General features: G+C 42.2%; 3 protein-coding genes and 2 long non-coding RNA genes across 10 annotated transcripts; 1 reads left to right on the forward strand and 4 right to left on the reverse strand.

Moving 5' to 3' along the window:
* Window positions 1–22,133: 22,133 nt before the first annotated feature.
* On the reverse strand, window positions 22,134–24,588 carry LOC133715343 (uncharacterized). The gene is made up of 5 exons (XM_062141813.1): window positions 23,881–24,588; window positions 23,675–23,806; window positions 23,519–23,605; window positions 23,105–23,440; window positions 22,134–23,030 (listed from the first exon to the last, which is right to left on the reverse strand). The coding sequence occupies exons 2-5, from the start codon at window positions 23,726–23,728 to the stop codon at window positions 22,218–22,220; spliced, it is 1,290 nt and encodes a 429-aa protein (XP_061997797.1). The 5' UTR covers window positions 23,729–23,806; window positions 23,881–24,588; the 3' UTR covers window positions 22,134–22,217.
* Window positions 24,589–26,776: 2,188 nt separating this feature from the next.
* LOC133715344 (MATH domain and coiled-coil domain-containing protein At2g42480-like) lies at window positions 26,777–28,983 on the reverse strand. 2 transcript variants are annotated; one of them, XM_062141814.1, is made up of 4 exons: window positions 28,859–28,983; window positions 28,623–28,755; window positions 28,353–28,513; window positions 26,777–27,978 (listed from the first exon to the last, which is right to left on the reverse strand). In XM_062141814.1, exons 2-4 carry the CDS (start codon window positions 28,745–28,747, stop codon window positions 27,002–27,004), a joined length of 1,263 nt encoding a protein of 420 aa, XP_061997798.1. In that variant the 5' UTR covers window positions 28,748–28,755; window positions 28,859–28,983; the 3' UTR covers window positions 26,777–27,001. The 2 variants fall into 2 exon arrangements, with proteins under 2 accessions (XP_061997798.1, XP_061997799.1); XM_062141815.1 differs by having other exon boundaries at window positions 28,623–28,758; window positions 28,859–28,980.
* A 2,241-nt stretch (window positions 28,984–31,224) lies between these two features.
* Window positions 31,225–33,474, reverse strand: LOC133714725 (MATH domain and coiled-coil domain-containing protein At3g58370-like). Of its 3 annotated transcripts, none has more exons than XM_062140953.1 (4): window positions 33,332–33,474; window positions 33,086–33,222; window positions 32,822–32,982; window positions 31,225–32,368 (listed from the first exon to the last, which is right to left on the reverse strand). In XM_062140953.1, exons 2-4 carry the CDS (start codon window positions 33,208–33,210, stop codon window positions 31,371–31,373), a joined length of 1,284 nt encoding a protein of 427 aa, XP_061996937.1. In that variant the 5' UTR covers window positions 33,211–33,222; window positions 33,332–33,474; the 3' UTR covers window positions 31,225–31,370. The 3 variants fall into 3 exon arrangements, with proteins under 3 accessions (XP_061996937.1, XP_061996935.1, XP_061996936.1); XM_062140951.1 differs by having other exon boundaries at window positions 33,086–33,218; window positions 33,332–33,467; XM_062140952.1 differs by having other exon boundaries at window positions 31,225–32,338; window positions 33,086–33,218; window positions 33,332–33,466.
* Window positions 33,475–33,778: 304 nt separating this feature from the next.
* On the forward strand, window positions 33,779–37,660 carry LOC133714726 (uncharacterized). Of its 3 annotated transcripts, none has more exons than XR_009848804.1 (7): window positions 33,779–34,147; window positions 35,329–35,447; window positions 35,551–35,637; window positions 35,922–35,968; window positions 36,282–36,360; window positions 36,950–37,126; window positions 37,322–37,660. It is a non-coding gene; the product is annotated as an uncharacterized LOC133714726 (long non-coding RNA). The 3 variants fall into 3 exon arrangements; XR_009848805.1 differs by having other exon boundaries at window positions 33,785–34,205; window positions 35,372–35,447; XR_009848803.1 differs by having other exon boundaries at window positions 33,794–34,147; window positions 35,372–35,447.
* A 1,857-nt stretch (window positions 37,661–39,517) lies between these two features.
* LOC133714727 (uncharacterized) lies at window positions 39,518–41,842 on the reverse strand. The gene is made up of 3 exons (XR_009848806.1): window positions 41,444–41,842; window positions 40,631–40,709; window positions 39,518–39,694 (listed from the first exon to the last, which is right to left on the reverse strand). It is a non-coding gene; the product is annotated as an uncharacterized LOC133714727 (long non-coding RNA).
* Window positions 41,843–71,410: the final 29,568 nt, after the last annotated feature.

Genomic DNA, 71,410 nt, shown 5'->3' on the forward strand with positions numbered 1-71,410 from the left:
ACGTGGTAGGAACCATGATGCCATAACTCAGCAAGCCCGAGTTGAAAGGAACACTGGTTCGGCCCGCTACCACCAGAATTAGCATGATCTTTGTTATCAATGTGGAGGAATTGACTGCTGGTCCCGCACCTGCTGTGCGATAGCCTAAGCAGTAGATGAGTATTACGCCGGTCGCGGAACTCGAAATACCAACTTTATTAAAAGGTCATTTCCTATCGATTCCACACTAGAGATCACAGATTTTCAGGTAGTTACTGAACATACCGAGGATTAGAACTCGAAGACATGAGTATAATTAGCCCCCTGTGCCATATCTATTTCATCTTAATGAATGAAACATCTTCGGATTTTGGTGATTTATGTTTTCAATTATTTTGGATTATAGAAATGTGGTTATGTTCGAATATATTTAATTCAATAAACTTATTCATACATGTGATCCATTGAATTAAACAAATGAATAGGCATATTCTGTGGGGAAGTTTGTTGTCTGGTTAAAAGTGCTATTACGCACACCATACTCCCAGATCGGAGATATTTTTCAAACTTATTGTCTATTCATACCTCTGTGACAACCGTATCAGGCCAATCCAACCTGATAGAGAGTTATGGCAAAACCCACTATATGTTGTCCAATGGTACTGAACCTACCATTAATGAGGCCTTATAATATCCACGTTCCAGAAGAACGTTATTGAGTATTAAGGATATTCGAACCAACGGTTATCACGCTGAAACCACTGAGAAAAATGAGTGTAATATCTTTGCATAACCTCCAAAGTGTGTGGCCAGAAGCGTACATTGGAGAAATTGGAATCTGTTAGCTAGAAGCTAACTAATTCAAGCAACTACTTGCTATGGCATGACCGTTTGGGACACCCAGGTCAAAGTATGATGCACCGTATCCTCAATTCATTGCAGGTGCATCCCCTTATGAATAAGGGACTTGTATATAATGACACGCTATGCCATACTCGTTAAGAATATTTAATACTAGACCATCATATGCAAAGACTAGTACATACACCACCATTTTTCTGCACAGAATGCAAGGGAAATTTGTGGACATATCCAACCACCATGTGGACCAGTTAAATATTAATGGTTTTGGTTGATGTATCAACAAAGTGATCACATGTTACACTATTGTCCGCAAGAAAACGCTGCTTTTGCTAAACTCTCACCCAGATCATGAAATTGAGGGTTCACCACTCGGATTATCCCATAAAGTCTATAAGACTTGATAATACCGGAGAGTTTACATCGAAGTCTTTCGATGATTATTAATGCGCACCAAGCTTCTAGTTTTTGCGTGGGGCTATGCAATCTTGCATGCAGCTATGTTGGTCCAGTTGAGGCCCATTGCTACCCAACCTTACTCCGCGTTACAGTTGGTGACTGGGTACGAACCTGATGTTTCGCACTTACGCGCATTTGGGTATGCAGTCCGCGTGCCAATTGTGCTGTCACAACGTACAAAATTGGGTCCTCAACAAAGGATGGGCGTGTATGTCGATTATGAATCCCATCCATTATGTGCTCTTTAGAGCCCTTGACAGGCGATCTCTTTACCGCTAGATTTGCGGATTAATTGTCACTTTGATGAGACAGTCTTCCCGCCGTTAAGGGGAGATAAGAACGTTACCGTTCCTGATGAACGACGTGAATTGACGTAGAATGTCCCCACTATGTCTCATCTTAATCCCCAAACCACACAATGTGATAATGAAGTGCGGAGAATTCTAGATCTACAGAGTGTAGCCCAAAATATGCCAGACGCTTTCTCTGATCTAGCTAAAGTGACGAGATCACATATACCTGCTGCAAATGTGCCTGCAAGGATAGATGTCCCTGTAGGACACGTCGCCCCAGATGGACGAGGTACGACCATGGTGGCTAACCAGTCATATGTCCCTGCCCAGAAGTGAGGTAGACCATTAGGTTCGAAGGATTCTTATCCCCAGAAGAGGGTATACTTGGCACAAACGAATCCTCTTGACATCGCAATCTCAAACCGATTCATCTCACGAGATAAATCCGGATTATGGGTATGTCCTAGAAGAGACCATGTTGGGGGACGCTCCAACATTTGAACCCACTCCCGAGAATAGAGAAATCTCGGTAAATTTAGTGAGATTTGGAATCGGATTGAGATTATCATCGATGATATATTTGTATTCGCAGTAGCTACCGAAATTATAAATAGCGATGACATCGAACCTCGCTCCGTTGATGAATGTCAACGTAGAGACGACTGGCCAAAAAGGAAATAAGCAATCCAGGTCAAATTAGATTCCTTGACAAAGAGAAAGCTAGGTGTTTGGATCTGTTGTTCCTACACCTCCCCGTGTTAAACCCGTAGAATTTAAATGGGTATTTGTAAGGAAGCATAATGAGAAAAACGAGATTGTGATACACAAGGCTCGTCTAGTGGCGCAAGAATTTTCTCAACCCCCTGTGATTGATTACGAGGAGGCGTATTCTCCCGTAATGGACGTCATAACGTTCCGCTACCTTATCAGTTTGGTAGTTTCCGAAAAACTGAATATGCAGCTTATGAATGTGGTCATAACTTATCTCTATGGGGATCACGATACAGAGATATACATGAAAGTTCCTGAATGACTTAATATACCCGATGCAAATAGTTCTAGACCACGGAACACGCTCTTCATTAGTTTTGAGGCGTTCACTTTATGGATTGAAACAATCCAGACGGAGGTGGTATAACCGTCTAAGTGAATATTTAATCGGGATGAGATATGTGAATAATAAACTATGCCCATGCGTGTTTATTAAGGAAGCAAGTTCCTCGTTTGGAATTGTGGCGGTCTATGTCAATGACATAAATTTGACTGATACTCCTGAAGAGATCAAGGAAACCGCAAAACACCTGAAGTCGGAATTTGAGATGAAAGGCCTTGGGAAACAAATTATTGTCTCGACCTGAAGTCTGAGGACAGTGCAGATGAAATTTTGGTCCACCAACCAAATTACATCTAGAAGATGTTAAGATGCTTTAATGAGGATAAAAGCAAGCACACCCATGGTCGTCTGAAGTCTAGAGAGAACCGTATCGTCCTGCAGATGATAACGAATAGATATTGGTGCCAGAAGTCTCATATCTAAGTGCAATAGGCGCATTATTGTACTTGGCTCAATGCCCTAGATAGGACATCTCATTTAAAGTGAACTTGTTAGCTAGATATAGCTCTGCGCCAACACGCCGCCACTGGAATGGCATAAAAGACATTTTTCGCTACCTTAGAGGTACGGCGGATATGGGCTTATCCTATCCCTACGCATCAAGGAATGGATCACCCCCTTGATCCTCAGAATGATGCTTACCTTGTTGGATATGCTGATATAGACTATCTATCAGACCCGCACAAGGCACGTTCCCAAACTGGTTATGTCTTTACCATTGGGAATACTGCAATTTCTTGGAGGTCTACGAAATAGACACTTGTTGCTACCTCTTCGAATCATGCTGAGATTCTAGCTCTTCACGAAGCAGTACGTGAATGTATATGGTTGAGAGCCATCACAAAGCATGTTCAAAGCACATGTGGCCTGCATTCCACCACTAATGAACCAACCACTATCCACGAGGATAATGCTGCTTGCATCGAGCAAATGAAGACAGGTTTCATCAAAGGAGACAACACCAAACATATTGCACCAAAGTTTTTCTTCAATCAGCAACAACAAGAGCATCAGAAGATTGAGGTCAAGCATATTCGATCTGAAGACAATCGTGCAGACCTCTTCACTAAGTCACTACCAAAGTCTACATTCCAGAAGCATGTACAAGGTATTGGTCTACGTAAATTATCTGAATTACCTAACATGTAATTTTCAGGGGGAGTTGAAATCAGGGGGAGTATCCAGAAGCATACCCACTTGACCATCGTGTACTACTGGGGTTATTACCTGGCAAGGTTTTAACGAGGCACATCTTTAGCATGGTCGCTCCATCCTGAAGATGTTTTGATTCAACATATATGCAATTGCTCATCTTTTCCCTTCGACCACGGGTTTTTTCCACTGGGTTTACCGGGCAAGGTTTTGGTGTAGCAAATCTAAATGCATCCCTCTCGTAGACATACTACCTACTTATGATGCTGATAAGAAGACTCCACTTATCTTCGAAGCTATGATATTGCTACTCCACACTCATGCGCGTTGTGCTCTTTTTCTCCTTCGACCAAGGTTGTTTTTCCCACAGGGTTTTTATTACTTGGCAAGGTTTTTGACGAGGCAACTTAAAAGCGCACTGCCTAGGCAACACTATTGACATGAAATATCCAAGGGGGAGTGTTGTAGTATATATGATTATTGTTGTCATAGTTTATATGTCTATATCATGTATAGGATATGTACTTGAGTATAAAGAGAGGTGCTTAAGTGTAAAGATAGGTATAGTGACTTATATGATAAGCTTTATGCCAAAGGGGAACAAGCATGGTTATCTCTATCATCACAGCCACAATGCCACAATGTAAAGCTAGAAATGGAGCTGTCATCAAGCATCTCACACCTCAATTGTATTCCTATAAATACCTCCTTGTATGAGATGAATAAACACACTTGAATCTCCATTTTCTGAAACATTGTTATGTTCGTTTTACAACACTTCCAACCTTTTTCTTATTTTTCACAATTTCCTCTTGAGATTTCGAATCTTATATTATGTTACAAATTGTCATCTCAAATTGTCTTTGCCACAATTATTTTATCTCTACTGTAACAATTATAATTAAAAATTCTAAATTGTTTAAGGAAAACTGAAATTGAGAGAGAATTGAGTCGTACTTTCATTGATAATAGAAGCCTCTTTATATAGATCATTACAAAGCATAGAATCAGAGTTGTACAAGGAAACGTAATATTACATTAATTGGATATCTCTAAAATTCTCCGATATTATCTCTAATTCTAATCATATTACCACTAGGTCAAGTAACCTAGAGTTTGGGCCAGACATATATTCTGGATTTACTTAAACACTCCCCCTTGTGTCCCCCAAACGTGGTGCTCCTCTCGTTGCCTCATTAAAACTCTTGCCGAGTAACAAAAACCCTGTGGGACAAAAATAACCTTGGTCGAAGGGGAAAAACAGCACAACACACCCTTCACGTTTTGAGACCATACATGTAGACATCTCCCTCTGATGACTACGGTCATGGGAGTTCGGATAACTTCCGCAAACGATGCTACCAACATGTTTCTTGAAAGTGGAATTTAGGCAATGACTTAGTGAGCAAATCTACCATACTGTCCTCAGATCGAACCTAGTTCGCTTTGATCTTGAGGAAAGTCTGCTCTTGCTGATTATGCTTGGTGTTGTCGCTTTTGATGTAGCCTTGCTTCATTCATTCAAAACAAGCAGCATTATTCTAAATACTCGTAGGCTCATTTCTGGTAAACTTCAAACCATAATTGTTCGAACATACGTAATTATGGATGCAATCCATATACATTCACTAACCACTTCGTGAAGAGCAATAATATTTGCATGGGTCGAAGATATAGCGACTATGGTCTGTTCTGTAGACCTCCAAGATATCGCGGTCTTACCCATGGTGAACACTTAACCAGTTTGGGAATGACCTTTGTATGGGTCAGAGAGATACCCAATATCAGCAAAACCTTCCAAAACACATGCATGTCGTTTTGGGATAGGGATAGAGGACGCAGGCCAGTGTTGGCGGCATTCCTGGTGTGTGATGGGTCCGAATCCATCGTCTCTCTATAAGGATAGAACAAGCTCATATCAATCGTACATCTCAAGTACCGAAAAATATCTTTTACACCAATCTAATGGCATCGCGTTGGCGCAAAGCTATATCTAGCTAACAAGTTCAAGGTAAATGAGTTGTTCGGTCTTGTGCATTGAGTTAAGTACAATAATGCGCCTATTATACTTAAGTAAGACACTTCTGCCTCTAGCACATCTTTATCATCATCCTTTGGACGAAGAGGATCTTTTTCAGGATCAAGACTACTGACGATCATGGGGGTGCTTGAACGCTTGACCTTGTCAAAAGGCCTAAGCATCTATCAACACGTTGCTCAAGTTCCAAACTGAGACATAATCGTGTTTTCCCAAGATCTTTCATCTAAAACTCGGATTTCAAGTGTTCAGCAGTTTCCCTTGACTCTTTAAGGGCTTCCAATGAAGATCATGTTCAACATGAACCGCGATAGAATCCGAAACTTGTTATGGAAAAGCGCGCGGGCATATCCCTTCCCAATCAAATAGTCACTTTAGTTAGCATTTCAACCTTATTGTAAACGCACTCGGTGGTCTAAAGCCACTTGGCTTAGGTAAATTAAGTTCACCATGAACCTTCATGTATATTCCGTATTTAGATTCTCATAGAGATACGTAGTGACCACATTTGTAAGCAGTGGCGGATCCATGATTTTTTCTTAGGTAAGGCAAGATTCAAATTAAGTTAGTAAGATATAAAAAAATAAAATAAAATAAAAAAAGAAAAATAATGTTTATCAATACTAATTGCTAACTCCATAAAAAAAAAAAAACTACATTACAAGTTTTCAATCAACGAGACGGTAATTGTCCACGGCGCGATCTCATATTTTGAAAACGCTGCATTATAGCATCATTACCAATGCTATTGAATATATCTTTCTCAATGTAAACAAGCAAACTATCATTCATCCATTGATCTCCCATTCTATTACGAAGTGGATTCTTCACAATGTTCATTGCCATAAAATAATAAAATGCATACAAATGGATAAACTAATTCTAATTTGATGATGTTCACTAGTTCAGTAGCATAAATGGATTGTGTTAATAAAGTTCAGTAGCATAATTTGATGAAATCCAATAGCATAAATATAGTCAGTAGCTATGTAAACGTAATTATAGGAATCAAAGCATCATCATCATCAAAGGATTCAAAGCATAATGGGTCAAGCTGTCAATGTGAAGGACGTAATAAGCCCTGGACTTTGAGACATTGAAAAGTTTCAAAGCATCATCATCAAACGTCACGATCCAAAAAAAAAAAAAAACTTACTTGATTGTCTATGGATCAATTTCAATATTCAATTCTTCAATTGTCAAACGAATCTAAAGAATAGGGCTAAAGAGAGATATGGAAGCCCTCCAAAATTGGGAATTTGGGACTTGGGAGAATGATGTAAGTAGCAGACAAATCGACGTCAATTCCAAGTCCTATTTGAACTGTGCGTTAGGTTTTTTTTCTTCCCTTATTTAGTTTTAAAACGACGTCGTCTTGGCCTATTAAATGAAAATATCAAAACGACGTCGTTTTGAGTTGCTATCAAAGAAAAGAAAGAATGTCGCGTTGTAGACGTCTTCTTCCCCAAATTCTTCTGGTTTTTGCTCTTTTCTGCCATTTTTCCATGGCTTGCCTACAGCCAACCTATATAATCCAAGGTAAACAAAAAAAACCCAGCCTAGGCAAGTGCCTAAGCTCGCCTATATGTGAATCTGCCACTGTTTGTAAGCTGCATGTTCAGTTATTCAGAAACTACCAAATTGACAGGGTAGTGGAGTGCAATGACATCCATTACGAGAGAATATGTCTCATCGTAGTCGATTCCAGGGCGTTTTGTGAGAAGCCTTGTGCCATAAGGCGACATTACCATATCTTTTTCTCATTACGCTTTCTAACGAAAACCCATTAGTCAATAGATTTTATGTTAGGAGGTGTTGGCATCACTGGCTCGAAAACCTTCATCTTCTTTAGAGAATCCAACTTAACCTAGATCGCATCTTTCCATTTAGGCCAAATTTCTCTACGTTGACATTCATTCATCAACGGAGTGTGGTTCAATATCATCGGACTCAACAAACTCATGCGCGACTATGTCATCAATTATGATGGAGTTTGTATCCCACATGGCCGGGCCGGGCTTTGAGCCTGTGGGCCTTGCGGGCCTCCATCGGCCCACTTGATCCATGGGCCAAATGATGAGGCCTATACTCCACTAAGCTAGCAAACTGACATCTGTCGAAAATCTGGGGGGATCCGGACCCCTTTAGGCCGAATTAAAGTTTCGTGATAGGAGCATAAATGCGACAAATATGATGTGCAATCCTTTACACTTTTCTTAGTTATTTCCTTTAAAAAGTCAGTTTTAACTTTGTTTTCTTTTTAGGTTGTTTGTGTAGTGATTCAAGAGAAATAGAAGCTTAAAGGGAGCAATGAGGCTATGGAACATAAAGTACTGATGCAGAGGACTAATTTTGATCAACCTTTTAGCCAGAAATTACAAGGGAAGTCCACGGAAATCATTGTGCAAAACAGTTGCTGCAAAGCAGAAAACTGCAGTTTCAGAATCAGCTTTCTGGGAACGGTTTTGAGGAGCAATTCTTGCATCATTCCAGCTGCAACTTTGCAGAAAGGGCCAGCAATCTTTGAAGACATGATATTATACTTTAACTAGAGCCAAAGAACTGGTCAGAAGCATCAACGAGGCAGCAGGAAATCAAATTCAAAGTAAGATTCCCGATAAGGCAGAAACTGTCAGCTTTTCACGAAGCTTTTTGGGAGATCTTTTGCGGCGATTTAATTGGAGTTTTTCCAGAAGTTTGTTGATCAATCTAGAAGATATGATGTCATAGAACACGTGGGAGTCAAGAACCATCCAGAAACTTGTCAAGACGAAGTCGTTCCTTGTCCAAGAAGGAAGCTTCAGAGTCAGAAATTGAATCCTAGTCAAAACAGGACAGTTTGGCAGATATCTTCTATGGACGGATTTCTTGGGCATTTTTGGAAGGATATTGCTGCTGAAAATATGAAGGAGAGTCCTAGAATGATTCATCAAGAATTTGGGAAGATTATTAAGCCTTGGAAATCATTTAATTGTGCACCAATCAGAGTAATCCTCAAGCAACTAGGGGAGGTTTTCAAAGCAGAATTGGAAAAGGAAACTTGAGGGTGCTCCACATATATATAGAGCAGCAGAACATGTTGAAAACTACCACCCTACAACGCCATCTTCTGCCATAAACCCTAGCACACAAAATCTTGAAATTCCCAAGTCCTCCAAGAGCAAAAACCGTGCACACCATCATCCACCTTCATCAAGCCTTGCCGTGTACTATCTTGAAGGGAGTTCTTGCGTTCAAGGCTGCCTAAAAGTGAATTCGTGGCTCTCATCTTCTGCCCTTTACGGTTTTTATTTTCTTGTAATTCAAACTTATATGTTTCTAGTTGTGAATTTTGAGACAATGTGTGGCTAATCTACTTTTGTTAGGGGCGAGGTTTGAAGCCCCTAAGATATGTTTTTGACAATATTTTGATTCCTAGTTTTGTGATTGCTTTGTGGTGAAATTGTTTATTTGGTTTTGGTTTACAGATAACTCTTGCATGTTTATGTTTTATGAATGCGCACATAAAATATTATGATCATGTGAGTGGGGCTAGAAATAGGTATTTTAATCTCCTAAACGGTTAATAATGCTTATTTCAATGGTAGTAAAACCTATAGGACAATAGGTGAAACCAAATAAAAAGGATTGCATGCTAGGTAGGCGTTCCACACTAGTTTTGCATACTTGTTTCGATCAAACTTCCACATGTGATTAATGCTTAGAATGAATTGTTGATAGGATAGCGTTCTATACCTTGATTGTTTATTCTAAAGGCTTAGTAATGGTGTGTTCATCTTGCTTAAGTAATCTAGGGAAGTAATAAGAACTTATGCATGCATTCATGGTTTGTTCTTGATTGAAACCTTTTTCACGACTTAGTAATTGAAACTAGGATGATAAATTTGTCTCAAGCATATTTTGGTGGTGGATTTCCGAGTTCCTAACATCTTCATCCATATCTTTCAATCTTAAACTCAAAATCATTTTTCTTTACTTTATTTTCTGTTTATTTTCGTTAAAAACCCAAAAACCTCCAGTTTAGTGTGTTTCAGGATTGCAACGCCTCTGCAATCCCCCTCTCTGTCCCTCCATCTTTCTCTCTTTTCTTTTTGTTGTTTGACGTTTTCTTTGGTTTAGTTCAGATTTTGTTATTCTTTTTTATTTGTTAGTTTAGTTTTGTTTTCTTTTGTGTGATTAATATAGCTACCCTCAATCTCTGGCATCGTACGATCCTTGCTTATCCTTTACTACTGACGACTACATCATTGCAGGGTTAAATTGAGCGTCTATTCTGGGCATATCATTTCGCCCCTGTCCCTTATATATTTCAAGGTTCTTATGGAGCTTGCGAGTCATCGATCTCTAGCGGAGTAGCGGTCGGCCATAGTCTCCATCTTTGAGTTATAATTCTAATTAACCCCAAAACCCTAATCGCTGATGTCGTTGATTTAGATAACGGTTTACCTAATGCAGAATGAATCTTAATTCCGCAGTTGAGGTCTAGATATAGAGAGAGAGTTTGGTTCATGATTCCACCTAGGTGTTTCTTTTTGATTTTTTAGAGCCATGCCTCTCTGTCGTCACCAAACTCTATGAAAATGATTTTATGCATGGCTAGTTAATTAGTGCACTAAAAGACTTAGGTTCTTATGCGTTGTTTCAGTTAGTTGTGATCATAAGCTTTGACATGAGATTGCTTTATTCAAATGGTTGATTTATAAATGCAAAATACTTGTTCATTGTTTCTAGTATTAGTATGATGAAATTTAATTGTTGTTACTATTTTTAATGTTGTAGCTAAACAATATAATTGTAAGCCTCAGATCGACAAGTACGTACAGACATTATCAAAGATGTTGTGCAAGAAATTTATGGTCAGACAGATCTAGTAATCTTCCAGACGAAGTTGCTCGTCATATTCTTTCCTTCCTCGGTGTCAAAGATCTCGCTTGTGTAGGTATTGTGTCCGGTATTGTGTCCAAAAGAAGCAGAGTTTCATCTGTCAGTTCCATTTGATGCAAGTTGTGCAAAAACCAACCACAAGATAGCAGAGCTGATGATGTGTTTCTGGAATAAATACCTGTTTCAGCGTGGTGATAATAAGATGCAGCGCTTCTACATTGATTGGAATTTCTTTACACGCTACACTGCAAATAAAGTGTCTGAGGAGCAATATCGAATAAACTCATGGATTCAAAATGCAGTAAGGTGTATTGTTGAAGTGCTTGACCTTAATTTCACAGCATGTGGTGGATTCACGTTTGTGCTGCCGTCTTGCCGATATCATTAACAATCTTTTAAGTCTCTAGTAAAATGCTCGACTGAGATGACTCTTGAAGCACCACCAGTATCTTTTTCCTGCAATCTCTATTACTTGCAGTTGACTTTCGTTAAAATAGTAGATGAGAGGTTTCGCAAGTGAAACTCAACTAGCTGCAAATGCATTAAGGAATTACAGCTTATTCAAGTTAAAGGGATGAAACATATTACCATTCAAAGCTCGTCGTTGGAATCATTTAAGTTTGTATGGACCTCATCGACCTTAATATCTCTCTCTGGTGAGAAACTTGAAAGTATTAAAATAAACTGGAACTTTTATTCTTCACCTGAGAACTGCGCGCTCATTGAAGATTTTTGCTCCAAATCTGCAAGCTGTGACATGGGTGGGCAAGGTCTTGAAATAGCCAAAATCCGGGAAAATTACTGAATTTGCAAAGAGCTCTCATTCTTCTTCAGCGGTAGATGACAAACTATTGAATAAATCTATAGCAAGTCAAAATCTGCTTTGCCTTGGTCTTCCTCAATCCTATATATTTCCTGTTGATTTCTTCAATCAGGTCATTATAATTCAAATGTAGTTGTCCATTTCTCGAAGTTGTCATACCTTTATTCTAGAAATTGTACTGCTTGTTACCATGTTGCAGTTACATTCTTCATCTAGATTTCATATGGGATATATACTGAAAATTGCAAAACCTCACTTTTGTTTACCAGCTGAAGGATTTGATCATAGACCTCTCCAGCGGGTCTAGTGAAATTGAGTTTGCAAAGTACATTCTCGAGAATGCTCCGAATGTGAAGAAAATCGTGATTCGTCATAGTCCGGTTGATGCACCAAATTTTTACTCCAAATTTAGCGACCAAATTCTAATGAACTATTAGAACCAAGTCTTAAGCTAACAAATCTATCACGACATTTCAATTCAGCACTGCTTACTCCCAAATCTGTAAATAATGTGTTTGAGCCCAAAAGTAATTTTGGTGATATCCTTTAGTGGATCTAGCACAGCGGGCCGATACCTGCGGCCCAAAAATAAGCCTATTGGGGTTTGGGTTACAGCTTCGCCCATTCCGGAATCCATGAGGAAAACGAAACCTTATTGGAGTCAAGTAGCAGAGATTGACTAGGAAACTTCAATCAATAATCCTTCTACAACAAGGAGCAGTCAAAAACCCTAGGTATATATACCAGGTTTCAAGGACGAATTAAGGATCTCTCTCATATCAATCAATCCTAGCGATTACAAAGCCTCCCCGGAGCAAACCTTCAACCTTGTTGAAACCCGGTGACCGTGCGCCAGTCCTAGTCTCTCCAAGAGCCGACTGTCAGCATCACCAGACCAACCCGGCGACCGTACTTCCAGTCCCAGTCTCCTAGCGAGCCGACTGCGAGCGCAACCGCCACCGTTACTACCAGCGAAGCAAGGGTAACGCCCTCGCAACCCAGCGAAGCTAAAGTCACGCTTTAGCGCAACCCGTGCTTTCTCCAAACTTCTCAGTGATTGCTCTGCTTAGTCTGCAATACTAAGTATCGATTCGGTGACGCGAAGAGATCACACCCAAAGCCCTTATCCGTAAGGCAGAAAGTCCTTATCCGTAAGGCTAGAGAAGAACCCTGTGGCGAGGTTGGTGCTCTCCTCGTCCACAAACGCTTGAAGAAGAAGTCAGGTCAAGGGACTACCCCGACGACTGCACCCCACGGTGCTGGCACGCCTGCGCACACGCTCAAAAGAGACAGTTTGCGAGCCAACTGGTTTTGGAGCCAAACATTTTGGCACGCCCAGTGGGACCAACTAAGTGTCTCTTCGTGAACGTTAGCCATTGGGAAGTCAAGCGAAAACCCTTACAAAAAGGGCTACGCTAACTGCTCAAAACACAAGACCTCCAGTTACAAACCGCATCCTCGCGCGGATTGTGGTGGTCTGTCAGAAGAACAAGTAATTCAAAGATTCTCTCTTTATCCCCAATTCTCCGATATGTCAACTGAACAAGGAGAGAGTCACTCGACCGCTACTGAGGGTCAAACTGTCATCACTAATCAGGCCAGTGAGCCTATCGCTACCCCTGTCTCCAATACGGTGGGGAGTGAAGAATCAGAGGATTTCGTTGAGAAGCCTATTCCAGAGGGAGCGACCGTCGAGGTTGCATGCGCGATCATCTCAGAAAACATTGAAAACCATCGCAAGAAGATGGCTGCTGATCTGAAAAGGGAGAACGCGAAAACAGATAGAATCTTACGCGAGATAAACCAGCGTATTTCCCAACAAGCTATGGAAACTGAGCAACTGATATCGCAAACTGAGAGTGCATTAAAAGCTCAAGCTATAAACATCGCAGATGCCCAGAGTCAGCAGCAGAAAAAGATCAATGATGCTCTTGCGAATCATACCAAGCAAACAGCATCAGATATGGCAGGTCTTCGCAAAGATGGAGCAACTCTCGCAACCTAGGTGGCCATGCAAAGAGCTGAGTTGAACCAAGCTAAAGAAGTGTTGAATAAGACGTTAGGAGATCCTAACGCTATCCTTGGTTCCCTGGGCCAACCATCTGGTTCAGGTAAATATGTGCCGCCAACTTAGCGGGAAAAGGGTAGCAGCAGTACCGCTACACCTGCCGCGACCGGTGCTACCACGCAATTGAGAGATAAGGAACGAGCCCTGGTTATTGGCGGCAGCAAGGAAAAAACCACACTGTCAGGTGGACAGACCGCCAGACAGAAGCAGCAGGCATCGAAAGGTGTTGAAACTTCGTCCGACTCCGCTGTGTTCATTCAGTACGACAGCGATGGGGCAGAGAATGTATACCAAGAGCTGCCAGGAAGCTATTATGGGATTGACCAGGCTGGTAACCCGGTCAAGATAACGGCTTTGGCAAAAGAGATGCCTATGCCAGCAGTGACTCTTCAACAACCACCTACAACCCGCGTTGTGCAGATGGGAGAAGGGACAGCGACTGTAAACCAAGCAATACCTGTACAGCCTGTTCGCCATACAGTGGCAATACCACCTCCTCCTCCTCCGGGTCCAGAATATGTGAGACGAGATGAGGTAGAGGAGATGATCAGACAGGCTAACCCTAGGGCCCAGATGGATGGGGTCTATGAGGGACCTTTCCCACCGCACATAATGCTCGCGCCCTTCCCCAGGGGTTATAAAAACATCATATTTGCTACCTTTTCAGGGGAGGATACCGAGAATGCGGCAACTCATATGGCCAGGTTCAGGGTACAATGCGGCCAGTACCAGAATGATGACATCCTCAAGTGCAGGATCTTTGGCACTTCTCTATCAGGGGCTGCCTTTAGGTGGTTCTCCAAACTGCGACCAGGAACGGTGGCAGATTGGCCTGCAATGGAAAAGCTCTTCCGAGAGACTTTCGGGGCCACAGAACATGAGGTAGACTTGGCTTCTCTCACCCAGATGGCCCAACAGCCCACGGAGTCCGCTGTGGCCTACCTTCAGCGCTTCCAGATTCAGAAGGCCAAACTGAATGTGATCCTGCCGGAGAAAGAGTTGATCAAGTTGGCGATCAAAGGCTTAGAGCCGCGCCAGCGAAAGAAGCAGCATGGAAGCATGATTCAGTCGATGGGAGAGCTCATCACAGAGGTGGGAAGCTTCGAACATCTCCTCAGAGAAACTGATGCCAGGAAGAATGCGTCCAGAGGGACATATGTACCAGGGAAAAATCGCACCATAGCGGCCCTGAGCTACCAGCCGGCTACGTATGATCCTTACTATCACTATCATAGTGAGGATTTGGTTCAGGAGGACGATGAGGAAGATGAGAGCGACATCGCCGCTTATGAACTGACAGGGAGAAAGAACCCAGCCTTGAAGCAACTGAAAATCTCCAAGGAACCTGTCAAGCTCAAATCGATGGCCTTCACTAAACCTGAGTTCGCGGCGTATACATATGATGCCAACAAGGCACACGAGATTCTAGATGAGATGATCGCCGCGAAGATGGTAAAGACCGACTTTGGACCCTTCCCTCGACCAGATCAGCTGAAAGGCAAGAAGTATTGTAAATTCCATAACTTGTGGAACCATAATACAGCTGACTGTGTGAAGCTCAAGGACCAGATTCAGGTATGGCTCAATAACGGTAGTCTTCAACTGGAGGCTCCAGTAACTGCAGCAGCGCTTGTTGACCTAAACCCTTTTCCTGATACTGGGATCAACATGGTCGATGTGAACTGGACCAAGCAGAACCAGAGGAAACCAACCCTGGATTTGAACACAAAGGGGCGAGAAGGAGAGCTTAACGAGGCCCCTGCCCAGAAGAAGGCTAAACCATTTGGTCAAGCTTCACCCGTAGTGTTATGCTCGCGGTGCAAGGAAGAGTGTGGCATCCAGGTGTCGCACGAAGAGGTCGAGCAGACATTTCGTTTTGGCTCTCTCCCGCCCATCAAGTGGGCCTCGCCATCGCGAAACTATCAACCTTCCAGCCCGAGAGAAAGGGAGGAATTGGGGTCACCTACAAAGGACTCCAATCTGTTCAAGAAGCTGAGGGCAGCTACGGTTGATCAGCAGACAGAGGAGAAGGCTGCAAACAAGCACAAAGACATTCTGACAAAACCCTACATACCACCTGCTTCAACCGCTACCATCAAGGAAGGGAAGTGGTACACCAGGGAGAAGGGGAAGGCAGTGGAGATAAGTCCTTCCAAAAAGCGAAAACTGCAGCGCAGGTTTGGGGAAGCCAAGCGCGCGCTCGAGGCTTTAGACCAGGGCCTGATCAAACCTTCACAATTGGTCAAATCGCCTGAGCAGTATCAGAAGGAGATGGAAGCACTTGCTGCCAAGCCATTAGTGGCCCCTCGCAGTTTGCGAAAGCAAGCGAGCTCAGCAATAGGGGCTTCTGAGCCCAGTGTTTTTTGCAGAATTACCAAGGAGAGAACACTTCCGCCAACCAGAAAGGAGAGGTCGCCGTCCAGGCGACCGCACGTCAAGCGCCGTGTGTTTCGCGATGAACCAGAAGCCAAATCCTCAGCTTTCGAGAGACTGGGGGGCAAAGATAGGACTACCGACACTTTACAGTGGAGACCTAAAAAAGTCCAGAATGTAGTAGTTGCTCCCCTAGAGGCAGATTTTGCTAGGGAACCAAAATCAGTTTGCCCTGGAAAAGCTCCCGTGGTTCAGGAGCATGAGCAGTGTGAGGTAAAAGGCCTCACTGAGGAATCCTTAGTAGACAGGTTGGCTAAACAGTTCAACACGGTTATCCCTGTCAACGAACCCAAGCTCAACCTGGAGGACGACATAGGTGAATTAGACACGTCCTGCAATATGGTTTATGTGCTCCCAGCGCGGTATGCAATACCGGTCGCGGCTCAGGAATGCGTAGAAGCTGAGGAATGTAATACACAGGCCCTGCAGATCACGTCAGCGGTCACAACATCGGTAGAAGAGACTGTCTGTCTGGAAACAGAGGACGCCAACAGTAAAGAATTCTTCATGAGCTTCACTAGGCCAACACCTGCTATGGTCCAGCACATGAGACCTTTATACATCACGACGGACGTTGGCGGTACCAAAGTTAGCAAGATCATGGTTGATACTGGAGCTGCGGTTAATGTCATTACTACTAGAACCATGCACTTGCTTGGAATCAAGAAGGAGAAGATCCAGTCAACGTCTCTCACTCTCAAGAACTTCGCGGGGACTGTAACAAAGACCTTGGGATTACTTTTCTTGCGTATCAAGGTAGGTCCAGCAGAGGGAGTTTATGCTTTCTTTGTGACAGATTGCTATGCGGCCTACAGCGCTATCCTGGGAAGGGACTGGATTCACTGGAGCTACTGTGTTCCGTCAACCCTCCATCAAGAACTTATTATGTGGAACAGGGAGACAGATAAAGCTGAGGTGATCAAAGCGGATCCTCGTCCATTCCCAGTATCCGCAAACTATGTAGATGCCAGGTACTATTTGGAGCCTATCGCTCCATTGCAAGTCAGTGGCCTCGATAACAAAGGCCGCCCTACAGGGGTGACGGCCTCTGAACTGGCACAGTGGGGGCTTACGCTCGCAAAAGAAGGCTTGGAAAGGCCTGGCCACGCTGTGCCTAAACCCTTAAACGATTAATGGATTACGACCTTCCAGAGGAAGGGATAGAGGCCCTCCACTCGCTGTACGAAAGATTATCATCATATCTAGTGGAAACAGAGGCCTATGAGCGAATCGCAACTTTGGAAATCGTTGAAGAAGAACTCTCTGATCAGGAACAAGAGGATGAGGTGGAGATTCAGCTCGCTCCGGCAGCGTTGGACGACACGCCTTCCAAAGTCAGAGACCCTACCGAGAAAGTCAATCTCGGGACAGCAGATGAGCCCATGGAAGTGGCTATCAGCGCTTACCTAGAGCCTAGCGAGAAACAGAGGCTTATCGACTTATTGCTAGAATTCAAAGACTGCTTTGCGGAAAAGTACGAGGATATGCCCGGCCTGTCACCAGACTTGGTTTGCCACCAGCTACCAACACTCCCTGACAAGAGGCCTGTGAAACAAGAACCGCGAAGAATGAATTCAGAAACTCAAATCCTCGTCAAAGAGGAGGTTGAAAAAATGCATAAATCAGGCATTATCAGGGTGGCCAAATACAATCAGTGGCTATCTAACATAGTGCCTGTCCGCAAGAAGAATGGCAAGATGAGGGTCTGCGTAGACTATAGAGACCTTAATACTGCTACACCTAAGGATGTCTACCCCATGCCGGTCGCGGATATGTTGGTAGACGCCGTTGCGCGACATGAATTATTGTCCTTCATGGACGGCACTGCAGGATATCACCAGATTCCGGTCGTAGAAGAAGACAGACACAAAACCGCGTTCCGTTGCCCTGGGTTCGCGGGCGTTTTTGAATATGTGGTTATGCCTTTTGGACTGAAGAACGCTGGTGCGACTTATCAAAGAGCCATGAACCTAATCTTCCATGACATCCTTGGAAAGATTTTGGAGGTTTACATTGATGACGTGGTTGTCAAATCTCAGAAGAGAGGGGATCACATCACAGATCTCAGGAAAGTATTCGAGCGCATGCGACAGCACAAGCTTAAAATGAATCCCGCTAAGTGCGTTTTTGGGGTTCAAGCAGGAGACTTTCTTGGGTTCATTGTCCATCAGAGGGGAATTGAGGTCCCTGAAGACAAAGCGAGCGCAGTCATCAACGCATCTCCGCCACGCACGAAGAAAGAGCTGCAGCGTTTGCTCGGTAAAATCAACTTTTTGAGACGCTTTATCTCTAACTCTGCAGGTAAGATCCAGCCTTTCTCTCCTCTGTTGAAGCTATAGGGCCAGAGCGAGTTCGTCTGGGAGCATAAACACCAAGAGGCTTTTGATAAAATCAAGGCCTACCTGGCGAGCCCACCAGTGCTCGTACCTCCTAGGGCTGGATTCCCATTAAAACTATATATTTCAGCAGCTGAGGCCTCCATTGGCAGCCTGCTCGCCCAAGACGATGAGGATGGTGTCGAACATGCCATATTCTATCTTAGTAGGACACTCACAGACTGCGAGACAAGGTACACTCCGATGGAAAAGCTGTGTCTCACATTGTACTTCTCAGCATGCAAGCTGCGCCACTACATGTTATCCTTTACCACTTGCATCATCGCTCAGACTGACTTGGTCAAGTACATGCTGTCGCGGCCTATTCTGAGAGGCCGCATTGGCAAATGGGTATTGGCTTTATCTGAATTCTCGCTACAGTACGTGCCACAAAAGGCAGTAAAGGGACAGGCTATCGCAGATTTCCTGGCACACCACCCTACCTTGGACATCCCCGTAGTGAAGGAGTTAGAGATAGCAGCTGTGACCATAACTCGGCCAGATTTAGCGCGCATCCCAGAATACGCTATTCGGTATCAAGCCACAGTCTCCTTGCAGCCCTGGATACTGTACTTTGATGGTTCAAGAACGGAAACGTTAGCAGGGGCAGGGATTGTTCTGGAGAATCCAGCGGGCGATCGTTTTTCTTATTCTTTCCAGTTGGAGTTCAAATGTACAAACAATCAAGCAGAGTATGAGGCCCTGATCATTGGCCTAGAGGTTCTGCTAGAGTTGGGAGTAAGGGACGTTCAGGTACACGGCGACTCTTTGCTTATAATCAACCAGCTCCAAGGAAAGTACAAGTGTGAAAGCTTTTTGCTTATACCCTATTTGCATCGCGCCATTGAGCTTCTGGATCAATTCGATGAGGCGGATTTGGAGCACATACCCCGTGAGCGCAACTTTGCGGCCAATGAGCTCGCTCAATTGGCTACAGGCATTACATTGAAGTATGGCGTTCGCGAGTGCATTCTGAAGGTCGAGCGCCGCACACTGCCTTCGTGGCTCGCGCGGCCTGACCCACCGGATGATCCAGTTGTTGCGGTTCTCGAGCCTATTAACGTCGATTGGCGCATTCCGCTGATTGACTACCTCAAGCAACCGGACCCTACAGCAGACAGGAAGACTCGTTTTCTTTCCTTGAATTATTTCCTCAGAGGTGACGAGCTGCGACGACGTGGAGAAGATGGCGTAGACTTTCGCTGTGTCTATGGCCGCGAAGCCAAGAGGTTGATGCGCGAAGCGCACGCGGGAGTATGTGGAGCCCATCAGGCAGGCCCCAAGATGCGTTGGCTTATCAGAAGACATGGGTATTATTGGCCCAGCATTTTGAAGGACTGTATCGCGTTCGCGAAAGGTTGCCAAGACTGTCAGGCGCATGGTCCAGTGCAGCACATTCCCAATATTCCCATGCAACCCATTATTAAACCTTGGCCTGCCCGAGGCTGGGCTTTGGATTTGATTGGGATGATTCACCCTCATTCCTCACTCCAGCATAAGTTCATCATTGTAGCCACTGATTTCTTCACGAAATGGGTTGAGGCTAGCTGAACCTTTGAAGGAAGCTTCCGGCGCTACCATTCGCCAATTTATCTTTCAGAATATTATTTGCAGGTTTGGCATTCCAGAAGTGTTGGTCTCAGACAGGGGGGCAGCATTTATGGGCGGTGAGGTAGAGAAACTTGTCAAGGACTTGGGCATCCAGTTCGTCCACAGCACACCATATTATGCCCAATCCAATGGTCAAGCAGAGGCCAGTAACAAGATTATTATCACCTTGCTCAAGAAGATGCTTGTTGAAAACCCTAGACAGTGGCACGATACGTTGTATGAGACCTTATGGGCTTATCGTACCTCCAAGAGGAATCCCACTGCTACGACCCCCTATGCACTAATGTTCGGTCATGATGCCATCTTACCTTTGGAAATCAACGTCCAGTCTCTGCGCGTCCAAGATCAGCATCACTTGATCGGGGAAGATTATGTTTAGGCGATGTGGCAAGAACACGAAGATCTCAGCGAGCAACGTTTGGCAGCTTTGGACAACTTGGTTTTGGAAAAGCAACGGATTGCTCGCGCCTATGACAAGAGGACGTGTGGCCGTAGTTACAAAAAGGGTGACTTGGTTTGGAAGGCTGTTTTGCCTTTTGGCGAGAAGTTGACCGGTCGCGGTAAATGGACTCCGCGATGGGAAGGACCCTTCGTTGTTCATCGCATTCTGGAGCGCGGGGCCTTTCACCTCAAAGATTTGGATGGCGACCTCCACCGCAATCCCATTAACGGGCGTTTCCTGAAGAAATACTACCCTAGTGTTTGGGAGTTTGAAGATCCACCGGATCAACCTTCTTCTCAGACAGGGGGGCAACCTTAGTCTCCCCAGGTTCGCTTCATCCATATTCAGGCCTTTTCTGTGGCCTTAGTATCCTGTACTTGCTTCACCTACGAATACTAGGGGGGCAACACTCTGTACATTCAGGCCTTATTTGAGGCTTTATTTTCGAGGCTTTATTTTCGGTCAAAAATTTCAAATTTCTTGTTATTGTTTTCTTTTCTTTGACATTATGGTGTTAAGAATGCATGTAATGGCCTATACCTGAGGCCTTATTTTATACATTGATTTGCAAAAAGTGTTAAAAACTTTCATTCATAAAGTGGCTTTGCGGCCAAAGAGCAGTACAAAGTGCAAATCAAAATAATTACATTTGCGGTTTACAAGGCCAGAAGTGGCTTAGAGTAAAAACCATAAAGTTACAGATCTACTAAGAGTTTCTGGATCTTGTGGTAGCGAAGGGGCTGTGCTCGGGCATTCATACTCTTCCTCTCTCCCTCTCTTCACCCACATGCCTCCTCTGATCTGAGTTGCAGCCGTTACCGTCTGTACCGGAGAAAAAGGAAGGAAATAATCCATCGCAACCCTTTTGGTTGGATTACCCTCCGGGATGAAGATGGTCTTCACGGAGAGCGCGACTCACAACCACATCTACCTCCAAGGGAAAAACATAAGTCACGCAGTCAGACCCTAGAGGTAGGCTACGGAGCAAGAACAGGCGACCCATATTGGTCTTCCGCCCTTCTTCCTCATGCTCCACGCGGGCAATCTGAGAGAGGGGACCCCTCAGAATCAGGTTCCGCCGCGGCGGGAGCACCACATGTTCTTCAGTCTAAATGAAACCGGTGGATTTCACCGCGACTTCCAGAGACCAAAGACATGTGGTTGGACCTGAGGTTAGGCCATAAGACCTACCCAGGTATTGAGGTTAAGCCATAAGGCCTAGGAATTTGAGGCTAAGGCTAATATCGTGAGGAGAAGATTGTAGAAACTGGAGGAAGAGAAGTAGAGATTGTGATACTATCTCTGGGAAGCCCATATTCATTTGTGTATATCATCTCCCCAGAGTGCAGGTATTTATAGTGCCAGTCTCAGTGGCCTTGACCGTACGATGGGTGGTTGTGATATTCTCACTGCCATCAATGAGCGTATCAATTGGTGTTAAATGCTAAGATCTCGGAAATGAAGATAATTGAAAGCGCGTGGGAGGCGGAGCAGTCTCCAAGGAGGTAACCGCTCCATTTCGAGATTATCTTTTCAATCTTTTCAAACAGATTTAAAAGCATTAAAACAAATTAAAGCGCTGAACAGTTTGAGGAGTTAAGTTGATATGTATTTGGGCCAAGCAATGTGGGCTAAATATTAGGCTAATAACAATATTATTGTTCATACGAAACATGGGCTTAATTCTAGAGGCCCAAAAGTCTGCGGCCTGCATGGGTCAGGCGAAGGAAAAGTTCATCTAAACGAAAACTAGCATCCGCAGCAGCTTGTGCGGCTTGCTGGGCTGCCACGCGAGTTTGAGCCAGTTCCTGGGATAGCGTCTCGAAGGCAGCGAGGGGTTGTTCTAACTGAGGCTCCGCATGAGTAAGCCTGGTAGTAACGTCAGTTAACCGGGCTTGAAGAGCCTGAATCTGGGACCTCAAGTGGTTCCTTTCGAGCGTCAGTTCCCTGATGAGGTTAGCTTGGTCACCCAAGAAATCGCGCGCGGTCTCTGTTTGTTGAGTGAGGTTCTGATAGTGCGTCTCGGTCTGCCTAGCCTGCGCGTTCGCGACTGCCCGCTCATTGAGCCCTTGAGGGAGATTTTGCAGCAGTTGATCGACCTCTTGGAACTGATCTTCAGTGATGGCTCCCTCGCGGAGAAGTACCCTCAAATATTCTAAGACTCTCACGGGCGCACCAGGAATCAAGATATCAGGGCCCAGGAAGCGACGAAGGCCTTCTCTAGCTTCATCTACGACCCCAGGAGGGGTCACTTCGTGTACACGAGCTAACCTTTCCAGAGTGGAGGGAGTTGGTTGCTCAGCGACAGGGACCTCAGGAGGCTCAGCGACAGGTGCTGCCTCTGGCATTGGTTCAGGAAGGTCTCCCAATTCTCCGGCTTCAGTGACTTGGGGGGCAGGGGGAAGAAGTTCCTGACCAACCATATTAAGAGCGGGTTCAGCAGCTTCTGCCTCTACAGCTTCAGCTACAGCGTCCTCAGTGTTGAAAGCATTTGGATTCTGGAAGAAGGTATTGTCAGAATAGAATATTTAAGCCAGGAAGTAATAATGAATTAGTTGGTTAAATGAAATACCTCCTCGGCTGGGGGCTCACGCACAACGACCGATGGCATTGCCTCTGGGTTAGCTTCGCTGGGAATAGGAATTGAGTCAGGCGCTATCTGTTCCAGGACAGGTATATCGCTTGATTCCTTGCGAGTTGCATCCGGTAGCGGTACTCTATCTTCGGCCTCAGATGAGCTATCATCTATGATTTGCACTGGGATCAAGGCCAACTGTGCATTACTGGCAGCGCCCGCAGGAGGTGGAGAGTTGTTCACAATAGTTGGCGCTTGGGCTTGGGAAGCAGATGTGCCTTCACCAGCAGCTGAAGATCCTTCTTCAGTGTGTCTCAAGGACCTATGGCGAACCTGCGAATGAGGATTGTTACATGGTCGCATAGAATGGAAAGAAATTGCTAACAAGTACTGAGTATGCTTGTGTCTTACCAGTCGGTCAGCGATTGGTTCATCTCCTGCCCATAGGTCAGTTCGAGGATCAGAGCGACTGCGTTTCCGAGCCGAGAGGGCGGCGATCTGTTGGGGTCAGAAGATTAGGTTTGATTCGCGGAGGAAGTATGATTTACTCAAACAAAAAGTTCTTACCGTCTGCGAGTCATCATCATCAGAGGAGGATTCTTTGTCTTCAGGCTCTGTCATTACTGCCTTTTGTTTCCCAGACTGGCCAGTGGCTTGGGAAGTGTTGGCTGCGCGACTGCCAGAGGATGGCGCGTTTCCCTGGAATAGCAAAATTTTGAATTAAAAGGGAAGAGCAAATGAAAAAAGGACAAAACACGAGTCAGGATATTTACCTCTTGAGGGGGTTCGCGGATTACGATACCAGCCTGGGCCTGACGTGGGGCTCACGCGGGTCGCGGAGCCGGCTCGACAGCAGGAGGAGGAACTTGTGCAGCGTCTTCAGGGACGCGAGCAAGTAGATCGACGTCGGCAGCGTAGGGGTATCGCAGTTCCCCGAAAATGGCAGCGAATAGCTCATCATGCTGTTGCCTCCAGCAGTTAACAGAAACTTCTTCCCACCATGCCTCGTATCCTTCCTCAGTCCCATCCACAGAGTCAATCTCTTTAGCCCAGTCAGGGAGGTCAACCAGTGCGAGTGTGCTTTGTGCTGGCGGAGGCCCAGAAAGAGGCCCAAATCTACGCCAAGAGGTGTTATAGTTCCAAGCATCATACAGTGGGAATGGCACTAATTGAACAAGGCCGAGTTGGCGAGCGAAGTGGTTGGGAGCATAGAGTTCGTAACTGAGTTCGTCAGCGGCAATCCTGATGTCGGAACAGGAGATTGCGAGGCGAAAGGCCAAGCGCGCGCGATCACTGTAGCGAGAGGCGCCAGGGAGAAATCCGTGTTCAAGCGGAGCCGGGAATCTTCTACTCAGCACTAAGTCGCAGTATGGCATCTCGTGCAGAAGGTTTGTATGTGAAGCACTCAGAATAAGGAGGGGATGTGTACCTTTCATCGCGACTGAGCCATCGTCCCAGGAGTTGATCAGTAGGTGGAAGCAATGGGATGTCGTCGCGACGAAAATATGGGAAATAAATTTGAATCCAGAAGTCAAGAATCCAAAAAGGGCCAGAAATGCCAGTCTCGAAGGGATGCATTGTGGCTTGGTACAAAGTGCGATAGAGGGCACCCAGCACTGGTTGCCCTAACCCCACGCGGCAACCGTTGTAGAGGGCCGTTGCCAGAAAGGTCCAGGCACCAGTGGGCTTACAGGAGGAAGTACAGAAGATAAACTTACAGAGCCAGTACTCCAAGAAAGCAATCCCGCCAGTCGCATTGTGCTCCTGGCGGTAATAAGCCAACCACCGCGGATAGGAACCGCTATGAGCGCTGCGACCATGTTGGGCCATGGTGGAAGTAAAAGTATCAGAGTTGAATTGGCCATGCAGATAAGGCTCGCTGTCGATGGGTAGGCCAGTGATGGTGAGAATGTCCAATAAAGTGATACTCATTTGGCCAAATCAAAAATCGAAGGTGTTGGTGGCGGTGTTCCAAAAACAGAGAAAGGCAGCGAGTGGCGAACGATTGCCACCGCGCGGAAGACGAAAACAAAGATCGATAGTATGGGTGATACCTGCTGCGTTCCAGCGAGCCAGATCTCGAGCTCGCGCTTCACGATACCAGGAAAGCTCCGCCGCACTGATAAAAGATGGCCAATGCCCTATTTTTGATCGATGATTAGGGGCACTCCAACTGGTAAAATCCCCAGGAGTCCTTCGGAGGACTGGGATGGGGCGGCGAACAGGTAAGCCATAGAAGGCGATGGCGTCGGCCGGGAAAGAATCTCGCGGCGTTGGACCCAGTCCGGCATGGTTGTTCGAGAGTCTGAGGAGCAGGGGTCTCTGGATAATGGTCTGGAGGATCAGGCTGGCACCGATGTTGGCTCCCCAAGAGTGGGCGGCTTGTTCATTCAGTTCTTCTTCTTGATCGATAACTATCTTTTTCGGGGGAGCCATTTCCGGGTTTCGAAGAGGAAGATGTGTGCAAAAGAGGGTTTCTGGGTTTAGGAGACTAAAAGAGTTTCTGATGTGACAGGTTTGAAGTGGCTGCGGATTTAAATAAGAGATTTTGTGAGGGAAACGATACGACAGAAAGGCGTTTCGCGAGTGAAAGGACGCAACCCTCATTAATGACATCGTTTCAAGCATTGAACGCGTCGTTTTTAGTCCCCTTCAATCAGTTACATTTTCATGAGCCTGATTTCGAGGCCTGGGGGGCAATGTTTGAGCCCAAAAGTAATTTTGGCGATATCCTTTAGTGGATCTAGCACAGCGGGCCGATACCTGCGGCCCAAAAATAAGCCTACTGGGGTTTGGGTTACAGCTTCGCCCATTCCGGAATCCATGAGGAAAACGAAACCTTATTGGAGTCAAGTAGCAGAGATTGACTAGGAAACTTCAATCAATAATCCTTCTACAACAAGGAGCAGTCAAAAACCCTAGGTATATATACCAGGTTTCAAGGACGAATTAAGGATCTCTCTCATATCAATCAATCCTAGCGATTACAAAGCCTCCCCGGAGCAAACCTTCAACCTTGTTGAAACCCGGTGACCGTGCGCCAGTCCTAGTCTCTCTAAGAGCCGACTGTCAGCATCACCAGACCAACCCGGCGACCGTACTTCCAGTCCCAGTCTCCCAGCGAGCCGACTGCGAGCGCAACCGCCACCGTTACTACCAGCGAAGCAAGGGTAACGCCCTCGCAACCCAGCGAAGCTAAAGTCACGCTTTAGCGCAACCCGTGCTTTCTCCAAACTTCCCAGTGATTGCTCTGCTTAGTCTGCAATACTAAGTATCGATTCGGTGACGCGAAGAGATCACACCCAAAGCCCTTATCCGTAAGGCAGAAAGTCCTTATCCGTAAGGCTAGAGAAGAACCCTGTGGCGAGGATGGTGCTCTCCTCGTCCACAAACGCTTGAAGAAGAAGTCAGGTCAAGGGACTACCCCGACGACTGCACCCCACGGTGCTGGCACGCCTGCGCACACTCTCAAAAGAGACAGTTTGCGAGCCAACTGGTTTTGGAGCCAAACATAATGCATTTTTACTAGAATGCCTGCATTTGTACACAGAACAGCATACTTATGTAGCTAAATTTGTAAGAAAATGGCATTAATTTATAGAGTGTTATTGGACACAAGTACTGGGTAACAAACTAACAATTAGTGATTCAATTCCCACACATCACAAATTAAAGGGTAAAAACTTCTCATACCTGTCACTGCCTCTTAAGGGTTTGGTCCAGAATGGAAATGGGGTTCAAATATGGATTACAAGCTAAACCAGTTTCCTTTATTCTCCTCTATTGAGCTTAAGCCACAGGCAGCCTCATACATAGATATACGTTTGGAAAATGGGATTACATATCTTTAGATGTATTGCACACATTACAAATTTCTGCATATCAACAGCAAGGCTAATGCCTCCCATAACCGAGCTTGCTGTTCAAATTTGCCTCACCAAAGCTTTCCTCTGCCTTTGCCAGGTCTCTTCTTGCAACTGCGTGATCTTCCTCAGCAACAGATAGCATCGCCCTTAACCTCTTTATTTCAGTCTCCAAAGCATCAACATCCTCTCTGAGTTTCTTCAGTACTCCTTCCCTCTCCCCAAACTTCTTCATTCCCAAAGCTGATTGAACATAAGGCTCCAGCCAACTCAAGTCGAATCTGAAGGTCTCAACCTCCTCCCACAAAACTTGAAGGTGCTCGCATGGATCATGATCACGTGGATCCTCCATCATATCCTTAACCTTTGTAGTGTCCAGAAAATGCAATAGTCGACCCAAAGCTGTGAATGCCCATCCACTATACATGCGACTTCTTTTCCTCTGGCAGCTAATCAACGAAGGATGCCACGAACAGACTTCTTCCAGTAGTGGAACAAAAGCTTTATCTACTTTCCCTACTCCCCTGAAATCTACGAGCTCGCCAACTGGCGTCAGTGGGGTGGAGGGAGCTTCATCGTTGTCCTCAACTATGGGAGGGCCAACTGGGCTATCAGTCTCCTGGTAAGGAAGCACTTGATCAGATCTTGGTTCTATTTTCAAGCTTCGAACTTTCACAGAATCAACATTTGGTTGAACAGGGTCAGAATTTAGTGCAGTATCCTGAAAAGCAAGCATCTGTTCATAACAAAGTGATGTATGTGTGGTTGAAGCATCTGAATATTTCACAGAATCCACATCTGAAGACTGACTTTGAAGTTCCTGCTCAAGAAAGGCAGTTTCTTGGTCTTTTAAAACCTTTATGTCAGCTTTACTGACTGCAACCTCGGCTTCAACAATACATATGTCATCCACGAGAAACCCTTCATTTGGGTCAAAAAGCTCACTCAGAGGCATGAATGATGTGAAGCCCCAGTCACTTTTTTTTGCACTGAACTGATGCTGAGTGTCTGTAATTCCAGTTATGAAGAATCAAAAAACATTGAAAAGAATGAACAGCTCATATAGAAGTAATACAAAAACATGATAAAGGGTCTGTATGCTTGGAAGACTCAAATAAGTTGCTGGATTTGGAACAAATTAATTTCAGCGTATATATATATATATATGAGATCATAATCATAGAGCAAGTGAACCTTCCATCAGCAAGTAAAAGTCCTTGAAAGAAGATTGTTACAAAACTAAATAAACCAAAAAGAAATGAGCCAATTACTGTACAGAGTGTTTGGTTCACTTATCAAGTTCACTGAGATAAACAGCAGAGAATAACATAGTACTTTATGACTTTATGTAAAGAAAAGGTAAAATTAAAGAAGGAAAATACCTATTCTTATCGATTTGTCGCTGTTAAATTGATTAACGACAGTCAAGGAGAACTCGGCATATCTACGCCACCCAGATGGTAACTTTGAAGCATCTGCAACATTCAAGTACATGGACAAGTATTCCCTCCCATTGCTCCCTTTTGGATACACCACGATCCGCCTGATCAAAACCAGCCAATTAATTGAGTGAGCGAGCATACATATATGAAAGCAAAAGCAACAAAATTGATCAAGTATACGAGAATGTCATGCGAGATATGTATATATACCATTTGAAATCGCCGACGACAAAACCATCAGAGTAATGTTTCCGGGTTTTGAGCTTGGAGTAGTTGTCGATTGTCCAGGTGTAGGTCATGGATATAAGCTCATGACCCTCTTGCTGGTTATCCATTCTTGTACCTACTAAACAAAATCAAACCCACAGGTGACCAACATCGATCATATATGTTAGTATAACAAACGCAGCAGAAGTTTAGATTCAGAAAAACTATAATATGCATACCTTTTTCGAGTTGAAAATGCTCGAGAGAGAGTGGGTGTGTGTGTGGAGGAGGGGAATGGCCGGAGGACTTATATTCATGTAGTTGAGTTGAGATGTGTGGATGGCTGGCTCCTGTGGGTACTAGGACGTCTTGTAGGACTTTACCGACGTGTAGAGAATTATGAGACGTGGCACGCCACAGCGCCACAAACGCGTTTGCGCTCAGGTGTTACCGGGCCCCACTCAAGCAGAAGACTCCATCTGTAAAATGCACTGTCACGCTGGTTACAGCTTCCAACCTTTTTCTTATTTTTTACGATTCCCTCTTGAGATTTCCAATCTTATATATATCCATGTTAGAAATTGTCATTTGACACAATTATTTTGTCTCCACTATGAAAATTATAATTAAAATTTTAAATTTATTATTTTTAGAGGCAAAATTAATTTATATTAGATACCAAAATTAAACATGCAGTTCTAGTCTTTCAAAGGCTAAGAACCCAGTTTAGCTAGCAAAATTCATTATAAACATTGAAGCTCACTTTACAAGGTAGCTAAGAAAAATCAATGTGTCCCGAAGGCAAATCCATCAATTTCTTATTCTAAGGACTTTGAAGTTATTGTCTACAACTACTTTTTTGCAAATTTGAAGCGGAAATCCTTTGTGAAAACTGGTGTGATTTGTTCACATCAACAGTTTGATGGCTTAATTGAATGCTTGAAATGCTTTTTTTTAATTAAGATTGAAGATAGAAGAGCAACAATGCTCTCCATCTCCCCTTTATTTCAAAAGAAAGAAAATGAAACACATAAGGGGGGGGGGGGACGTAAAGCCTTACCCCACAAAAGCAAACGGAAATCGAAGCTAACTCTAACCCCAACTAACGAAAACAAAAATTGGGAAGACCTAAATAATCTCTATTACATAACGATGAAACAAAATCTGGAGGGAAATCCCACCAAACCAAACCTGCCGAAGAAAGGCCAAAATTTGCAAAAGCATCTGCAACTTGAAATGCTTGTAGTGGTGGCTATGGTAGTCTTAGGAGTTTTGGAGATAACATCTTTTCTTATACTGGGCAATAGATTTTCAAATCATCTATTGTTATGAGTGACTTCCGCAGCAAGGACAAATCTACAAATTTTTTTGGAGCAATGTTAATGTTTTTGGTGTAGTGGTGTCTAGTAATGGCTATAGTCATCATAGTAGTTTCTCTCTAATTTAGAGGTAACTAGAAATAATGTCCGAGCATTGCTGCGGGTCTTATAGTCCATCGATGTAGTTGTGGTATTGCATTGTAGCAAATTTTCTTTGACGAAAAAACAAAAATACGTTGCACAATTACAAAGATTTTTAACTTCGTTGATCACAAAACATTGCTGCCCCAATAGTTATACATAGCAGCTCATCCGCATTGATTACAAAAAAAATAGTGGATGTTTTTTTTTTTTTTGATCAAAGAAAAAAAATAGTGGATGTTTATGTGCAAAAATATTTATCTACATTGGTTACATGTCTATTGTGGTCCTAGCTGTTCAATTTATTTTTGAGGATCATTAACTTTACAAAATATAGGAGATCAGTGATCCCAACAACCAATGTAGTTTCATATATACATCATTCCTAAAGCAGTCATGGGTGTGGTGATTAGCAGTCTAGCTGCTGAGTACATCAGAATAGTTGCAATGAGGGGATCACCGGCGGGTATATATGTAGCTGATCCTTCATCTCGCGGGCTGTCACTGTTGGCTACACATGCCATTATATTGAAATGAAAATCTGTAAATTTATCATCCTGTGATGCTAAGCTTTTCAAAATTTTGCTTGGTGTTGCCTTGAAGAACTCCTTCCGTGCAGCAGCAGTGCCTCTCTTTCTAGTGAATGAGATCTGGTATGCAACTTGTCGGCTGGTTGCCTTGGGTTGGCATGAATTGATGGACATATGCATAGACTCCCTTCACAATGAAGTCTGGTGAAGCGCTTGGTTTTAGTTTTAAAAGCTTAATTTCTTCCTCTACTTGAAGAATCTCTTGTGGCAGGATGTGCTATTTCTAAAGGGTTTTTTTGACAATGATGTCCTCACATGAGATTTCAAAGAGGTCTTCCGCTATTTTTCCCATTAATACAGCCGCGGTTTGATCGGTTTCTCCTCAATGAGAACCACAACTCTATGCCTGCATTTGTACACAGAACAGCATACTTCTGTAGATGAATTTGTAAGAAAATGGCATTTATACAGTGTTATTGGACACAAGCGCGGGCGAATAAACTAACAATTAGTGATTCAATTGCCATACATCACAAATTAAAGTCCTAAAACTTCTCATACCTGTCACTGCTCGGAAGGGTTTGGTCCAGAATGGAAATGGGGTTCAAATATGGATTACAAGCTAAACCAGTTTCCTTTATTCTCGTGTATTGAGCTTAAGCGACATGCAGCATCATACATAGATATACGTTTGGAAAACAGGATTACACATCTTTAGATATATTGCACACATTGCAAATTTCTACATATCAACAGCAAGGCTAATGCCTCCCATAACCGAGCTTTCTGTTCAAATTTGCCTCACCAAAGTTTTCCTCTGCCTTTGCCAGGTTTCTTTTTGCAACTGCGTGATCTACCTCAGCAACAGATAGCCTCTCCCTTAACCTCTTCATTTCAGTATCCAAAGCATCAACATCCTCTCTGAGTTTCTTCAATATTCCTTCCCTCTCCCCAAGCTTCTTCATTCCCAAAGCTGATTGAACATAAGGCTCCAGCCAACTCAAGTCGAATCTGAAGGTCTCAACCTCCTCCCACAAAACTTGAAGGTGCTCACATGGATCATGCTCACGTGGATCCTCCATCATATCCTTAACCTTTGCAGTGTTCAGAAAATGCAATAGTCGACCCAAAGCTGTGAATGCCCATCCACTAAACATGCGACTTCTTTTCCTCTGGCAGCTAATCAACGAAGGATGCCATGAACAGACTTCTTCCAGTAGTGGAACAAAAGCTTTATCTACTTTCCCTAATCCCCTGAAATCTATGAGCTCGCCAACTGGGGTGGACGGAGCTTCATCGTTGTCCTCAACTATGGGATGGCCAACTGGGCTATCAGTCTCCTGGTAAGGAAGCACTCGATCAGATCTTTGGTCTATTTTCAAGCTTGGAACTTTCACAGAATTAACATTTGGTTGAACAGAGTCAGAATTTATTGCATCCTGAAAAGAAAGCGTCTGTTCATAACAAAGTGATGTATGTGTGGTTGAAGCATCTGAATATTTCACAGAATCCACATCTGAAGACTGACTTTGAAGTTCCTGCTCAAGAAAGGCAGTTTCTTGTTGGTCTTTCAAAACCTTAATGTCAGCTTTACTGACTGCAACCTCAGCTTCAACAATACATGTGTCATTCACGAGATACCCTTCGTTTGGGTCAAAAAGCTCACTTAGAGGCATGAATGATGTGAAGCCCCAGTCACTTTTGTTTGCACTGAACTGATGCTGAGTGTCTGTAAATCCAGACATGAAGGATCGAAAAACTTCAAAAAGAATGCACAGCTCATAGAGAAGTAACACAAAAACATGATAAAGGGTCTGTATGCTTGGAAGACTCAAATAAGTTGCTGGATTTAGAACAAATTTGGGCGCATATATGATCATATTCATAGAGCAAGCCATCAGCAAGTAAAAGTCCTTGAAAGAAGATTGTTACAAAACTTAACAAACCAAAAAGAATTAATGAGCCAATGTACAGTGTTTTGTTCACTGATCAAATTCACTGATATAAACAGCAGAGATTAACACTTAACAGAGTACTTTATGACTTTATGTAAAGAAAAGGCAATCAGACATCGAGTTGCAATCCAAAGCAGAATCATTCAACTGCATTAAGAAATCAGCTTGCAATCGAATAAGGGACAAAGGCACGAGCAAAAAAGTGAGATAGACGAACAAGATGAAGAAGATAGTAAAGTACTAAAGAAGAAAAGTACCTATTGTTATCGATTTGTCGCTGTTAAATTGATTAACGACAGTCAAGTTGAAATCGGCATATCTACTCCACCCAGATGGTAACTTTGAAGCATCTGCAACGTTCAAGTACATGGACAAGTATTGCCTCCCATTGCTCCCTTTTGGATACACCACGATCCGCCTGATCAAAACCAGCCAAGTAAGTGGTCAGTACTATACATATAAGAAAGCAAAAGTAACAAAATTGATTATACGAGAATGTCATGTGAGATATATTTGTATACCATTTGAAATCCCCGACGACAAAACCATCAGAGTAATGTCTCCGGGTTTTGATCTTAGAGAAGTTGTCGATTGTCCAGGTGTAGGTCATGGATATAAGCTCATGACCCTCTTGCTGGTTATACATTCTTGTACCTACCTTAACCAATAAATCAAACCCACAGGTGATCAAGATCATGTGCATATTAGTATAACAAACGCAGCAGAAGCTAGCTAGGTTAGATTCAGAAAAACTATAACATGCATACCTATTTCGAGTTGAATATGCTTGCGGCTTGCCACAGAGAGAGAGAGAGAGAGAGAGAGAGAGTGAAGGAGAGTGAGTGTGGACGGGGGCGCAATGGACATGTAGTTGGGTTGAGATATGTGGATGGCTGGCTCCTGTCCGTACGGTCACGTAATTGTGGGGCTTTACCGACATGCGACGAGGTGACGTGGCTCGCCAAAGAGCCACAAACGCATTTGCGCTCAGGGGTCACTTAGGCCCCACTCAAGACTCCCACTTGTGGCAGGTGCCGAGTTTGTGGCGGAGATTGGGTAAGTGGAAAACAGCTACTAACCTTTTTCTTATCTTTCTTTCACAATTCCCTCTTGACTCTTAAGATTGGAAATCTTATCTTATATTTCCAATGTTAGAAATTGTTATCTCAAATTGGGCATGGCCGCACGGTGCAGCGCTACATCACATGGGCTGCACGTGACGTCCTAATTGTTTCCCAATTCCCAGCCAGTGCCACAACCCTTTAGTTGCCGGTTGGGTCACACGTGAAATCAATCAGACTTGTCTCTCTCACGCGTTGTGGCCTCCATCTTGTCTTGTGCTAATAAATTGTGTATCACGTCTTTCTCACGGCTTGGCAATTTCATTATGGGTGCGTCTTTCTAACTATTTCAGTTTAAATTTCTTTGATTTTGATGAAATTTTGTTCTGGGTTTTCAGGGATATAATTAATATTTGTTGAGTTTTACATGTTTTGGATGTACTGGTTTTCGTTGGGATCGACAATGCATGGTGAAGGGAGGGCATATACTCAAAGATTGAGCCAAAGCTTGCTTTGGTTGAGGTACAGCTGCAAAACGAAGCTTTCTTATAGAAATAAAACTCTAAAATCTCTTATCTTGGTGAGAACATCAATCTTTTCTTTTGTTTTTTATTTAGACGCCAAAGACCAAACTATGGTTTCTGCAACAGAAATTTATAACTAAGCTGATGATGCTGTGATTCACCCGTACTCAATTCTAGTTTACTGATTATCACTTTGCCCCGTCATGTCATGTTTATCGGGTTCTGTAATTTAGTGCCCATGTTTAAATGGATTTGTACTCTTTCTTGCTTTTCATGGAATTGATGGGAAAAGATCCTGAAATTGATGGGAAAAGATAAGGACATGAGGAATCAATTACACAACCAAACGAAGAAAGAATTGGATTTAAAATGGTCATAGACCAGATAGTCCTGAATTTTTTTTTTTTTTAAAAAAAAAAAAAACCCCACCCCATTCCCACCCTTGATGGGGCTCGAACTCCTGACCTCTTATATATGAGACCAAAGCCTTACCACCCCACCAAACACACACACCCTAGTCCTGAATTTGAAAGAAAGAACATATCTACTGCTTTGGTATTTCCCTTGTTGGTTCAATTTTGTTAGTTTATGGAATTATCTTTTTCATAATTTATATTTTCAGTTGGTATGCAATTAAGACTGATAGATCATAGAAAAGATTATATATGGTTTTGTGTAGTTTTGCATAGAGAACTGGGCGTGATTAAGAAATTGACAAGAATGGTTTCTGACAATAATGAATTTTTTTTCTTTTTTTGGTGCACTACTTTTGCAAGTAGTGTTCAATAAGTGTAGTCTCAAGTCTTTCAAATTTATCTCCTAGAAGCGGGGACTGACATATTAGCAATGGACGATAAGTCGATAATCATTTCTTTAACTCCTCTGGAACATGACTTTTATAGTATATATAACGAAGCTATCATTTCCTTTGATGAATGCATTACAAGTTCATGGTTGTGCCATGAAGAACTGGTACAGCCTTTATATGGGCTTATTTGACATTACAATATGCTGATCTTAGAATTTTTATCTTTTTGCTTTTTATTTTTTATTTTTTATATATATTCACACATACAAATATGCTGTTGTTACATGTTGTTACTTTCATATTGTTGTCCTTTTTCTTTTCTTTTGCTTACTAGTTTTCTTAATACTTGCTTTATGTATCATTGGTACCAGAGAAAATAGTGGCCACCATTATTTGACTTATATCATTAATCAGGTAATGATTGATTTTCAAGCTGCTGAAAGGCAGAGACTTGAGTAACCTGCTTCAGAAGTTGGTTTGGAACCCTTATGTACGTGTAATGGTTTGTGCATCTCTTACACATTAGCCTCTATCTGTGTATTGATGATTGGATGCAAAGTAATTATGGGTTTTGGTTTCATAATTAAATGCAGATTAACAACAATCTGCACTGCTATGATCTCGCAATGGAGCTAAGTAATAGCACTTTGGAAGCTCTTCCATAAAACTATACTGAGCAGGTTATGCTATATCCAGCTTAGTTCTTATTATTTTCCCCTGTTTCTTTGTTTTCCATCATTCTATTTGGAAATTATATTGTGTCCAGGACTTGAGTATGTTTCTTTAGTATCCTTAGCTAATCTCTCGAGTCTGTTCTTGTTAGGTTTCAGTTAGTGAGTTAATGAGTTTTATTAATTTGCTTCTACTAGAGATTTCATGGTAAAAAGTTGAAAAATTAAAAACATCAGAGGGCTGTTCAGAGATTATAAGGAACTATCTCAATTTTTCCTTTCCATTTTCACAGGTTAACTTTGAAGATACATGCAAAGGTTTTTTCTAGAGCTTGCAAAGGTAATTTGAAGGATGAAATGTGCTTTCTTTCTAGGTGGAAAGTCTTGTATATTTTTGTATTCATATGTTCTAGACATCTTGTGCTACATTGTTGTGTGGAATCTGATATTTATCAAGATAAAGTCCCGTCCCTCAGTAAAAACTATAGTTTCTATGTGCATATTTGATGGCATGATAGAACACAAATGTTATACTTTCTTTTCAACGCATCAAACAATCACTCAGAAGAACTATGTTGTTAGATGTGTGTATTGATAGCTAGTGGTATGTTAGCATATGTGATGAATCTTTAAAATGACCTCTTTGATGATAGGAAGCTGTGCATCAAACTGTCAGTGTTAGTTTTGGAGATCCGGAGTGCATGATTTACTTGGTGAAGCTTTATCAGAAGGGTAAGGTGCTTTAGTTACTGTTGTAATGGTAGTTTTATCGAACTATCTATATTATTCTCACTCTCCCTCTCTCCCTGGTGTCTATGCATGCAAGCTCTATATGCTAAGGCAAAAGGGAAGTAGTGGATAAAGTTTCAAACCCAAAGAACGTCCTTGGTTAAACCAAACAACTATAATAAGAGAGTTTGATGGAAAAGGGGTAAAATAGGTAAAGGAATTAGACATTATGATGCTAAGAAAATAGTTTAAGGAATGTAAAAAGGTCACAAGGGAGACCTATATATATGTTTCTAATATCTCCCACTGAATTTGTAACTGATTTCATTTGCAAGAAAATTAATTACAATTCAGCGGAAGGTTGACTATTAAGTAAGTCGTGTACTCTTTCATGCTCTTTGCCAGAAAAGAATAGTCTTTTATGAAAGCATTTGCTGATTTCTTGGTATACCAACCTTTCTCGAAGTTTCTCATTGTGTCTAGGTGTACATTTAGTATTTACATATATACAAGACTGGAAAGGGAAAAGATGTTGTTGCAGTCTTCTCATATCATTAGAATCTCTTATAAAACTGGAACTTTGCTATTGCAGTCAAGAGAGCTTTGCATGTTCTTGATGGAGCCATCCTTGTCATTTGTAGCGTTGGTGGTGTACAGAAGTCAGTCAATTACTGTTGATCATCAAATGAAAAGATACGAGGTTCCAAGAATTGCATTTACAAACAAACTTGATCGAATAGGAGCAGATCAATGGAAAGTTCTGAATCAGGTGCCTTATGTCAATCTGTTCATAGCATATTTTCAAATACCTTGTGTATGATTTTAATTTGGTGTTTCCTTTGAGGTACTTTTTGTTTCAATGATGACATTATATTTCTAGTCACCAAGTCGTGCGTATTTTTCTGGACTAACTCGCGGCATACTATTTTTGGAATGTATTTTCTGTATTATTGGTATGACTCAGAGGAACTACATGCCGAAGAGGAAGTTCATGGTTCCTCAATAGCAATTGCAATGCGGAAGGAAATTTCATGCGACTGAACAGCAATTGCAAAGCAAGTTGTAATATATTGGGCCTGAACAGCAGGGCAGAATGACAGCTTAAGAATCTCATGTTATTAAAATACCAATTGACTTGCAGATGAGATATATGTAGCTTACCTGTGAAATCAAAAATTTGTTAGTCATGTTCGATTTGAATTGAATTAGTACTAGTTTATTAAAAAATGTTGAGCCCTATAATATTTATGTAAGGTATTGAATGTACCTTATGGCTTATTGAAAAGCTTAAGAGTTTACTGCAGACATGGGCTCTATCTTTTCATTTTATTCAGTCCTTTGATTTTATCCACGGATTCCTCAAAAAACTACAAAAAAATATTTCGGTATTACCGTCTGGTTTCTTCAAGTATGATCAAATTACATGAAAACTTACTTGGTGAAAGTCGATTTAATTTAATTAGGTGATAACAATTGCTCAATTCATAGATTGAAAACTGATAGAGAACAAAATTTAGCTTCAAGCTAGCTCTTTTGCTGTGTAAAAACATTTGAACTCTATAGTTGTCATGATATTGTTTCCCATAGAAAATATTAAATTTTTTGACTAGAAAATGTTACTAAACGTGATGAAATGTTATGTATATAGACACAACATGACGGAATGGATGGGTAATTACAAAACATATGTGAAGTTACGTAAGGTGATGTAAACTTCTGAAGCATGACGTAAGGCTATGGAGACTGACGAAACCTTACATAATGTTGACGGAAGTTTACGTAGGTTGACGAAACCTTACAAAACATTCCCGCTTGCCAAGAACACCCTCCTTTCACAACTCTAAAAAAGCCTTGACATTACATACCAACCTTGAGGGCTAACCGAATATTGAATAAATTAGGACTTAGAGCAACGAAATTCTAGTAAAAACCTGTAATCCTACTCCAAATATCTTGATGTGCAATCTAGTTAAACAATTGTCAACTCAAAACTGTGTTTGACTCTCTTTAGTATTTATGGCAACACATTTTAATGAAATTACAAAACCACACCTTGATACCCAGAAGTCCAGAACACACTAGTTGGAGGCAAAGCTATAATACCCATCTAATACAAAACCCAAGAGACCCATACCCTAACCGAATGATATTTCCTTGACGAGCAAATAGAAACCACAAAGACTAAATTATCAAGTGATTGGGAAATTAGATAATTTTGGTAACTAGTTGTGGAGAAGCTAGCTTTAATGGAGGCAGCCAGCAACTAAAGCGAGCAAACACAAGTTTTTGTTTAAAATCAAATTAAAGTGCAGAGAAAATCCTTTAATTTCCAATGAAAGAATCTAGAGAGAACAATTACCTGATTCACCTCATAATTCCAAAGAGAGGTTGATGAAACCGCTCCCGCACTCAGCAATTCGTTAAACTTAACGTAGAGGGAAATCCCATAGGCGATGGACATTGAGAAATAAGTGGAGGTTGCAGGAAGGCCTGATAGCTAAAGTGGGGGAATTGGAGGGAAGTTAAATTTCAAGTTTCCTGCTTCTGCAATTTCATTTCTCTCATATGAAAACTTAAAATTTTCTCAAGCATTGGTGGACTGAATGCTTCTCCAGTCCATTCCTACGATTATCAAGGAATGGCCTTCGTCTAAGCTATAGCTTTCCTTTTTTTTTTTTTTCTTTTTTTTTTTGAGAAAAAATATTCACCAAACCCCCCGATGTGGCTACTATCATTTTTTTTTAAGGGGAATGAATTAAATTAATAAATTTAAAAATAGAGACGATAAAAAGTAAAGCCTCCTCCACATTAAGCTTCAACTAAAAATAAAGAGAAAATTTTACAAAAAGTACCCGAATTAAGGCCCATTCTAAACTTTAGTACCCGACTATTCAAAACTATCACATTGGTACCCGATGTTTGAAATCCGACCCAACAATCGTACACGCCGTTACTAACGGTGTTAAGTAGCACATTTTGAGGGATATTTTAGTCATTTCATGTCTTAATCCAATTTTTTTTTTTTAATTAAAAAAAATTATGAGACCAATTGTCACGCCCCGAATTTTGAATAATAAATTCAAATCCGAAACATGAATAAACAATTAATACAAATAACGTTCTGAATTTTTTTTTCTTAGAAACAAACACACCACTCGCCACTCAACACAAAACTCGAAAAACCTCGAGTTAATTATTACAATTCACTCTTACAAAGTAAAATCGTAAAGCTCTAAATGAGCATAACAAACCTCACAATATAATGCTGTAATTCACATAACACTACTCTAAACAGCCCGATCACCGTCCTGGTTCTCCTGACCTGTAGGATTTCCCGCTACACAATTTGAATAGTGTACCGGGAGTTGCAACAACACAAAACCCGGTAAGCTTTTTACAGCCAGTATGAGTAAACAAGAAAGAACTGTTGATTTTAAATTACAATTCTTATAACTCAACAACACAACCAACAATCTCAACATCCACGACGCAAACGTCAACCAATTCAATATCACCACTTTGGTCCTATCACACAACACTATCACCACTTTGGTCCCATCCCATAACACGTTAGAGCTCTAACTGCCTCGTTACCTCTGACACCTTGGCCTAGGGTCAAGCAACGGCAAAAATACTTCGGTTAACACTATAACCGTCGCGCTTTGGACATCCCCGTCCTCAGCACCATATACTTCGGTTAATAATAAACCGTCGCGCTTTGGACATCCCCGTCCTCAGCACACAACTTCGGTTAATAATAAACCGTCGCACCTTGGACATCCCCGTCCTCAGTACACAAACACTCCGGTTATCCTTAACCGTCGAACTTCGGACACCTCATCCTCAGAACCCTACATTCTCTAACTCTATACATCCTCCAATGTAAATCATGAATATTAACAAGAACTCATCAATCATGATCATCACATATAAATATGATAAGTCAAATTTCAAACCATAATAAATAAATCATCACAATTCCACACTCTTCAATGTCACACCATTCCACATATAATCACGTAAATATATATATATATATATGTAATCACCCACTCAGGAATGACCACTAATACCAACTATAGTTCACACAAGAAAATCATGAAATTCATTTTGTATAATTAAATCATTTTACTTACCTATGGACCGTAGTTGATCAAGTCCATATGATTAAAAACAAATATTTATTCCATAAATATTTTCACACAATTACTACAGAAAATAAAGTAATTAAAGGTACTCGGTTCGTAATATGAACCACGTGAGGTTTACTCACCTCTAAATTCCCGCTGCGTCTTCTTAACAGCTCAAAATACAATTTCACGAATCGTCCGCCAAATCCAACCGTCGATCACCTAATCAAACATGACCTTAACTTAGCCAATAACTCAAAGACAAAATCAAACGACAATCCAACGGTCGGATCGAAATTAAATGATGATCCAACGGTCGGATCGAAATTAAATGATGATCCAACGGTCGGATCGAAATCAAATGATGATCCAACGGTCGGATCCTCACAGATCGCCTTTAGGATCATCCTCCAAAAATCATTACGAAGATCCAACGGTCGGATCTTCCTGAATCGTCCTTACTAACATCTCCGCTAATTTATACGAAAATCCAACGGACGGATTCTCACGAATCGCCTCCCTAATCACTGTTTAGCAATTATACGAAGATCCAACGGTCGGATCTTCGCCCATGACCACACAAAGACTCTGGGGCAGTCATACGATCATCATATCAAAATTATAGGTTCATCTGACGGTCCTAATTCCACAGATCATAAATCTAACGATCGAAATCGATCGAAATCTCAAAATTCATAACTAATTCATACGATAACCGAAAAATGCGTATAATATGCCGAAATGATCGTATCGAAACATAGAATCATAAAATGGACAAAAACTAAAATTTTGACCTCCGGAGGTGGCCGGAAAGGGCCGCCGGAGTTAGGGACAGAGCCACCACCGACCACCACAATTGGTATCGGGGCTGTGCTTGTCCCCTTCGTTTTCTCATTCTGGACACTTTTCATAACTAGCACAAGACCAAAAAATGACAGGAAGGGATCGAAATGTACCAAAAATCAGTCGGTGGCCGGAATTTTTCCAGAAACCGGCGAGCTCCAAAATCGACGTGAAAACTACAACCTCACGCCTCGATCCCTTCTGGAGAATTGTTCAGAACTTCCTTATGAACTCAACAAGCCAAGAATCACAAGAAACGATCGTGTATAGCTCGAGATATCTTGATCCGAAGGTTGGTTGTTCGATCCGCACGGGTCGAGCTCCGACGAACGTGAAAACGTTCGATCCAGTTCCGATCCTTCTTGGTGCTTGTATAGGAAGATGAGGCGAGCTCAATGAGCCAAGAATCAAGTGAAATGGTGCTCTGTAGCTCGAGATATCGAGTTTGGAACGAAAACGAGCTAAACCGGACTCGGGGTCGCCGCCGTCGCTGCCGGCCGTGCCGCCGCGCAAGGTTACTTCTGGGAGCTTCAGAACGTTGAGGCGAGCTCGAGGATGAAGTTTGGGGGGAATTGGTGGCCGGAAACACGAGGAGGATGAGTTGTTTCGTTTTCGGGTGCAACCGGATCGAGCTGGTTTGCCGGACTTTGAGGCTGTGCCGGAGGGGATGACGACGTCCAGCAGGTAAAGCGACCCAAGGCGAAGCCAAGGGGAGTGGTCAGACGTCTAGAGATGGTCGATGAAGGGAGAACAAGGCTGGAGAAACTTGCTCTGTTTCGGTGGCTTTGGAAGGGAGAGAGAGAGAGAAAGATACGTATTTCTTGTTTTTTTTTTTTTGGAGAGAAAATGAAGTGCTTAAGGCTTAAGCACCGGAGCTTCACTCTAGCTAAGGACGGGTCAAAAAGCCGTAAAACACAATTATGCTTAATCATGAAAGTTAAAGCATTGACATCATGAAAGGTAAAGCGCTGCCATCATGTAAAGTAAAGCAATGCCATAATTATGTTTTTTATTTTGATTAAAGAAAACAACCGGGTATTACACCAATTTTTTTATTTTTTTATTTTACATATGATGCAACTGGTCTCATAAATGGGGAGAAAATCAAGGAGAGAGAAACCAAGTTGCAATGAATAAAAAAAAAAATTGGATTAAGACATGAAGTGACTAAAATATCCCTCAAAATGTGCTACTTAACACCGTTACTAACGGCGTGTACGATTGTTGGGTCTGACTTTAAACATCGGGTACCAATGTGATAGTTTTGAATAATCGGGTACTAAAGTTTAGAATGGGCCTTAGTTCGGGTACTCTTTGTAAAATTTTCCCAAAAATAAAATTTAGACTACAAATTGCTGGCGAATTGAGCAAAAGAGTATGCCACCATATTAGCAAACCTTCTAACATGCCTAAGACTTGCATAAGGATCTTAAAATAAGACATCATTGAGATCCTCAATCAGGAACCCCAAAGGAGATAAATCAATAGAAGACTTCTTTGGTATTTGTTTTGACTTCGGTCAACCTTGTTTACTTTTATAACCCTATATTTATATATCAAATTCCTCAAAGCGCAACCTCATCGGAACATATGAAATGGGAAACTAACTGTTGGATGAGATTATTATAATAAATTAAGCATGTGGTCAAAAATTTAGCCAATTTCACTATAGTTTCAAATTTGATCCAATTAGTCAACTGTAGTCAAATATATATCCTCTTAGTTGACCGATGGCTTGACGACCACGAAACATGCTTATTTTTTCACATGACATCTATAAATACTCTGTGGATAGATGTGAATGCATAGATGTGAATGGTCAAAAGAAAAACTTTCAATTTCTATTTCGAAGACCTTAACCTATATTGATGTGCCTGCTAATGTTATATGACTTGATGCAATTAAAGTGATGAGGACCTTTCAAAAGCAACAACAATGTGGGCAATGAATTTGGAGAAAGCAACCGCTCGATGGGAGGATTAGAATATTTTATGGTGGTTGTAAAAAATTCAGCCGATTCGGTATTCGTTTCGACCAAGTCGACCTTGATCGACTTGGTCAAGCATAGTTTTCTTTTTAACTATATATTTATATATCCAATTCCTCAAAGGGCAACCCCAACGAATCATCTGAAAGTGGGGAAACCGACCGTTAGATGAGATTATATGAATATTGTATGCATGTAAATAAAAATTTAGCAAATTTAGTTATAGTTTCGAATTCGATCCACTTAGTCAACCATAGTAACATTTATATCATCTTAGTTGACCGATGACATGGCCACCACGAACCGTGCCTATTTTTCACACGACTTCTATAAATACATGGTGGATACATGTGAATGGTCAAAAATTAAATTTTTCGAATTCTGTTTCATGGACCGTAAGAAAGACAAGTGTGTCTACTAATGTTGTTTAACTTGTACATTACATTTGAAGTGATGAGGACCTTTCAAAAGCAACAATGAGGTGAAAAATGAATTTGGAGAAACTGATCGTTTGATGGGAGGATTGGGATGTTTTAAAGTTGTTCTAAAAGATTCATCTGATTTGGTATTTATTTCAACTTCGATCCACTTGGTCAACCATAGTTACCTTCATAAACTTATATTTATATATCTAATTCCTCTTTGGGCAACCCCATCTAGACATACGAAAATGGACAAACTGACCGTTGGATGAGATTATTAGATTATTTTATGCATGTAGTCAAAAATTTAGGCAACTTCATCATAGTTTCGAATTCAATCCACTTAGTCAACCGTAGTAACATATAACATTTCGCCAACTATTGTCCATTCAATAGTTAAAACTCATTCTTCAACTATCGTAATCTTTCGTCAACTATCGTTAACTTTTGTTAACCATTGTCAACCTTTCATCAACCACCTTCAACTATCATTCAAGAGGTAAACTCATTCTTAAACTATTTTAACATTTTGTCAACTATCATCAACTATCGTTAACTATCATCAACTTTCGATAACCATCGTCAATCTTTCGTCAACCACCGTCAACTATCATTCAAGAGTTACAACTCATTTTTCAACTATTTTAACATTTTGTCAACTATCATTCAAGAGTTACAACTCATTCTTCAACTATTTTAACATTTTGTCAACTATCATCAACTATCGTTAACTATCATCAACTTTTGTCAACCATCGTCAACTTTTCGTCAACCACTGTCAACTATCATTCAAGAACTATTTTAACATTTTGTCAACTATCATCAACTTTTGTCAACTTTTTGTCAACTATCATTCAAGAGGTAAACTCATTCTTCAACGGGTTTTTTGCACCAACAGTGTCTGAAGACTTGGGTGACTGACAATATGATACCCGAACTTACAAAGTTATCAAAGTGATACCCATACTCAATTTTTCTGATCTCCGTCGTACCTGCGGTCATTTTCCGTCACGTTTCTGTTAATTTGACCACGTGCAATGCATGTGACTGATTAAATGAGGCCAAAAAGACTTATTTTCCCTCAATTCTTTTTTTTGGTTTTTTTTTTTTGGGAGAACACTCAATTCGTTAAATTTTGTTTCTCTTATTCATCATCTTCCTTGAATTGGATTTGATCAGTAACCAGTTACCCATCATTGTTCTTCCATCAAATTCAACCTCTTGCAATTTGCTTTCCCATTCAAATCCACCACCAGTCCCATCTCAGTGACAACAATCAAGATAAGTATTTGAGCCTAGCAAGTCTTCATGTTCATCTTCTTAAACCCAGCAAAAAAGCAAAAAAAAAAAAAAAAAAAACTAAGAAATCCCAGCATAAGAACATGAGCAAGAACACATTCATATTCGTCTTCTCAAACCCAGCAAACCCATTTGAGCTTTCGAGAAAAGAGAGATTGGTGATGGCGAGTGTTTGGACCCAAAATGAACATTTTGGCCTGACAAGGCATGTGTTGGAGAAATTGAGCCAATGTCAGTGGCTCAAGCTATATATTGTCTACAAGCTCAAAATATATATTTAGAGGCTAAATAAAGCCTAGTATGGAAGCAGGGAAGCATGAAAAGTTAACTTTAGCACATTTTCCTACTTCGGCTAGGAGAAACCGAGCTAAACAAGGAAGGAGGGGCGGTAGACTAACCAAATGAAATCTAAATGAGCTAAACTTTCTAGATTAATACTAGACATCCCAAGGATTAATACTAGAGGTCCAGCAGCATTGCCGGCCCAACCGCATGGAATAAAGCTCTGAAACTTTGTCAGGATGATCTAAAACTCATAGTGGAACATTTTTTATGAAGAAGTCGAAGGCTGATTCTGAAGTCTTGTTGGAGAAATAATTGAAGGAATAAAGGGGCAGAAACTGACTTAAAACCAGCTTAATATTCACATGTTCATGTTTCCTACCCACATGAAGAAAGCTAGATGCTTTTCTTTTTTTCCTTGGATATATTTTTCTACTACAATCTCTTTAATAGATCATCATCACTTCCATGTTTCTGCACCTTCATGCTTTGCTTTCATTTCATCATTTCTCTATCTTTTCCATATTTTACAAATCACTTTCATACTCCACTTTCATTATTTTTCTTCCACTCATCATTTCACTCTTCTTTTTCTTTCCTATATAAACACATTCTCCTCTCATTCTAGGCACACATTCACAACATCAAAACATCTCTAAGATGATCTAAGTTCTCTCTAGAGCAACCTCTCTAAGAGCAACTCCTCTCCTTCTCTTTCTCTTATCGGTGATCACACTCCTAGTCCTAGTCTTCTCAGAAGCCGACTTTCAGTGCCACCAAACCCTCTCCCAACGTACTTCGGTCCTAGTCTCCTCGGGAGCCGACGGTAGTGCCGCAACCACAACGGTTACAGAAGCAGCCAAGCAAGGGTAACGCCCTAGCAACCCAGCCAAGCTAAAGTCAAGCTTTAGCAAGTTCTCCTCACTTCCCAGTGGTTCTCGCTCTGCTCGATCTACAACATCGAGTATCGATTGTGATTTTCAAGAAGCTCAGCAAAAGTCCTCGCCACGAGGCACAAAGAATCCCGCGACGAGGTTGGTGCTCTCCTCGTCTACAATCGCTCAACAGAAGTCAGGTCAAGGGACACCCCCGACGACCGCACCCGACGGTGCTGGCATGCCCGCGCAAGTAAAGAGACTGTTGACCAGCTGCAACAAAATTGGAGCGAAACATTTTGGCACGCCCAGTGGGACTACATCAGAAGTTTTTCTTCTCTTGAAGCACATTCAACCACCGGGCTTCAAAACCAAACATTTTGGCACGCCCAGTGGGACTACATCAGAAGTTTTTCTCTTGAAGCACATTCAACCACCGAGCTTCAAAACCAAACATTTTGGCACGCCCAGTGGGACTATACTAGAGTCTTTTTGCATTTGTTCGCCATCATGGAGATGCCAGGGGAAAATCTTTACCAAAAGAAATTCCTAAAGTAAATAGATGGTCAATGTTGCCACCACTGGCGATACTGCCATTAATGATGAGTTTATGCCTATTCCCATCCCAGAGGGGGCAAGCATTGAGGAACAGCTCGCGATCATCATGGCCAACATCGAGAGGCATAAAGAAAAGCGAGCCAGGGACATGGCCAGTTTGATCGCAAAAACAAAGCAGAGGTTTCGCGATTGGGACCAACAAATTGAGCAGAACGCTCGAGAAGCTAGAGAACAATTCCATAAGCCTTTCTTGAGCAGCGACAAACAGACCACTCAACATGCCGCGAACATCACATCTGAGTTCACAACCTTACGCGAGGAAGGTTCCAGCTTGGCTAATTCGCAGCATGGCGAATTGGAACGTCAAAAACCAGCTCGCGAAGAGGTCGTTTCTGAGACTAACTTGCCTATAGGTGGCAATCAACCTAAGGGTCTCACTGGTGAGTCATAGCCTTACACAGAGGCTGTGCATGGAAAAGGTCATCAACAAGATTGTTCTTCTGACAATACAATTGTCTCTGAACAAATATATGATTTCTCCACTGATCAAGCCAAATATGTGGCTACTGATCAGATGCATGGGGGGCAAGATATGACCCATGATCATCCCTTTGATCAAGAGAAGTTGGCGACAGTTGGCGACAAAGCCGATCTTGGGACACCGTCATCTCCCAAATTACAATTGAAGATCATGCCTCGTCAACCAACAAAGATACTTGGGGGGCAAGATTACCCCTCTCACGAGCCAAATTCCTCCAAATTCTTTAACGAGAAGTATCTTTGTTCTTTTCCTACAAGCTCTCACAGGAAGGATTTTTACCCTACAAATTTTGATACTGTTTGGACCCAAAATGAACATTTTGGCCTGACAAGGCATGTGTTGGAGAAATTGAGCCAATGTCAGTGGCTGAAGCTATATATTGTCGACAAGCTCGAAATATATATTTAGAGGCTAAATAAAGCCTACTATGGAAGCATGGAAGCATGAAAAGTTAACTTTAGCACATTTTCCTACTTCGGCTAGGAGAAACCGAGCTAAACAAGGAAGGAGGGGCGGCAGACTAACCAAATGAAATATAAATGAGCTAAACCTTTCCAGATTAATTCTAGAAAGCCCAAGGATCATTTCTTATGAAGAGTGCCAGAGCTAGATTTGAGTGGAAGGCCTTCAAACAATCAGTCCAATTTTCTACAGAAGCAAAACTGGAAAACTAGACCTGTAAGAGGTCCAGCAGCATTTCCAGCCCAACCGCATGGAATAAAACTCTGAAAATTTTTCAGGATGATCTACACTCATAGTGGAACATTTTTTATGAAGAAGTCGAAGGCTCATTCTGAAGGCTTGTTGGAGAAATAATTGAAGGAATAAAGGGGCAGAAACTGACCTAAAACCAGCTCAATATTCACATGTTCATGTTTCCTACCCACATGAAGAAAGCTAGATGCTTTTCTTTTTTTCCTTGGATATATTTTTCTACTACAATCTCTTTAATAGATCATCATCACTTCCATGTTTTTGCACCTTCATGCCTTGCTTTCATTTCATCATTTCTCTATCTTTTCCATATTTTACAAATCACTTTCATACTCCACTTTCATTATTTTTCTTCCACTCATCATTTCACTCTTCTTTTTCTTCCCTATATAAACACCTTCTCCTCTCATTCTAAAAGACCCATTCACATTCAACAACAACATCTCTACGATGATCTAAGTTCTCTCTAGAGCAAACCTCTCTAAGAGCAACTCCTCTCCTTCTCTTTCTCTTACCGGTGATCACACTCCTAGTCCTAGTCTTCTCAGAAGCCGACTTTCAGTGCCACTAAACCCTCTGTCAACGTACTTCAGTCCTAGTCTCCTCGAGAGCCGATTGTAGTACCACGACCAAACACCGACACCAAGAGACTTACACATTCACATTCAACAACAACATCTCTAAGATGATCTAAGTTCTCTCTAGAGCAAACCTCTCTAAGAGCAACTCCTCTCCCTCTCTTTCTCTTTCTCTTACCGGTGATCACACTCCTAGTCCTAGTCTTCTCAGAAGCCGACTTTCAGTGCCACCAAACCCTCTGTCAACGTGCTTCGGTCCTAGTCTCCTCGGGAGCCGACGATAGTGCCGCAACCACAACGGTTACAGAACTAGCCAAGCAAGGGTAACGCCCTAGCAACCCAGCCAAGCTAAAGTCACGCTTTAGCAAGATCTCAATACTTCCCGGTGATTTCGCTCTGCTCCATCTGCAATATTGAGTATGGACTTGTGAACAAGAAGAAACTTCAGCAAAGTCCTCACCACGAGGCACAAAGAATCCCACGACGAGGTTGGTGCTCTCCTCGTCTACAATCGCTTGATAGAAGTCAGGTCAAGGGACACCCCCGACGACCACACCCGAACGGTGCTGGCACGCCCGCGCAAGAAAAGAGACTGTTGACCAGCTGCAGCAAAATTGGAGCCAAACATTTTGGCACGCCCAGTGGGACAAGGTTAGAATTTTTTTTCTTTTCTTTAAGACATTCAACCACCGGGCTTCAAAACAAACATTTTGGCACACCCGGTGGGACCACATCAGAAGTTTTTTCTCTTGAAGCACATTCAACCACCGGGCTTCAAAACAAACATTTTGGCACACCCGGTGGGACTACATCAGAAGTTTTTCTCTTGAAGCACATTCAACCACCGGGCTTCAAAACAAACATTTTGGCACGCCCAGTGGGACAAAACTAGAGTTTTTTTTTTGCGTCCATCGATCGTTGGGAAGCTATGGGAAAATCTTTGTCAAAAGAAATTCCTAAAGTAATGCTTGTCTTGATCTTTCCAAGGAAGAAGTGTCTACGAACTTTGCTCTAGACCCGCACATAGACAAGATGGGCAATGCTGCCGTCACCTGTGATTCTGCTTTTGATGACAAGTTCGTTCCTCTCCCCATCCCAGAAGATGCAAGCTGGAAAGAAGAGATGGACATCCGAAGGATTAATACTGATAGGCATTGGGAGATGCTGACCAAATCGCGTGCGAAGACGGACCAACTTTTTCAACAGACGGAACAACTTATTCAGCGGAACGAGCAGAATGCTCGGGAAGCTATCGAACGGATGGAGCAGAGCGCTCGAGAGTTTACGCAGTGGATGGAGCAAAGTGCTCGAGAAGCTAGAGAGCAATTCCAGAAGCCTTTCTGGAACAGCAATAAACAAGCTGCTCAACATGCCGTGAACACCACGATAGAGTCCGCGACCATGCACAAGAATGACGCCAATCTGACTGCAACTCATCTGGATTTGCAACATGGGGAGGTTGACGCCATCAACACAAAGCAAGAGAGCTCCTTGAAAAGTCAAGAAGCCGACTTGCGAAGATGGTGTTACCAAAATTGAATTGCCTATAAGAGGCGATCAATTTAAAAGCAAAAACCTTCCTCTCGACCAGCCCGTCGCAGAAGAAGAAAGTAGTTTGCCCATTGTTGAATCACAGCCTTACATAGAGGCTGCTTATGGAGAAGATGGTCCACAAGATTGCTCTTCTGACAAGAAAATTGTCTCTGAACAAATATGTGATTTCTCCATTGATCGAGCCAAATACGTGGCCACTGATCAGATGCATGGGGGGGGCAAGATATGGCCCATGATCATCCCTTTGATCAAAAGAAGCAAGTTCATGATCATTTTAATTGTGACTCTGCTACTGGACGTCATGGGGAAGGTGATCAAAATCAGGACCAACTTAATTATCAATTAAGTTGTGGTCTACAGAAGCCAATTTGTGGCTTTATTAATCAATTCAACTTGAAGTTCTTCATATATTCTTCAAGGCCAAGCGGTGGCTTTGATATATGTGGAGGGCACATCTACAACCCACGTTGCATGAATGGCCAGAACAATTATTCTAGTGACCAAGTTGTCCTTCGCAACTGTAAATTTGAGTATCATCAATACAAGTTAACTCTTGTTTACAATTATCCAGCAAGTGAAGCTCTTGATATGGAGAATTCAGACCAGCAAGTGGTCGTCTATAATGGCCAATCTGTGGCTAATCCTGAAGACACCATGTTCTATGACATGGTAGTTGGCGACAAAGCCGATCTTGAAACATCTTCATCTCCAAAAGTGCAATTGAAGATCATGCTTCGTCAACCAACAAAGATACTTGGGGGGCAAGATTACCCCTCTCACGAGCCAAATTCCTCCAAATTCTTCTACGAGAAGTGTCTTTGTTCTTTTCCTATGAGCTCTCACAGGAGGGATTTTTACCCTACAAATTTTGATACATCAGAGCTTGGAATGAAGCATAGATGGCCTCCCCCGTGGTCTTCTAGAGGTTAGCCAAACATAGTGTTGCTAGCTTCTTTCTTTCTTTGCTTTTAATTTTTTGTTAATTTTTCGTTTCTATTTTTCTTTTCATTTAAAAAAAAAAAAAAAAAAAAGTTGAATTTGGTAAAGGGGTTGTGAATCATAACGGAATAGGTGAAGTGTCTTTTGTTAATATTGGCCTAAACTCCTTATTGGTGCCTAGTTCAGGTCCCTTAAGGTTAAGGGCGGCTTTTATTAACACTTGTTGAACTGTCTTCACACTTATGACCTTTCTCATCGTAGTAAGTATAGCCTATGTGAAATGGTGTCTAGAAAGGGGACAACGTTCATGACAGGTTCTTGAATCCAGAAGTGCGTGCAAATGGGCCTAAACCACTATGTGGGAGTAGCTCATGCCAAAATGGATTCTGCCTCTCTTGTTCGCCCTCCCCCACCTGGCCATTTCTGTAAGGTTGCCCAAAGGATTTGAAAGAAAATTTGTGTCTAGGCGACTATACTTGGGCCGCATGTCTAAACCTTGATTCACATTGTCTTATTGAATTCAGCTACTTATTTAAAAAAAAAAAAAAAAAAAAAATTTAGTGCGATCCAAAAATTACTCGGAGGAGCCGTAGACAATTTCTTCGCATAAGACATGGGGGGCAATTCTAGTGTTCCTACACTCGCGAAGCCCATTCATGAAGGCCTGTTTTTGAGGCCCATAATCGTTTCTTCGCTACGCCTAGCAACACTAGGGGGGGCAACACTACACTAAACTAAGCCGAGTCAGCGGCTCCGGAAATTTTTTCCAGGTTTGCCCTCGCAGGAAAGGCTGAGCTCAAGGGAAATGTGAGAGCCACCACCGTGACCGCCACCTTCATCGGAAGTAGTCTTCATGTTGTCAAAGATATCCTCACCATGCACGGGAAACAGTGAAAGGGTTTCAATCTCCTGGTGATCTTCTCCTCTTTGTTCCATGAAAGTTTGTTCTACATTCATGTCAAAGAAAGTAGAACTAGTTCCCCCTCCAGCTAAGATTGAACAATCCCTAGCACTCTTCTCCATGTTCATAGATCCATAACCACCATAGTTCCCCATCTGCCCGTTAACAGCAATCATCACACCAGCGGAAGAAGCAGAAGCAGGTGCAGAAGATCCAAAGTTAATATACTGATCCTCATGTTTCCAATTGGTAACATTGTCATCACCAACAAGCCCTGATCTTTGCATGGGCACATGAACATCCGAAGTGGACTTCTTCTTCTGCTTCTCCCGAGCCCTTTGGTTCACGAACCAAAAATAGATGTTCTTGAACTCGATCTTGCCGTACCATTTTAGCTGGAGATAGATCCTCTCAACCTGCTCTACAGTTGGGGACCTAACTCCCTTATTGTAGAAAAGCTCCTTGAGGATTCTTATCTGATCTGTAGTGGGATTCCACCTGCTCCGCTTACAAAGCATGTTAGCACTACTCCCGGCTGCTTTGTTGCTTCATCCATCCTCGGTTGGTTGCTGGGTTTGTGGTTCCATTGGTGATGGATTGAGAGAATGCGAGAATTGAAGAGTGATGATGATGAGTAATTAAGAAAGATTACTGTTAGAAATATTCGAATTGATGAAATGATTTTGGGATTGGAAATTTGGGTTTATAATGTGGAGGAAGATATAGGCATGCAAATATCCACCCTTGGATGGACGGTCAAAGAGGAGTCAAATCGATGTCAGTAAATCGAGATTAGTGATTCCAAATCTCGGGAAAAAAAGCGACTAGCAGCATGTGAGGAGCGGTTTTTGAGGAGTTAGCTATTATTAAAGGATTAATAGCATGTGGGGAAACCGAACGGTTTTCGAGGAGGTAACTGTTCTTTTCACGAGCTTATTTTTCATGACTGTTGTTTTTCAACGAGTGATTAGTGCCTTAAATCTAGGAAAAGAAGGAGTTATTGGCGCTAAGAGTTTTGAGTTGGGAGCCAGCAAGTGGATCCAAAAGATACATATTTTCTCAAAACGTAACCCTCGTCGCAAGGCTCTTTTTGACGCTGAGCATATTTTAAAAGTTCATATTATTTTCAATATACAACTATGGGGGCCTATATTTGGGGCTTTGCGAGACACAATTATTGACTTCTCACGGATATTTGGATATCAGGATAAGAAAATATTATTATATTCATAAAGTGGCTTTGCGGCCAAAAGCAGTACATTCATTACAAAGCCAAAAGTGGCTAGAATACAAAACATGAATCTTCGGATATCTTCTGAATCTTTTCTCAAGTGGAAACAGCTATGGAATCCAACGTCGAGTTGAGCCGCGCCATTATCTCAAGGAGGGGCAGACTTCAGGGAAGGAAAAAGAGGAGTAACGGAGCCCCCGTGCCCCTTTTACATGGAAGCGGTAGAGGAATACAACATAGGCTTGGCCAACACCATTATTCATGAGAAGGGGAGACTCCAGTGAAAGAAAATGGAGCCTCCAAGCCCCCTCAATTGGAAGCAGCTATGGAATCCAACGCCGGGTTGAGCCGCGCCATTATCTCCTGGAGGGGCAGAGAGTGAAGGAACCGAATATCAGCTTGAGTCTCTGCACCCCCTCTAGCCTTGGTAACCACCATTAGCTGGACGTGAAGTACAGGAACAGCCATTCTGTAGCTTGAACCCATTCCTTCAAAGAGTCCATCCCTTCTCATCCCTCCAAGATTCTATCAAGAAGAGAAAGGGGGAGAAGGAGGTGAGAACCAAAGCCCCTTCCATCTGGAGGGCACAACACGGGCCGGGTTCAGAAGGAAGGAAACAGAGGAGGAAAGACGAAACTCAATTTGGCTTCCCTCCCTTCCCCGATTTGCTCCGCGTGTAGGATTATGACAAAGATGATCTCGCATGATCGTGGATCCCACACTCGGAGCCCCCTCGCATTTCTAAACCAATCTGAAGCCTGGCTTTGTTGTTGCAGAATTCCAGAAGGAAGAAACAAGGGGTTGCCTAAGATTACGCCATGAGGCCTAACCCAGGCTTAAGATTACGCCATAAAGCCTAAAATTTAGAGGCTAAAGGTCATTTCATGAGGGGAAGATTTGTGAAGAAGGAGAAAAAGAAGCAAGGACTGAAATGCCATTTCTTGAATATTTCAGAAAAATTGTTGTGAGTATTCCCTTCCCGAAATACAACTATTTATAGGGAATTCAGGCAAATCCCCACCCTTGAAAGAAGCTCAATTTCAAAACCGATGTCAGTAAATCGAGATTAGTGATTCCAAATCTCGGCAAAAAAGGGACTAATAGCATGTGAGGAGACCGAACGGTTTTCGAGGAGGTAACTGTTCTATTCACGAGATTATTTGTTCACGACCGTTGTTTTTCAATGAGTGATTAATGCCTTAAATCTCAGAAAAGAGAGGATTAATAGCATGTGAGGAGACCGAACGATTTTCGAGGGGGCCTACAGAGATTGGCCCACAAAGCTCAATTTCAAGCAAAGTTCGTCCACGCGGAGGTTCACCACAATAGCACTAGCTTCGGCCTGAGTGGCCCGTTCTCTGAGATGGGCCAGGTTGCGGCCCATTTCTTCAGAAGCAGCCAGAAGTTCATCGAGTTGGGCTTTTTCTGTAGCAATCGCGTTTTCAACAAAGGCTAAACCGGTATGGAGGTCCTCGATCCGAAGTTTGAAGTCGGACCTTTGGATTTGTAGTTCCCGCAGGCGGTTGGTTCGCTCATTTAAAATACCGCGAGAGATGTCCATTTCTCGAGAGAGGCTATTCAAAGCCTCTCGAGTGTCGTGAGCCTGGGCGTTCGCGGCCGGTTGAAGTTGGCGGGCCTCACCAAGTTCATTCAGCAGATCGTCAATGACACTAAATTGCTGCAGGGTCAATGCCTTCTCCTGGCGAAGATACCTTAGAGCTTCCAAGACTCGCGGGAGGATGTCAGTCTCCAATACCCGAGGACCCAGATGTCCGTGAAGCACCATCTTAGCCTCATCCACAGCAGAAAGAGGAGTTACCTCCAATACCCTCATCAATCTCTCGAATCTGGTAGGAGGAGGAGGCGGCGGAGGTGCCACAGGATCACGAACCACCAATGCAAAAGGGTGGACAACTTCCTCAGTTTCTTCATCTTCAATAGGTTGGTCTGTCCCTTCAGCTGCAGGAGATTCTGGAAACTCAACTCGCGACTCACCATGGGCAAGTGGAGCAGATTCAAGCACAGGGCCCTCGACTTCGACGGGTGTCTAATTTATTCGCGAGACTTGGGGGGGACCACCACCGTCAGTATCATTTTCCATCTATGGGGTGACTGTCCTGCAGATAGGACCCTCAGCGTTCGTAGCCACCTCCTCGGTACAAACAGAATTCTGGTCAGATTCAGAAAGTCAGAGAACGGGTTTGGATCAAAAAGGGAAATGAAAAGCATTGGCCAACAGTGGCTTACCTCTCGAGTTGTCGGGTCAATATTTGGTATGTGGTCACCAAGAGGAAGATGCCTCACTTCATTCACCTCTTGGTCCTTTAGTGCCGCGAGAATCTCTGTCGTCATCAGTTCCTCATAAGCGGCAGAATTCTCAGAGTGGCTTTCCACACTTTCATGCTCCGAGGAGTCGTAATCGGAGATCGTTATTAGAATGGTAGGACCTTGCAGATGCTCTGTAGATGTGGGAGACGGAAGAAGCGCCACGGGGTTAGTTGATGCTTGAACTAGCGAGAGAGTTGGCTCTTCTGCAGCGGCTGAGAATCCAGCCTCGCTCAGGCGAGAGGGATCAGTGGTCCTCTGACGGAGCTGTCAAAAGATACATAATGAAGATCCTGCCCAGATTCTAAAATTTAAATAAAATAAAACAAGGCCAGAGCTTACCAGCCGCATTGACAGAGGCTCGTCATCCTCAAAGTCCTCTTCAGCGATTTGGGAGCGACCGCGTTTGCAAGTATGAGCAGCAATTACCTGCACAGAAGAGGAATCACAACTCAGAAAATAGAAGGGGTCTGGAAAGCCAAATGTGCAAAGTCAGAATTAGTCTGGGGCAGTTTACCTCAGCAAGGCTCACATTGTCATCATCAGAGGAGTCCCTCTCAGGAGGCTCCTCGGCTACTACCTTTTGTTTCCCGACCTGAGTAGAGGCTGCCCTGCTCCAGGTGGTACGCTAAAAATAAAACAAATGCACTTAACAATAAGGATTGATACTCAAGCCAAGGAAAAGGAATGGTGAAGAAAGACAAAAACATACTGTTGCCCTAGGCTCGTGGATTTGTATCCCTGGACGCGATGAGCGAGAAGGTAGAATAGGTCGCGGGGGTTGTGCTGCAGGGTTGGAGAAGCGCTCAAGAATCTTGCGGTCCTCCGGACCAGGACTACTCATGCCACGAAAGATCAGGACGAAGAGTTCGTCATATGGCGGGTCCCAACAGTTCACGGACACTTCTTTCCACCAATCAGCATAATCATCGTCTACATCGTTGAGGGGGTACAACGCTCTGACCCAAGGGGGAATCACTATCAAAGTAAACTGACTCTGAAAGGGGACAGACCCAGGTGGGGCTAATCTCCGCCAAGAGGTGTAGTAGTTGGCAGAATCAACCAGAGGCCAAGGTACCAACTATGCCAACCCAAATTGGCGAGCAAAGTGGTTAGGGGCGTAGAGCTCATAACTTACGCGTTCAGTGGCAAGACGAATATCCAACGCGACGAATGGCCAGGAGGGCTCTTTCGTTATGATCCCGTCCACTGGGCAGAAAGCCATCATCAAGGGGAGGAGGGAATCGCCTAGAAAGGACTATTTTTGGGTCCGGCATCTCTCCCAGCAAGTACAAGTAAATAAAACACTCGGAGTAGAGTGGAGCTCGATACCTTACGTTGCGGCAAAGCCAGTTCCCCAAAAGGGAATCAACTGGAGGTTCCTTTGGAATATCACCGCGACGGAAGAGAGGGAAATAAATCTGCAGCCAAAAGGCAAGGATCCAGAAGGGGCCACTAATGTCGGTATCAAATGGGCGCATTACGGCTCTATAAAGGGAGCGATATAACGCACCCAATACAGGTTGCCCAAGGCCAACGCAAATACCATTGTAGAGAGCAGTGGCCAGAGAATTCCAAGGTCCAATAGGTTTGTTGGAAGAAGTGCAAAAGATAAATTTGCAAAGCCAGAATTCTAGGAATGCGATACCTCTTGTATGGTCACGCCGGGTGCAGTAATAGTCGCGCCAGGATGGGTAGGATCTGCTGTGATGCCCTCGACCAGCCATATCCATTCTCAAAGAAAATTGAGTGCCATCAAACTGACCATGCACATAGGGGTCAAAGTCAATGGGCAACCCCGTGATGGTAAGAACATCCAGCAGAGTTATGCTCATCTGCCCAAACCGGAAATCGAATGTATTGCTGGAGGTGTTCCAGAAGCAAAGAACGGCGGCTAGCGGTGCAGGGCTAGTATTATTGGGAAGACAGAAGCATAGATCGATGGTTTGGGTGATACCCACCGCATCCCATCGGGCCAAATCTCTCGCTCGGACCTCCTGATACCAAACATTTTCCTCGGGAGCGACGGTAGGCCAGTAGCCCACTTTCCTCCTTGGTCCCCAACTGCTAAAATCACTAGGCACCTGCCCAAGAGCCGCTATGGGACAGCGGATGGGAAGCGCATAATAGGCCATAGCATCATCTGGCAAACGATCGCGAGGTGTGGGACCTAGACTCGCTTGACTATCACCGCCACCAAAGCCCATCAGTCGACTTCTCTCCTCTCCGGTCTGACTTCTACATCGAACACTCATGTTAGTCCGCCAAGCGAATGCGGCTTTCTCAGTGATTTCATCTGCCTGATCGATAACGAATGGTTTCTTGGATGCCATTTCTAGGTCGCAGAGAATACTTCTCCATTACACCTTGATTTATAGCTCAAATATGTTTGGGGATTAATTTATTAGTTGGGCCAGTAAGTGGCCCTAGTTGATAATTAATGAGTCATTATTCCATCTTGAGAATCGCATCTCAGGCGACAGTGAAGATACTTCTCCAATACGCCTTGATTTATAGCTCAAATATGTTTGGAGATTAATTTATTAGCTGGGCCAGTAAGTGGCCCTAGTTGATAATTAATGAGTCATTATTCCATCTTGAGAATCGCATCTAAGGCGACAGTGAAGATACTTCTCCAATACGCCTTGATTTATAGCTCAAATATGTTTGGAGATTAATTTATTAGCTGGGCCAGTGAGTGGCCCTAGTTGATAATTAATGAGTCATTATTCCATCTTGAGAATTGCATCTAAGGCGACAATGAAGATATTCCACCTTTTCCTACCACCGCAGGGCCAGCATAGTGGCCTGATGTTTTTTAAATAAAACATGATTAAAACCGATGCGGTTTTAGATGCTAAAGTTGCAGCAAAATATGGTGGTTTCACTTGGTCACACGTCATGATGACGATAGCCATGATCCAATCATCCTCTTTGGCATAAGACTCGCGAAGGATTAAATGAAAGCAAACAGTTTGCTATTTTGCATCTTATTTCGCCAAGTACTATAGGCCTTGATCTAGCCAGGAAAGCGGCTCCAACACCTACATTTGAGAAAATCAACAGAAAGCCAGCAAACAAGGCAGATGCTTGTTGCTATACACATGGCGAAGCTACCACCAAGGAAGAGAAGGATCCTCATCCGCGATAAAAAGCAGTCTCCTTCGCATGGGGGGCACGCTAAAGTTTTGATTGCCTACAACCTGCCCAAGTTTCTCTAGATCCATGGGGGGCAATAAAGTTGGCAAAGGAAGCGTCAGTTCATGACAAAGACAATTCAGTAGTGGCATTCAAGCTTTATGGCCTATTTAAAGGCCTATATGGAAACAGTCAAGCCAATACAAGTGGCTTTGGAACAACGATTTTGAAGCAACGACATTATAAGAGCAGTACTGATTCAAGACCTCTTTAGTCAAGACGAAGACCTTTGACTTCGAGGTCTGGGGGGCAATGTTTGGACCCAAAATGAACATTTTGGCCTGACAAGGCATGTGTTGGAGAAATTGAGCCAATGTCAATGGCTCAAGCTATATATTGTCGACAAGCTCGAAATATATATTTAGAGGCTAAATAAAGCCTAGTATGGAAGCATGGAAGCATGAAAAGTTAACTTTAGCACATTTTCCTACTTCGGCTAGGAGAAACCGAGCTAAACAAGGAAGGAGGGGCGGCAGACTAACCAAATGAAATCTAAAAGAGCTAAAACTTTCCAGATTAATACTAGACATCCCAAGGATAATTTCTTATGAAGAGTGACAGAGCTAGTTTTGAGTGGAAGGCCTTCAAACAATCAATCCAATTTTCTACAGAAGCAAAACTGGAAAACTGGACCTGTAAGAGGTCCAGCAGCATTGCCGGCCCAACCGCATGGAATAAAGCTCTGAAACTTTGTCAGGATGATCTAAAACTCATAGTGGAACATTTTTTATGAAGAAGTCGAAGGCTCATTCTGAAGTCTTGTTGGAGAAATAATTGAAGGAATAAAGGGGCAGAAACTGACCTAAAACCAGCTTAATATTCACATGTTCATGTTTCCTACCCACATGAAGAAAGCTAGATGCTTTTCTTTTTTTCCTTGGATATATTTTTCTACTACAATCTCTTTAATAGATCATCATCACTTCCATGTTTCTGCACCTTCATGCTTTGCTTTCATTTCATCATTTCTCTATCTTTTCCATATTTTACAAATCACTTTCATACTCCACTTTCATTATTTCTTCCACTCATCATTTCACTCTTCTTTTTCTTCCCTATATAAACACCTTCTCCTCTCATTCTAAAAGACCCATTCACATTCAACAACAACATCTCTACGATGATCTAAGTTCTCTCTAGAGCAAACCTCTCTAAGAGCAACTCCTCTCCTTCTCTTTCTCTTACCGGTGATCACACTCCTAGTCCTAGTCTTCTCAGAAGACGACTTTCAGTGCCGCCAAACCCTCTGCCAACGTACTTGGTCCTAGTCTCCTCGGGAGCCTACGGTAGTGCCGCAACCACAACGATTACAGAACCAGCCAAGCAAGGGTAATGCCCTAGCAACCCAGCCAAGCTAAAGTCACGCTTTAGCAAGTTCTCCTCCCTTCCCAGTGGTTCTCGCTCTGCTCGATCTACAACATCGAGTATCGATTGTGATTTTCAAGAAGCTCAGCAAAAGTCCTCGCCACGAGGCACAAAGAATCCCGCGACGAGGTTGGTGCTCTCCTCGTCTACAATCGCTCGACAGAAGTCAGGTCAAGGGACACCCCCGACGACCGCACCCGACGGTGCTGGCACTCCCGCGCAATAAAAGAGACTGTTGACCAGCTGCAACAAAATTGGAGCCAAACATTTTGGCACGCCCCGTGGGACCTACTGTAGAAGTTTTTCTCCTGAAGCACATTCAACCACTGGGCTTCAAACCAAACATTTTGGCACGCCCAGTGGGACAACATCAGAAGTTTTTCTCTTGAAGCACATTCAACCACTGGGCTTCAAAACAAACATTTTGGCATGCCCAGTGGGACTACACTAGAGTCTTTTTGCATTTGTTCGCCATCATTGAGATGCTAGGGGAAAATCTTTACCAAAAGAAATTCCTAAAGTAAATAGATGGTCAATGTTGCCACCACTGGCGATACTGCCATTAATGATGAGTTTATGCCTATTCCCATCCCAGAGGGGGCAAGCATTGAGGAACAGCTCGCGATCATCATGGCCAACATCGAGAGGCATAAAGAAAAACGAGCCAGGGACATGGCCAGTTTGATCGCAAAAACAAAGCAGAGGTTTCGCGATTGGGACCAACAAATTGAGCAGAACGCTCGAGAAGCTAGAGAACAATTCCATAAGCCTTTCTTGAGCAGCGACAAACAGACCACTCAACATGCCGCGAACATCACATCTGAGTTCACAACCTTACGCGAGGAAGGTTCCAGCTTGGCTAATTCGCAGCATGGCGAATTGGAACGTCAAAAACCAGCTCGCGAAGAGGTCGTTTCTGAGACTAACTTGCCTATAGGTGGCAATCAACCTAAGGGTCTCACTGGTGAGTCATAGCCTTACACAGAGGCTGTGCATGGAAAAGGTCATCAACAAGATTGTTCTTCTGACAATACAATTGTCTCTGAACAAATATATGATTTCTCCACTGATCAAGCCAAATATGTGGCTACTGATCAGATGCATGGGGGGCAAGATATGACCCATGATCATCCCTTTGATCAAGAGAAGTTGGCGACAGTTGGCGACAAAGCCGATCTTGGGACACCGTCATCTCCCAAATTACAATTGAAGATCATGTCTCGTCGACCAACAAAGATACTTGGGGGGCAAGATTACCCCTCTCACGAGCCAAATTCCTCCAAATTCTTTAACGAGAAGTATCTTTGTTCTTTTCCTACAGGCTCTCACAGGAAGGATTTTTACCCTACAAATTTTGATACTGTTTGGACCCAAAATGAACATTTTGGCCTGACAAGGCATGTGTTGGAGAAATTGAGCCAATGTCAGTGGCTGAAGCTATATATTGTCGACAAGCTCGAAATATATATTTAGAGGCTAAATGAAGCCTAGTATGGAAGCATGGAAGCATGAAAAGTTAACTTTAGCACATTTTTCTACTTCGGCTAGGAGAAACCGAGCTAAACAAGGAAGGAGGGGCAGCAGACTAACCAAATGAAATCTAACTGAGCTAAAACTTTCCAGATTAATACTAGACATCCCAAGGATAATTTCTTATGAAGTGTGACAGAGCTAGTTTTGAGTGGAAGGCCTTCAAACAATCAGTCCAATTTTCTACAGAAGCAAAACTGGAAAACTGGACCTGCAAGAGGTCCAGTGACACGCTTTGAGCAAGCGCATAATTTAACCCTGAAAAGATCGTTAGTAGTATAAGCAAATAGGGATCGTTCTATTCCGGGGATTGAGGGTACACCTGTCATTGTCAAACAATTAAACAATTAAAATTAAAACAAAGTATAATATTCACACATATATACACTATTTACGAAAAAGGGGGGTATTTTTGATTTTGGTTTTCGAAAAATAAAACTAAGTTAACAAAACAATTAAAATGCAAAACATAAAAATACGAATGGAATGAGAAAAAAAAATCAAAACCAAAACATATGATTAAAATCGACTCAAGTTCTAACATTGTTCATCAAAGTCATGCAAGAAGAGTTGATCATGTAAATTGTTAGAAAGCAAACAATTCCCATATTTTACTTTTCAACGCTAAATTAATCTAAGTAAAAGCACAAAGACTAATCCTATCAAACATGCATTCAAGCCCTAGAAAGCTAGTCAGTCACACATGTTTAACGCAATAAACACCTAGAAAGGCTATTAACTCAAGTGTGCAACTTAGTATGAAAAAGTCCACCTAATTGCAATTCTCTTTGATTAAATCCGATTTTTGCACAAAACCTTTACTACTTTTCGATTCAAGAACACAAAACCAAAAAGTTGATTCATGTTCTTAAATTCGTAGCACCAATCATATAAAAACCCTAAAAGTTTCGAACCAATTAGAGTTAACATACAAAAGATATCTATCATGCAAATTTAATCAAACACTCACACAAAAGCAACAATGAATCGCAATAAAAGAATCTGAAAATTCTTCAATTAATCATAAAATTTCAGAATCAATAACTTTGTTTAAACATATATGTCAACTAGTTCATAACCAATGAAATTCAAAGCAAAGGTTACAAAGGAGAATCGGATTACACCGTGGATGAAGATGAGATGGATGATGAACGTTGTGGTCTCTTGAAACTCGAAAGCAAGCTTCAAGGATGAATATGGATGGTGATGCTCACGGCTATGCTTCTTCTCCCTTGGCCTTGCTTGAACTCGTGGAGATGACTAGAGGATGGAGAAAGGACTTCAAAAGCTCACGGCAATGAGAAGTATTTTCTGATTTTTTTCTAAAGTCTAAACGCAAAAGCGGGGAACCCTTGACGTTGAGAAAAGTTGAGTGTATATAGGGGACGGCATGGCTTGGTCTCCAAGCCGTGCACTCCTTTATTTTCCACGGAATTAACATGATAACTCCACATAATTTCCTCCAATGCCTTCTTGCCACATAAGCCCTATGAGGTGGTCCAACCAATCACATAATTCTCTAGAATATCTCCCTATTATTTAGTTGCCGAAATACCTTGATAATATTCTGATTTTCTACTTCAATTTCGGCCAAACTTCCTTTAGAACTTCTAGGAATGAATCTAGACGTCTTTTGAGAGCTTTTCTTGGTCTCCACACAATTTTCTTTCCTTAAAACTCTCTAGAGGATATCACTTTGCCGAAATCTCTAGGGTTTCTTCTTGATATTTCACGGCAATCCCTTCTTTTCCTCTTGGCTTGGACGGCAAGGAGTCTCCTAGGGTTTATCTTTCCATAAAAATTGCCCTAGAAAATCTCAATCGAAATCTTCTTATTATTTTCTGATTTCCACGACAAACTCCTTGTTTCTCTCTTGGAATTTCACGGCAACAACATCTCTAGGGTTTCATCCTTGCGTCACAACCCTAATTCCATGGGCTCTTGTGGGCCTTGATCCATTTTGCCGAAAATCCACTTCATTCTTGAGAGTTCTTGGGCCTTGTTGCTTCTTATTCAAGCCTTGTCACCTTCCAACGTCATAACACTTCATTTTTCGATTTCTTTTTCATAGTAACGTTGGAAACTTCATTGGTAAGCTTTCCTCCTTTTCGCAAGGTTTCCTGGTTGAAGCAGGAAAACTTCTTTTCTTCATTTCTGCTCATTTCTGTGGCTCATTGTTCCTCATTTTTGCTCCCCTTGGTGTTCGCAAGCTCCTCTTTCCATTTGTGAGTTCATTTCCACTTTTTAGCTCGGAGGTCCTGAAAATAGAAACTAATAAGAAAAATAGAAACTTTCCTAAAATAAAAAATGGCAACTTTCCTAAACTGAAAATGGGAAACTTTCTAAAAATGAAAAATAGAAACTACCGAAAATGGAAACTTACTAAAAATGATAAATAGAAACTACAAAAATAGAAACTTTGTACAAATAGGAACTTTCCCAATCGAAGAATGGAAACTTTCCTAAACAGAGTTTTTACTAAGGAAATGACGCAAGAAATGTAGGAAAAAGCAAGTAAAACGTCGCATTAAAATGCTCCTATCATCCAGCAGCATTGCCGGCCCAACTGCATGGAATAAAGCTCTGAAACTTTGTCAGGATGATCTAAAACTCATAGTGGAACATTTTTTATGAAGAAGTCGAAGGCTCATTCTGAAGTCTTGTTGGAGAAATAATTGAAGGAATAAAGGGGCAGAAACTGACCTAAAACCAGCTTAATATTCACATGTTCATGTTTCCTACCCACATGAAGAAAGCTAGATGCTTTTCTTTTTTTCCTTGGATATATTTTTCTACTACAATCTCTTTAATAGATCATCATCACTTCCATGTTTCTGCACCTTCATGCTTTGCTTTCATTTCATCATTTCTCTATCTTTTCCATATTTTACAAATCACTTTCATACTCCACTTTCATTATTTTTCTTCCACTCATCATTTCACTCTTCTTTTTCTTCCCTATATAAACACCTTCTCCTCTCATTCTAGGCACACATTCACAACATCAAAACATCTCTAAGATGATCTAAGTTCTCTCTAGAGCAACCTCTCTAAGAGCAACTCCTCTCCTTCTCTTTCTCTTACCGGTGATCACACTCCTAGTCCTAGTCTTCTCAGAAGCCGACTTTCAGTGCCGCCAAACCCTCTGTCAACATACTTCGGTCCTAGTCTCCTCGAGAGCCGATTGTAGTACCACGACCAAACACCAACACCGACACACATTCACAACATCAAAACATCTCTAAGATGATCTAAGTTCTCTCTAGAGCAACCTCTCTAAGAGCAACTCCTCTCCTTCTCTTTCTCTTACCGGTGATCACACTCCTAGTCCTAGTCTTCTCAGAAGCCGACTTTCAGTGCCACCAAACCCTCTGCCAACGTACTTCGGTCCTAGTCTCCTCGGGAGCCGACGGTAGTGCCGCAACCACAACGGTTACAGAAGCAGCCAAGAAAGGGTAACGCTCTAGCAACCCAGCCAAGCTAAAGTCACGCTTTAGCAAGTTCTCCTCACTTCCCAGTGGTTCTCGCTCTGCTCGATCTACAACATCGAGTATCGATTGTGATTTTCAAGAAGCTCAGCAAAAGTCCTCGCCACGAGGCACAAAGAATACCGCGACGAGGTTGGTGCTCTCCTCGTCTACAATCGCTCAACAGAAGTCAGGTCAAGGGACACCCCCGACGACCGCACCCTACGGTGCTGGCACGCCCGCGCAAGAAAAGAGACTGTTGACCAGCTGCAACAAAATTGGAGCCTAACAGCGAGATCACTCAATCCCAACCTCACCTCTGCCAGCCCGCTGCAACAGAACATCGGAAGAAGGTCCCGTGCAGCCCCAAATTCGAACTCCATTCGAAATCCGACTTCGAGCCCCCCGCCGCCGCCCATCATGGTCGCTAGCTTTGCCTCTAACTGCAGTGATTTTTCTTCTATGGTAGCAACTAAAGCATTTGCCTCAGCTAACTTCGAATCAGCAGTAAACTTAATTTCTGCAATCTCTTTCCCCTCCTCGTCGGAGTTCAACTTCAGAAGTTGCAATCAAGTGGGCTGCCCGAGTTCTTCCTGCCTAGAAGTCCACTCCTTTTTCTCAATCAGGAGTAGCCCCATATTGTATTGGTATTCATAAAGCTCGTTTTCGAGCTCCAAAATCCGAAGCCGGCGTTCTGGGTTCAAACAAGACAACCCTTTTCCCCTCCTCGCCGGAGTTCAACTTCGATTTGCAAGAATTCATGTTCGCCCGAACCCAGTTCCGGTCTTCTCAGCCCGGGTTTTGGGCGTCCAAGACCAACCCGACCACCTCTGTAGCGTAAACATCAACAACCTCTCCCCAGATTTAGAGATCCCAACTTCATAAAGAACCACACACTCAGCGAGTCGACAAAAAAACCCAAAAATTCCCCCACCCCAAAAAGGAACCGACTTTCCACCACGGCACAACCCTAATTGAAAACCCTTGATCGGAATTGACACAATTCCCCGGTGAATCGAACATCCCAAAAATTTGCTGGCTCGGAAACGAAACCTTCTAACTTCACTCATTGATTTCTCTCTCTCTCTCTCTCTCTCTCTCTCTCTCTCTCTCTCTCTCTCAACAGAAAACCCTGGTCCGGACGCCACCCACTTCCCAGATTCCGGCGAATGAGATTTCAAGTCCTGTGACCTCTCCACCAATTGGGATTTTTGGTTAATAGAACAAAGTAATAAAATTTAGATTCAGTAATATAATTTATTCAAAAATTTGAATTTATTCATTTAGAGTTTGATATAGTGGAAAAGTCTATTTTGCCTTCATTTTGCGACTCATGTGCCTTACACATGGTCGAGATTGACGGCACCGTGACGGAAAATGATCGCAGGTACGACGGAGATACAAAAAATTGAGTCTAGGTATCACTTCGATAACTTTGTAAGTTCGGGTATCATATTGTCAGTCATCCAAGTCTCCAGACACTGTTGGTGCAAAAAACCCTTCTTCAACTATCGTTAACTATCATCAACTTTTGTCAACCATCGTCAACTTTTTGTCAACCACCGTCAACTATCATTCAAGAGGTAAACTCATTCTTCAACTATTTTAACATTTTGTCAACTATCATCAACTGTTGTTAACTATCATCAACTTTTGTCAACCATCGTCAACTTTTCGTGAACCATTGTCAACTATCATTCAAGAGGTAAACTCATTCTTCAACTATCGTTAACCATTATTAACTATCATTCAAGAGGTAAATTCATTCTTCAACTATTGTAACCATTTGTCAATCATCGTCAACTTTTGTCACTCAACGTTAACATTTCATCAACCATCATCAACTATCATTCAATAACATTTTTTCAACTATCCTAACATTTTGTCAATTATCATTCTTCTTCTTTTTAATACATTTATTCATGTGAGGTAAACTCATTATTTCAAATTTTACGACTACAAATATCCAAAGAAGTAAAGAGGAACAAAAATGATAAAGAGATGAGGCAAGCTGTACGAAAGCTGTATATATGCATGTTATTTTCATTTTAAAAAGTAGGCTCTACCTCTTTATGATTACAATTGAGAATTACCAATTACAAATTTTAGAAAACTATTTGATCACAAAGAAAAGCCTATAATGAAAAATATTGCCAAGTTAAATTTAGTAATGTTACATGTCGTAGATCAGGTCCCGCAGACATGATTCAAGGAAAGTTCAAAGCATCCCCAACACTGCCAACCAATATATAAGGCCTGGAGAGAATTGCACGTGCGTAAATTGGTCGAAGCGGAGCTCTTTACCTTCTTCCAACTTGCAGATGCATGACTAAGCCTATGTCATGCTGTTCTTCCTTGCTATTGTGAATCTTCTCTTGACCGAATTTGATTCCACTAGAGTCCAACAGGATTTGACTTTAAGCAGTTTTCACCAAGTCCAAGCTGTTTTGAGCCGCAACCCTCAGTGAACTCCACAGCATCATTTGTCCTTTGGTTTGAATTTGAATCATATTAGTTTGGGTCACATCCACTCTTCCCTCTCTTTTATGCTATAAACTTCAGCCCTAATAGGATAAGAATTTCCATGCAAATCAGATACTGAAATAATTGGCGACATTAATTCGAATATATATATATATATATATAGAGCAAGTGGAAATTCAAGTCTTCAAATGAGATATTACCTAGTTTAGGTAATCCGCATCAACTGGTTAGATGGATAAAAATGCTAGACAGTTCTTCTGCTACTTGCTACTGCATCATTGTTTGAGACAGGTCCTGCATCTTGATCAAGATGAATTGATTTTTTCTAGTTTAGCAACCAGCATCTCTAATCTGGTCATATATACATAATTAGGGGCAGTTTTCCCTAAATTTCTTAATTCGTAGTTTCTAATCACTCCTCCGTGCTGTTTTTTGAATACAGTTGCACATTTAATCTAGACATGTTGAAGGTCTAGCAATGTAAAATCTGAGGAATATACCTTACTAAATAGGGGGAAAACTGAAACCCCATGTTTTCAACTTAAAGCAAATTTGCGACCACTATGATACTTTTCTGCTTATGCTAAATTTAAATCTTTGTCAAGGCAGGGACAAATTTCTGCGAAATGACAACCATATAACCATTTCTTTGAGCATTTTTTTTTTCTAAAATGAAAATTCAAAAGAACAATTAAAGGAAGTATATATATCAGAACAAAACAACGAACCTCAGGGGAAGTTGTGGAAACTTAACAGTAGACGGAAACGAGAATTTGGGTCACATCTAGACTTCTGTCTTTTCCATGCAACAAAAAGCTTCAGCTACAAAGGCAAGAAAATTAAATGCAATGGAAATTAGATATTCATTTTTGTAACATTATAATACATTAACCACAAATGCAAATTTAAGCTTTCAACTGTTATATAGAAATGCTTCAGATACAGATGACAAATGCCAAAATGCTCAAGGAAGCTTTGAAAATAGTCCTGCATCAAATTTGTTAATCAATATGGCATTCATTAATTTCTTATATCGCTATAGTTGAAGGATGTTCTGACAATTAAGTAATTGGAATACATAGATGGTCCAATTTTTGGCTTAGAAGCACTTCTATAAGACATTTAATTTTATGCAAGGAGGAGAAGAACTAAAGCATATATTTTGTTCCTAGCATATGTGTATACATAAATACTATATATGACTATTTAACTATTACAAAGGATCACTTCAGATTATGGAACCTAGTGACATACTGACAGTAGAATTTGATGACTAGAAACTAAAAGTACTCTTTACACTACTGTAAGCTATGACATAGCTTACATATGGAACTGGACATTGCTTAGAGTTCATACACTGATATGCAAGTGTACATATATTCATATAAATATGGAATTTGATCAGAGTTTAAACAATAGGTGTATAAGCTGTCAATTAATCTTGACTTATGGATAAGCTTATATATTATTTTGAATTCAAAATAGAAATACAGATGAAGAGCAGTTAAATAGGCAGTTAAGCAATGAAATCAGTTTCTTTATGGATGAAACTGATTTGCTGCATTGCTATACAGATATATGTCAGATTGGTCCCTTCTGATGCACGTGTGGTTCTTGTTTTGGTCCCATATACTAAGAGAACATAAGGGTGAAATCAGGAGAAGGCTATCATTGACAGTGGGAGTGCATCGAGTAAGTTTCTGTGTTCATGTTCTTATGTTCTTGTTTTCTGCAGATTCAGTTTCCATTGAGGAGGATTAGATCTATCTCAAAGGGATCCGTTAAGGATTTTCTTCCTCACTCGGATTCATCTCAAGGGGATATTACCTCTCTAAGATCTGTCTAGAGGAGATTTCATCTCACTTGAATCTTTCTCAAAGAGATTTCTTCTCACTTGGATTTAACTAGAGGAGATTTAATATACATGATTTGATCTAGTATAGGTTTCAATTTATGTGTTTGTGATTGCTTAAGCATACTGTTACTTACAATTGGTATCAGAGCAGCCATACATAGATCAATTACATGTTGAAGAAACTAACTGCATTAAATTATGAATTCTGGGAATTTTTTGTTCATATAATCCGCATATAGATATCTACATGTATATTGCATATCTTATGCATCTATCCACACATGCATGCTCTCACCTTTGCAAATCCATTTTGCTTTGGATTGATGTAAGTGAAATTGGGTTCTCCCAAATTTAGTATCCATTACCCTCATTTAGTGAGAGGAGGAGAAAACGACCAGAGAGCAATTAAGGCAATCACCAACCTCTATCACTTCTATTGGTCGCCAAATAGAGCCTTCTACCAAGTTGGTGTTGATCCAGGCCTTGCTTTATGTGCAGATAAGATATCTATCCTGAATATCAGTTTTCGATTTGGTGAGTTCCCTTGAGTTATTATAGTTTTCACTATAATTTTATTTGGTTGTTTGATATTAATGTATGCTGTTTACATTGTTAGTGTGTGGCTAGATTAATTGGTATGTGTTTATGTATTACTTGGATTATAATTGATGAGAAGACATTGGAGAAGCATCAATGGACTCTGGAACTGCAGCTTGTTAGTATCACATACTCTTCAGTTTTGATTTCTGGCTTTAATATTTAATTTGGTGCAGATTGTATTTTGTCCTTGATTCATGTTGCTGTTGATTTACAATCTCATATTTGGCATAGTCATCTTAATTATCTAGCATTTGTTGTTCTATATAATAGCATAATCAGGATTAACCAAAATTCATAGTCAGTCATATACCTGCATGATTTGCATGACAGATCTTGACAAATGTTATTGCTATTTTAATTATCTCAATTGCTATATCTGTCCAAGTGTTTACATGGTTAGAGATAATTGTTGTTTTAATAGTCAGCAACAAGAACAAATTTGGCTTTGTCATTCATACATTACAGATTGAGCATTATATCATGGGGACATGTGATTGTTTATGTAATACCCCGGAAAATCCAAATTAAATTCCGTGGATTTTTAGAAATGATTTCACGATAGTAGGAGCGAGTACGAAGCTTGGAGAAGTTGTGGAATTAGTTCGAACGATTTTATTTTCGAAAACAAATGTTTTTAGGGGGTCAACAAAGTTGACTTTTTATACGTTCAAAATTTGGGAAAACTTCCTTCATGAAAGTTGTTGAGCTCGTCGATACGAGTTCGTGGACATGTGGAACGCAATATTTGGAGTTCTTATGAATAAGTTATGAATTTTTGAAAATTGGGAATTTTCTATAAATAGGAAATTTCTGATTTTTATTTTCATTTAAGGACGAAAAAATATTCTTTTTGCGGAAAAGCCCCCAGAACCTCCGTTCTCTCTCTTCCTTCGACCTTCAGAACCCTCGGGTTCCGACCGACCCGACCCGGCCAAACGATGGTCCTCCAGCCTCCTCTGACCCCGGACCCGGCCTTCCCCGAGCTCGCCGTCGCACGCACAGCCTCCCTCTGGTGTCGCCTTGCTCCGCCGCTGCTCCAAAAACTGGATCGAAGCCACCCAGAAGCAACATTCGGACCCGGCCGGAAAACCATTTTTCCGGCGTTGCATGGGCCGATCCTCCCCATTTTCGTGATCTCCTCTTCCCCCTGATCATCCCCATATAGGCCTTGCTTGACGATTTGGAGTGTGGAGTGAAAGATCACGAGTTGAAGATTTCGACGTCCCTGATTCAATCTGGAATCTGATCAGACGCACGAGATTAATCCAACTTCAACGCTTGATCTAGGACGATCTAGGCCGAACCAGGCTTAGCTCCAGGTATGAAAGTCGACCACCCTTTCATTTTGAACCAGTTTGTAGTTGGTCACTTTGCC

This window comes from Rosa rugosa, chromosome 6 (genome assembly GCF_958449725.1).
Source record: "Rosa rugosa chromosome 6, drRosRugo1.1, whole genome shotgun sequence".
Classification (NCBI taxonomy): Eukaryota; Viridiplantae; Streptophyta; class Magnoliopsida; order Rosales; family Rosaceae; genus Rosa; species Rosa rugosa.

Coding starts and splice junctions, on each gene's coding strand:
- LOC133715343 (XM_062141813.1), bottom strand. CDS start 23,728: ATGACAGAGCCTGAAGACAAAGAATCCTCCTCTGATGATGATGACTCG. Junction 23,606..23,674: donor ATGATGATGACTCGCAGACG/GTAAGAACTTTT, acceptor TGACCCCAACAG/ATCGCCGCCCTCTCGGCTCG. Junction 23,031..23,104: donor GTGAGCCCCCAGCCGAGGAG/GTATTTCATTTA, acceptor ACCTTCTTCCAG/AATCCAAATGCTTTCAACAC.
- LOC133715344 (XM_062141814.1), bottom strand. CDS start 28,747: ATGGATAACCAGCAAGAGGGTCATGAGCTTATATCCATGACCTACACC. Junction 28,514..28,622: donor GTCGTCGGCGATTTCAAATG/GTATATATACAT, acceptor GGTTTTGATCAG/GCGGATCGTGGTGTATCCAA. Junction 27,979..28,352: donor CGACAAATCGATAAGAATAG/GTATTTTCCTTC, acceptor CTGGAATTACAG/ACACTCAGCATCAGTTCAGT.
- LOC133714725 (XM_062140951.1), bottom strand. CDS start 33,431: ATGTCCATTGCGCCCCCGTCCACACTCACTCTCCTTCACTCTCTCTCT. Junction 33,219..33,331: donor GCATATTCAACTCGAAATAG/GTATGCATGTTA, acceptor TGGTTAAGGTAG/GTACAAGAATGTATAACCAG. Junction 32,983..33,085: donor GTCGTCGGGGATTTCAAATG/GTATACAAATAT, acceptor GGTTTTGATCAG/GCGGATCGTGGTGTATCCAA.